Below are 60,948 nucleotides of genomic sequence, written 5' to 3' on the forward strand. Positions count from 1 at the left end.
TGCAGACTTGTATCCAACACAGTGGATTTCATTTTCTGGTACTAATGCTTTGAAGTAAGAAGCTAATTAATGAATTATATGAGGTTTGAACATACTTTTCTATTAATCCTGTGTGAGTTGAGTGTAAGGCAATCCTGTTTTAAAGTGGAAATGCACTCAAACCACCCTTACTGCAGGATAAAACCGCTGGTGCTTAAAGCATTGTTCTGTTTTTTTCTTCTTCTTTGAAACATCTCAGTGAGGGGCAGTTTTGCAAGGATTCAGGGAACTATTGATTTTCATTCGTCCTTGCTCCCATGCTATAAGCTCTGGATTCATGCCATCCACTGACTCTTATGACATGAATGCCTGCAGCTAGATTGAAACCATATGTTTGTGTGAGGCAGTAGTTAAATAGAGGTGTTAAGTCTGCATTGAAGCATGGTAAAAAGAAACCAGGGCACCATCCTGTTTTAAAAGTTCTCATGTTATTAGGAACACATGATGCTGGAAACTTGCTCCATTGTTCGTTCTGCATTACGTCATGCTTTTTCCACATTTTGGACACAGGATCAAGGGAAAGCCATGGATTTATATAATAGAATTCAGTTTTTTAATATATTCTCTGTAATTACCAATATAAAATGTTCAGCCCACTTGCTGTTGCTTAACCCTTTGGGTTTGCATGTGTGTGTGGGTTCACACTGATCCAGCTGGTCTAATTTCTTTACCTTCAATGTTTTTGATTTAGTTTGCCTCAGGGCTTATCTGGCAAAAAATGCAAACTGTTTAGATGAAGAATTAATGAATATGCATGTCAAAAGAAGAACCAAGTCATCACATTTAGCCAGAGCTCTGACCAAAAAGTAAAAATGAATCGTTGGTTCGGGGGAAACCCCTCAGGCATTCTGCACAGTTCATCATGTTTTACCAATACCAGGCATTCTTTAGGCAAAATAAACAAGTGTCACTGTCATATATCTGACTATATATTCCAGATGTGATTTAATTACCCGTGGGTTATTCAAAGGACTGCATTGCTACGAAGACAAGGTTTCACCAGGAGGCTGCCGTTTCATCGCTAACATTTATCTCAACACAACAGCATCCGCTTCAATTAACCTCAGTACCTTTTTACTACCCTGTCAGAGATGCCATGGCAACATTAAAAGGCACGATAATGCTAAATCTTCATATGAAATGGAATTGGTAGCCTTTTCTTGACATCTGTTTAGTTTCAATCTGTTGAATCACCAGGGCAGAAATAGCTTTTCATCCTTTAGCGGACAGGATAAACCAGATATTATATGATTATGTAGGATCACAATACCAATTCAATATCATCCCAAATGTCAGGAGCACACACAGTCCCGCACAATCTCATCTCTGCCTCTCTGTTGTATTGCCCTATTATGTTCTAATTTGGACTATTCTCTTCTTCCTCAAGGGCTCTCAAATGTCACGATAACAGCATGTAATACACTTGAGCTTCATCATATAATCTTTATTTATACAAACGTAAGAACATTTTTATAAACTATTTTAACTTCTATTAGCTTCAACATTTTTAGAAACATCAGCACACGTCACCACTAATAAACTCTCTTTCTCGCAGTGAGTTAGATGAAAAGATTTACACTTTCAGGTCTGTACGCTAAATATAGAGCTACCATACATCCATCCTTTGTCACCTCTCGACAGAGCCAGGTTAGCTGTTTCCCCTTGTTTCCGCTCTTTGTGCTAAGCTAACCGGCTGCTGGTGGTAGCTTCATATTTACCGAACAGACACTCATCTAACTCTCAGCAAATAAGAGCTTTTTCAAAAATGTCAAACTATTCATGTTCAGGGGAACTCTTATTTTAACCTGTTTCTATCTGTTAACTCATGAAACTTGAATGAAATAGTATTTTCTTTAATGTAAATACGTATTTACTTCTAAACTGGGTAAAATCTACGGCTTCAGTTTCATGCTTTGTTTTCAATATATGTGTTACAGTGTATTAGGTTATATTCTGGTGTTACTACAACCTCTCTAGAGAGATTTCAACTCTTACTGAATGGTTTTCACATCACACCCACGCAATGAAATGCTCGGAGCAAAATTGGCCCTTTAGTTTAGGGAATGTTTGATTTTGGGGAGTTGGGGAAGGCTGCATAAACTCAATCCCTAGGGGTAATAAACTAGCCTAGTGTGTGTGTGTGTGTGTGTGTGTGTGTGTGTGTGTGTGTGTGTGTGTGTGTGTGTGTGACAGCGTGAATGCAGCGGCCGGCACTTTAAACACATGCTATGGAGTACTTTGTACACTTGGCAGTGGGAGTCAGTTTTTCCTCGATCCCTGAAGCGTTGCATTGTCTTTTGAAAGGGGGCTCTTTGTGTTTGCAGTATGGAGCTGCTCACATGATGAGTCCTGGTACTGTCAGAGAGGCATTTTGATGTCTGCCTGTGTCTGTGTGGAAGATACTAAAACATTCATTGCATATTTGGATGCTATTAACATGAATATTAAAGTGAAGATTGCGGTGTCTTTGATGCCCCTCTCCCTAGAAGGCCTTGCGTTAGCATGTTTACTACTCATTGCAAAGGGTAATTAAGGCAGGAGTGCATGGCTGTAGCTATATGCTGACTTTTCGACACGTGGCCTGCTCTTTGTCAGTGGGAGGAGGTTGCTGCTCAACACATCAGACATGACCCAGTTAGAAGAGCTCCACTTGTAGGAACATATGAAGTGGATCCTACCCTGAGGAGGATTTCCATACCCTTTGGCTTTGTTGTTCTCCTCATACAGTTTCTTCTTCACTCCACTTGCCCCTTTGATGGATGGAACAGCCATCACTTTTTAAATTGAAATTTCAGACTAGCATGCTGATTTGTATAACACTTTGCAGAAGGAGTTCATATTTCCTTTTCAGCATGTTTTCCCACTTACTTTGATTTTTTTAAATTACTGAAATTTCAGTTAAATGAGGCTTAAAAACGGAATCTGCTGTAAGTTGGCTTTGACTCTATCTTTGTCATGTGCAAGTAAAGTAGCTTATTGCCACCAAGCCTCACAATGATAATAAGTCATTAAAATATTGCAAGATATTGCAAAAGCTAATCTTTCCTTTGACTTTGGTGAAAAAGAAACAAGGCAGCAAATTAACGCCAGTGCAGCATGGTAGCAGTCAGGTGATGTTGACGTGGCAGATTTTCTCAGATAGCCTTCTAATATAAATGTAATCATTGTTTCTACTGTTCTTCATGCATTCCAGCATCAGTTTAACACGGGAGGGACTACATGTACAAGAGAAAGCTACAATTGTGCAACACTTTGGAAAAGCTAGAGGAGGAATTATTTTCCTTGTTTTTTCTTCTTTTTGCCCGCCTCTTATTTTACTTCTCTTCACTGAAGGGAGGGGGAAGAATGTCCAATTTGCAATATGAGATCAGAGGAGACATGGTTGAGGTCGCAGGGAGGCGTGGGTTCTTTGTAGCTGGAAAGAGTGAGACATACAGAAAATATCTGCGCCCTCGTGTGAAAAGCTCATTCTCCTCGCACATGCAGAAGACGTTGTCTTTTGAAAGTAATTTGCTACGTATTTAGCACACCCCCGTTTCATCTGTATGCATGTGTGCTATGTTGTGCTCCTGAGCTGTAGATGACAAGCTGTTTTTCCTGCTTAATACTTTCCCACTGCTTAATGAACCAGAAGTTCATTTTGCTCTTGTAATTGGTGTGTTTATTAATTACCGGTTGTAGCCAGAAACTGTGACAAATGAGTGGTGTGATTAGATAAGACCAGCTCCTGACAGAATGCCTGTAGCAAAAGCGCTGAAACAGATCAATATAACACAAGCTGCTCCTTCCGCCCAGGGCCAGTGATGGTGACTGATGGGTGGACATGGGAAGGAAATGAGACTGTGTTACAACAGGAGAGAGTGGCATAAGCCAACAAACCAGCACCTGCTGTACTGTACATCACTTTGAGCTTATTCTTTCCCAGTCCTTAGGGATATGTAATCAAAACTGACAATGTAACATTTAACACAGTCCCACTTTTGACATTTTCCATTACCATAACCTTTGAAGGACTTGTTCGCCTTTGATGCTAGGTTTTTCTTTGCATTTCCATTGTGTTTTACAAACTGGGATGGTGTCCCCAAACAGCATCCATCATTGCATCACATACAGTTTTTCAGTTTGCTCTACATGCCTCCTGTACTGTTCCATCAACCCCTTTGGTACATCTTTTTGCATTCACCTTTGCTTGACCAACAACATTCAGCAGCACTGCCTGAATGCACCTGGATTTAGCATCACTTCCTCAGTTGGTTAGTTCTGAGAAGCCCTCTCTAAAGCAGTAGTGAAAAAAGACACTTACCAGATCTATATATTAAGAGAGATGATTTTCAGAACCAATTTCCATTCTATGAAATGTAAAAAAGTATCTTGGGGTTTTTTAAATTCTTAAAATAACCCTATCCCTCATTTATTAAAAACTACATTTCGAACAAGTCATCTTAATCTGAGACTAAGTAAAATTACATGCAAAGCGAAGACTTTAATCACAAAAATGTGAACTTGATGACCCTAACACTACTCCCAGTGTGCTAATGGCTGTTTAAAACACTACAGTTAATGTTCAGTTTATTATTAATGAGTCCCAGAGGGAAACTGATATACAGCAGATAAAACAAGACCGGCAAATATGCAATACATGACATAAAAGCAAGTAAAAGACACAATGTGTCTTTTTGAAAATATAACCATGCAGACCTCACATAACACGGCCTGACAATGAGTCTTAAGTCCTTTGATGGCTGCTGGGATAAAGGACGGTTTGTATCTGTCTGACCTTTTCTTTGGCCAGCGTTGGCAGATACCAGAGGGAAGAGGGAGAAATTCGTCATGGAGAGGATGGTCACACTTTGAATGAATAGTCAGAGCCTGGTGTGGAGCTTGTTTGTCACAGAGCTCTGTTCTTACTGTGGTCAGTAATGCACTTTCCTGTGTTTCATATTAAAGTTGTAAAGCCAAAAAACAAACATGGAGAAATGGAGAATACTGCAGACTGGAAAATCTTTTTTCTGTGTAGTCAGCCATCACACAGCGGGAAATGTATTGCAAAAACATTACAGTAGGGAGGAAGCATGGTTAAACCTGAAAAACATCTTCGCCATGAATACACCTCTCGTCCAACTGGATGATCGAGGTTTAATCTTTGGTGCTGTTCAGAAAAACCCACAACATTTTAGCAAAGTAATCAATCAATATAAACAAGAAGACTATTGGCTAAATATAACGCTTGAATGCCAGCCACTGATGTTTACACATCACTTTGCACATCACATATCACACGTGCTTCACATACTCTCATTAAATCCCTCCATCCTCTGTATCCCCCTCATCCTCCATCTCTCACAGCTCTGGAATCCTGAATCTCCAGATCCCCGTCTCGCTCACATGAAAACACCAGCTTCGCCGGCAAAAATGCTCACATAGGAGTAAGCCCTTCTAAAAAAAACGACTGTGTTGATCCAACTTTGATTGACAGAGCGAATCAAAACCTCGTAAGAAAAGCAGGAATGCAAGCTGTACATGCTGATATCTGCCTCGTGTTTCATGTGAAGTAAAAAAACATGCCTCAACATGCAGAGATGGTAGTGTTGACAGGCTGAAGAGACACTGTGGGAACCTGTCTCTTTCTCTGATTTATGCTCAGAATAACAAACGTGTTTTTATTATCCCATTTATTACACTAAATAATTTATTTACTGAATAATTGCTTGCGGAAAAAAGCATAAATTGTGTGACATTTTGTTGAATGCTGAACAATTGTGCACACATTGTACCAGCTATCTTGTGCCTGATGTTGCACAAAATGCCTATTTATTTTGAATTTGTAGTCCTTAAGATTTAGGCCCTGGCTTATTTGATGGTAACCATGGAATAAGCAAGTGTGGTTTAATAATACAGAAAACACTTGAGCTACAGTCAGATTAACAGGAGAGCAACTGGCATATCTCTTTAAAGGCAGTGGCTGACAAAGGTTTTCCTCCAAAACACCTGCAACTCCTCATCTAACAGCTCACTGTGGCTGCTCCTTCTTGTTACATTACTCCCATGCGATATTTAAAACTGATTTTTGACCTACAATAACCCTTGTCTTGTTTCGTAAAACAAGTTGTTTTTTTATGCTCGATCGCTGTCAGCACCAATGTCAGTGGCCTTCAATGTGACGCAGCAGCAGTAGGAGATGTTGGGTTTGCATTGGCAGTAACTTAATAGAGCTCTGATATGGCTGAGTGAGCAGTAAGCAATGATGCTGATATTAATGAGATAGAATTAAAAACAGTAACGCTGGATTACATGCTGCATTGCTGAATCAATCATACATAGGCAATTTGTATCCAGTGTGGGAATGGCGGACTCCACCACGTACAATGGAAATGACTATGTAGAGAGGCAATTACAGAATGTAAATATAAAATGTAAAACAGCTACTGCTGAAAAATGCGTTTGATTCCATGAAAAACTTAAGGGTTATAAATGAAACTACACATTAAGATACTGGTTTGGTAAAAGTATTTGGGCATTTTATTAATCCTACCATCCTGCCGTATTCTGTCTTTTATTCTTGATATTAACATGTTTTTGGAAAACAGCATTGAAAATGACTGGACTTATTATTTTCAACAGGAAAAGACAGAATGACATGTAAAGGTGGATATTATTTCGACGGCACAGGCCTGCCTTCCCAGGTGTGGCTGCTCTTACATTTCCCTCCTTCATTTGGACGATCCCTTCAAGCCCAAAAGGGAATGTCTTACATTAAGCCGGTCCATTCAGGCACAGCCCCACTCCAATTCCCTGGCCACTAAAATTCTCCCCAGCTTAGCGGCTGCCTTTTCTCCCCGTCCTCTTTGCCCTTTTGAATGATAACCTTGAATAGTATTGTCTCGGGGCATGGAGGAGGGTAAAGAAATGCCTTGCTTCTTGACAGAGAGCAGAAACGCTTGACAAAAGGCATCAGCACTCCCTAAATCAGAGAATGTGGGGGATATGAAAAGGGGGCAGTTTTTCATTCAGGTAAAAAAGCGTTGATGGAAAAGGGATGGGGCACAATAGAGCAGCTCTGATGGAACAAAGCACTTCTCTGTGTGCTTTTTAAAGAGATTCCAAAAGTGAGCTCAACTACGATGATGAAATCTGAGGCAACGATATGCAGAAGGAAGTTCACTGTATTAAAGCACATTTTATGGATTGAACAATGATATGTGGGACTGATTGTATTTGGTTAAGTCAATTTATCTGAACTATTTCCCAGTTCATAGAATAGCCTTTCAGAGAAGCCATTAGGCCTGAGATAGTCATTGTGATAACAACCTCATGGAGATCAATTGAAACTCAATCTGTGAATAAGTTGTCTGGCCTCTTAGATTCTGCCCTGCACGCTCTCTGTGACCCTTTCCTCTTCTTCTCTTCTTCCAGAGAGAAGACTATCATCATCAGCTGACTGCCATAGCAACTTAAATAAGACTCCAAAATGACCTAAGTTTTTACAAACAGTGGTTGTTGGCAAAAAAGCAGCGAAGTAAACAAACAAACCTCGCAGGCCTGTGGTGATAGAACCTTTCCCATCTCTCAGAAAGCTCAGGGCATCTTTATGTTTGACCTGAGGGCACGGTGGATGCTGCTAAAGGGTAACTCGTTGTTTTGATGCTTGCTCAAATCTGTGAAAGGCACATAGTGGATGCAGGAGACGGGTTTCTCACATTTATGATCTTTTCCGTCCTGTCTTGTAGTTGCTGTGCAGCTGCAGCAACAGCCTTGTAGTGACTTCCACTACAATCCTCATGGCAGCTTAGTGGAGTTCTGCAATGATTTCATCATGAGACGGCCATCTGCTCACAGGAAAACAAACGAGCCGCTTGTTGACGTTGATCATGTTGTCTGAAAGAGAAGAGAACCTTTTGGGGAAAGCAATGAAATTCACAAAATACATTTATTGAAGCCAATATGGGGGGTTTAATCGTGGGCTTTTGCAGCTCACTGTTTTTCCTTCTACATAACATCCAAGAGTTGAATTTGACAATTTCCGATAGCAGTATGAGTATTCTGCCACACTTATGTTTTTGCTCTTCTATTTTCTGCAAAAGCGAACCAATTTTATCCTGAGGGGATCATTAAGTTTTATCTTATCTTATGAAGTGTAGCATGTGGTTTAGTGCTTGTAATTGTAGCGTGTCCGCTAGCTCAGTGATTCCCAGGCCAGCGGCCAGTACACCAGATTTAAAACATTTTGGGGGGGAAAAACACATTTTATGGTACAAAGTGTCTGAATAGTCACTCTGTGATGGGAAATGTAGGTCAGGAGCAATCGTTGCCTTAGTTTAAGAGGTCACAAGCCAAAAACACGGAGAAGCACTGCTGTAGCTGATAACCACATGATAAATGACACAAATCCCCAACTGTCTGTTCGTGCAGATCGGGGTGCATCTGTGTCAGCTTAAGAAATAATAAGGGCAGGAAGTATCAGTCTGCAACAGCATGCATGGAGAATCTGAGTCTGAGGTATTCTGCCTCTCACAAGTCCACACTTCTCTCTAGCAGCTTGCCTTGGAAACATTATGTGGAAGAGCATTTTGCATTCTTGGTAATCTGTCTCCCACATCCCATTCACCAGCCTCCCTACCGCTGCTTCCTAATAACCCACATAGTGAGTGTGGAGGATGGGATTTGACGAAATGAACTATAGTGACAAAAAAATAAATGTATCAAATAAATAAAAGCCAAACGAGAAATGCAGGGCCATATATGATACTGAATGGAATTACACCTTGGCGATGTGTTCATATTTGGTGTCTACTCCCACAGTGATTTGTGTTTTGCAGTATCTGTCTCCATCGTGGCATGGTAGCATGTGAGTGCTCACATTGATTCACCCACTGCAGTGTTGCAGGCTCTCTGAGTTTATCCCCAAAAACAACAGAAAACTCTAGAAACCTTAGATTTCTTTTACACAACGGAACTGAGCTTTTGTCTTTGTTGTAGTAAGAATTTCCCTCCTGTCTGTAGTCTTAGATTTACAGCATTCCATGTCATCATCATCATCATCATCATCATCGTCATCATCTGACCTGATGTGGAAAGTATGCGCTGACGTCTTTCTTTCCCCATTCTTCTCTCGGAGGTGCCTGCTACAGAGCAGCAGCTCTTTATGAATTTAGTCATTATAACCAATTTGTTAATCAAAGAATGACTGAGAATCCCTATACAGCTTGATTTTTCAAATGGAAATATTACTGTTTGTGGGATAGAATAACAATGTCTTTGGGAAACAAAGACACATTGCCCTGCCTTATTTTCTTTCATTCCCCCTTGTGCTGCAAGAACATTCAATTTGATTACATACTGCTGTGTCGCTCTGCTTTACACAACACTTGAAAGAGAATTTTACATTTTCTTAAATATTAATCATGAATACATTATTATGCTGGCATGCTCTACAGTCTTTACCGTAACAATTTTGAATCAAAACACATTGTATGTTAGAACATTTTAATGACTGTGTATGCTCACTTACTTACAAAGCATTTGTGTACATTGAAGAAGAGTGGGTTTTTTATGTTCATCAGAGGTCCGCAGTGGCTGCTTGTACAGGGATTTACATCAAATGCCTCTTTCTTGTGCTGTACTGCTTAACTAAATGTAGTCATTTTAGGGTCTGAATCAGAAACTCTTCTGAAGTTTTCTTAAGGGGCTGAAGAAGAAACGGCCGAGTTGTTACGTGCCACAATCCCCGAATCCCCTCTGATCCTGAGCTGTAATGACACAGACTTGGTCAGAGCCTTTTTATATCCTTTCATGCTCATCAACATGCCAGAGTTTCACTGAATTGATTTTCTACCACAGGTGCCATAATCACGCTATTTTCCCGCAGAAGCGAGCCGATGACATTTGCCTTCCTTCTGGCTGCGACACAGATGTCTTTTTCACTTTTCCTACTTCACCTCTGATGTTGGCCAGTTTGTCTGGCCCATCTGCTTTAGCATGTGGATTAATTCCTGCTTGTTATCTATGCCTAGATGTAATAAGGCACTCCTGGATGGCAGGAGTAATCAGGTTCGGAAGGCAGAGCTCTTGCCTTCTCTTCCTCTGCTGCCATCCTCACATCCCTAAACTGATAGCAGGGTAGACACATTGGAGGGGATTAAGCTAATGTGATGGCAGAGCAACCTACAGGGTAATTTCAAGAGACAGGCCTTGGCATCTAGGGAATAACTTGTCAAGGCCTGGCTGTAGGCTAATATTGAAGATATTAATCCTTAATGTAAATGGCCTTGACTAGATTTTACTCTTGTCTCTGTGTGCAGCTTTAAGTGTAGCCATAAGTCTCCCTAATCACTGACATAAAGCAGTCCCTCAAGGATCTTCCAGAGTTTTACAGTAATTATTGCGTACCAAAAGATGTTATTTTTCCACCGTTGCCTCGGTGAGAAATTGCCAAGCTATTTACATTATTATATTCGTTGTTCATGTGCTGCGGTTTCATGAGCTGCTGGCAGAGGAGCGCTTTGTTTTGTTGCTGTAAAAAAACGTGATGAAGTGTTAAAATCACAATCCGTGTCATTTTGCAAAGGGATTTGAGGTTTGTTAGGTGAAACAGTTGGAACAGGTTAGAGTTGCCTCCCCATCAGTATCAGCTGGAAACAGTTGATAAGGTGAGAAAATAAAATGATAGAGGTGAGGTGACACACATCATTCTATTGGAGAGCAGCAGCTCATTGTCTTTTTGATCAAGATGCGAGAGAATCCACACAATACTATGAATTAATTTCACTTTGCTGGATGCAACAAAGAAAAAAGACACACTACTTTGCATTTTTCTTCCTCATTAATGAAAATATTTTTAAATTATGAAAACCCACATAGGCAAGGTCTCCCTTAAAACAATGCAGACCTTCCCTCAAGGAGCTGAGTGAACACCTTGATGGTGAGAGTTTGTCCTTGCTGCAGTTTTCCCCTCACTAACGCTGTCTTGTCAGCCTCCGGTCATATTTTGTGATGTTTTTTTTAACCCCCAGGGATCAGTCAAGCTGCTGCGATTCCTTCATCACTGACATACTCTCTTTTCTTGTTCTCAGGTCTGCTCATAGGATCTGGATGTGCACTATATCCATTGGGATGGGACAGCGAGGAAGTACAACAGACCTGCAACAACAGCTCAGACCAGTTTCAACTAGGTACGATGTATACCAACACGCACACCTACAGCCTGCGCACAGCGCCTTACACGCTGATGCTTCAAACATGTGTACATTTGTCTTGTGTTCGCTGAATTTTCTGGCCCCACAACAGATAAGTGTATGAAAAAGTTGAGAACAGACTTTTATATCTGGCCGTTGACATTCTGCCTTTTTTATAATACTAAGGAGACACATCTCTCTGGTACTGTCATATACTGAAGAGACAAGATCCCATGGTATTTAGAATGTATGATAAAAAAAAGTCAACAGAATCTCCTGTTGCTGTCACTTTCTGAAGTGTTTTATAGCTATAAATATGTGCTGAGAATAAGCAGGAGCTCGATTCTGTGCTCTGTATTCAGCTCGCCTTCTCAGGACTATCTCAGACATAGACAATATTATGTTACTGTATCAGACACTGGGCAGGTGGAGGGGCTATTCATCCTGCAGCTGCTCTTATTTGATGCTAATCAAAAAGTGTTTGGTCTTCTATGTAATGTACATGGAGAAATTCATTTGGTGTGATTGCAATATTTTAATTAAATGTCACAGGTACTTTTTGATAAAGCTGTTGAGCCCATAATTTATGTAATCGTGTACACTTAGATTTGCTCTCTCTTTCAATTTACATCAACGTCCACCACGCTAGAGTTTTTGCCACTTTAAGAAGTAGTACTTCCTGACACAGTAAGATATGCAGAGCTTCTTAGTAAAAAAAACGACTAGTTAAAGCTGGGGTAGGCAGTATATTTTTGGCATCAACAGGCAACATTTCCATATTAGCCTTTCAGCATAATGTAATTCAAGTGGTCTGAGAGAAAACTAGACTGCTGCACCTCCTCTTGGCTCTGTTTTCAGGCTTTAGAAAATCTAGCCCGTCAGGGGAGACTTTGGCAAATCACAAGTCATTTCAGAGAGAGGGCGTTCCTATTGGCTGTTCCACATATTCAGACGCACGTCCCTTCAAATAGTGAAAGCTTGATTCAACAGTGGAATATCCTGCAGGAAACGTTGCATTTCCAGCATTGAGAATATTCCAACAACTTTCTACAATACAAAGCAACACAAACAGCGATAAACTATTAGCAACATTCTTATACATCTCGCTTCGCCGACATTGGAGTGAGCCTCCAATCACAGCATGTCATCTCAAAGGGATTTACAGGCTCCAAAGGTTGCAAGGAAAACAGGATGTTAATTCTTATAGAATTGCAGCTATATAATGGCATCAGGGTCACAATGATTAATGAAATGAATGACTAGTTACTGGTACGGGTTACTGTATGAAGCGTGTGCGTTTTTGGACGGGAGGCCCTTAGGACAGAGAGGGGAAAGCTGTATAATAAAGATTTCCTTTTCCAGAAAACTGTCTCTAGTGCCTTCCCTGGGTGGGCTACCGCTGGAATTACAATCATGCTTCAAGGTTATTATGGATGTTTGCCCAATGATGCCAAAATAAACAGCGTACCCAAGCTTTAAGTCCCCCGAGTGTCCCCTGTAGGGTGTGAAATCCAATCGTTAGTTTTCAATCAATGTTACTCAAGGGCAAGTTTTGACCTGACAGTGACACCAAAGCAACAACAATCAATGGATATTTGTTTCATGACAATCTGGTCAGTAGTTGTGGCGATATTGCTCTAGAAAGATGGAGGAACAAACTCACCTGAACGCCCAAACCAAACGTCAGCATTCTTAAAAACTATCACCAACAAGGCAAAAATAACTTATGTCTATCAGTATTAATTTAAGAAATGCAAGTTGATAAATACAGAAAATGTGACTGTTCCAGCAGCTTTTAAATCCAAACCATGTCCATGTTATTTAAGCAGATATAATTCTGACTGATTTAACTTCCTAAACATTTTATCTCAATTACTGAAATTTCAGACCATGTCATCAGACGTAATTATTTTGGATAGTTCTTTGAAAGAACATTCTCATCTTAGTACATAGAGTATGAATTATTGTTAACAAGTGTGTTTGCATCAGCATGCTGTTCAGATGAATGCACCGTAGTTATTTCAGTTTCAACTCTTTCTTGGTAGCATCATGACAAGACTGTGATGTTCTCCCATGAGAACTGTGGATTTCACACAAGTGATGATGTGATGACAGAGGACTTTGAATCTCTGCCTCACAGACTCGTTCATTAGTCATGAAGGGAGCACTCAGTACTTTAGTAATTCAAAGATGAATTTGAGCAGGATAAATTAATTGCATGTATGTCCAACATGAGTCTGGGAAATGATCATACTTATGCCTACAGAATGAATGTATGAAAAATCCACGTCACTGCTCTGACCTGACATGTTTTTGGATGGATGGAATATTTCCACATTATGTTTATAGATTACAGACACATTTAAAAAGAGGGGGAAGCTAAATTTTCATTAAGTGTGACGCTGACACAGAGAGAGATTCGCAACAGAAAATGAGTCTCTGAGAAATATGTATTGCCAGTTTTAGCTGTTGAATCAGGTTTCCACAGACGGCTGATATGATTTGTTAATGAGACGCCTCCTCCTCCTCCTCTCACCCGGCTTGTAATTAGATAACAACATTCAATCAGACATTTTTCCAAATTTTGATGTTTATAATGAGGAAATCTTGATGGTCATCACAACACTTTCCACATTTAGCATCAGATGTGGGTCATATCCTTGTTTAATCATGCGCATAATTTCCTTTGAGGATTATAGAATATGCGTTTTAAGGAGGCCCTTTATGTTTTAATTTGTGCTCGCTTTTTGGCTTTTGGCTCAGTTTCAGCATTTTTTCCCACTGGCGTGCTCTCCAAAAGTCTGTGTTGTGAGAATGCATTTGGCACCACACTGTTTGTTTGCAAATGAAGTTAAACTATGTTCAGAGCATTTGTTTCAGCGATACTAACTCTTTTTCACAAGAGGAAGGGAAATGTTGTGGCTTGAACAAAAACAGTTAAGCAGTTCACAACAGTTTGACCTCTCAACACTGACAAGTTAATGTTGTATCTAAGGCAATAAATAGAGGTATAGTGCAGTACACACAAAAATATTCTGTATTTCATGTCTTTTTAATGAACCGCACACGATCCTGACTGAGTCTGTCTGTCAACATGTTCACTAATACACAGCACACATACCAATAGAAGATAGTGTGAACATCCACCAACACTGTTCTACAACATACAGTTATAAGTTACTAGCACTTTATTTTCAAAATCAAATGGATTATTTAATTCTGCAAACGCACATTTAAAATCTTGGAATCAAGTAAGAACCTTCTTATGGCCCATAAACATATATAACCTGGCTCATCATTCATTGTTCATCCGTACACCACTGTCCAGTGAGAGTTGTTAACTGTTTTGGACGGGTACTATGTGCACACAGAGCAACGAAAGTAGAGATATTAAAGTTATGAGCACAACAAGTTAACATAAACTTTAATTTATATCACTAACAGTAAAAAGACTATAGGCATTTCTAAAACTAAAATGTCTATAATTTCAGGTACATGATTTAGAGATCATTTGATATCCTCCGTAGTTTATCTAATCTCTTTGGAGTAAACTGTTTTAATCTTGAGCTCTTGTACAGAAGTGTTTTCCCTTTATTGTAGAAGTGATGTGAGATTTATAAGCAGTGTTTTCCAAAAAGGCTCTATAAATGTAAACAGTGAAGCACTCTTTTAGATTAGACGTTCTGGTTAAACCAAAATCGATTCAGTTGTTCCCCGGCCAAAGGCTTATCTGTCCAAATGTTATTGAAACCTATTCATGGGATTTTGGAGATACCCCGCTGACAGACGGACAGATAAAATAAAAGGTGGAAATATATCATCCTGAATCCTCTGCTTTCCTCTGCAGGTTCCTGCCAGATCGGCTGGGCGTATTACTGCACAGGGGCTGGGGCGGCGGCTGCCATGCTGCTGTGCACTTGGCTGTCTTGTTTTGCAGGGAAGAAGCAGAAGCAGTACCCGTACTGAAGGGAGCTTCAGACAGACAGCACGAGACTTCAGGCGGTACGACAAAAGGGAGAGGACTCTGTGGACTCACACCAATACAGCACATCGGGCACCAAAGTCATGGTGCTCTGGACATCATGAGACACAATTCATCTGACAACTGCAGGGACTGTTTCATAATGCAACACACACATGGCTTTGAAAACTGGTTCCTCTCTTAAAAGCTGTTCTTAAATGAAAAATGTATGGACCAATCCTATTTGTAAAATTGTTACATTTCTTTAATGAAAAGAGTATGCTCTTTGTTTTGTCTTCCTTCTCTTCAGTCATTGATGTTTATGTGAATGTTTGCCCTGTGATGAAGAGAAAAGTAATATTGCTTCATTGTAATGTGAAGTGCTTCTGTCTCCTCTTCATGTCTCATCCTTGCCTTAAACACAAAGTGAAATGCAATAATCCCTATAATGTAAAGCAATCCAACACTGGCTGCCTGCTTCCTCAACCTTTTCACATCCCAAAAATCTAAGGATAGTTTATTTAACACATTCATAAAGATATATGTTGTGTATGATAATGTATTTTATCATATTAGCACATGTTTTGTATTCACTCTTCAAATTATTCTTTGTCATTATTCTCGTTTTGTAAATAAATGTTTATTGAAATTCTGGATTAAAGTGTTATTTCAGTCACACGATACGCCCCGAGATAAACTGAACAGACCTCTCACATTCCTAAAAATCTTTTCCCATGACCTCTTGATCCTTGTAGTGTTTGCTACATGTGGGAGTCCTTTCCCTCCCCCCAATCGATAAAGAGGATAAGGAGGGGCAGTGCTGTGAATTTAACTTTTCTCCATTATTGATGAGATAAATCCCACGACCTCGAGTCAGATTATTTGCCTTTTGATCAGGTTACTCGACTTCAAAGCGTCCGAGTCTTCCAGACAAAGCCTGAGACTGCAATCATACCCTGGGACATAAAAAAGCTGTGCATCCATCAGCTTAATGTCTAGGGGTATCTCATAGTTCCTCAACCTGAATAACAATGAACAATCGTGAGTAACAATGATGGTAACCTTTTCATAGCAATTACCACAGCTGTATGTGAGCTTTTCAGTTACTATTTTTAGTCATGTGTTCCTCCTTTGATTAACAAACAACACTTCGAAGATTCATCCAAGCTCGAGTGTATAAAGTCATCTCATTGACAATGCAGCTGTTCTATATTATGTGGCCCTCATTAGCATGCCCATTTTCTCACAATGCTCAGCAATCCCTCAGATGATACACTCCGCCCCCCTCCCTCAATCCTCACTTGAGAAATCTCTCTCAGTACTTGCTCTGTTTAATATGTTAGCATGGCTCCTCTGCATTCTGTTCTCCCTCTCTCTGATCTGCTGTGCTGATTGATATCACCTGTGATTGTTACAGAGTGTCAACCAGATGCCTCATCAGCCGGGCTGACACATTGGGGTTAAGTTGGAGCGCTCCTTCCTTTATACCTTTATACCCTCTTTCCAGTACCCATACCTCAGACTGACAGCGTACGATACTATCTAAAGGCTTGTTACTCGTAGGCGGCTGACTGATTAAAACTTGGAAAATGTGTGGTAACAGTGAAGTACAGACTGCTGCTCTCATCAGCTGACAAGTAAAAGGGATATTACAACTACTGTAACTGATGTGAATTTAAGATGACCAGAACTGCTGATCGCTGTGAGCACTTTTACATATAATTTTTAATACAGTGAGGACCACACACTGATTTATTCTCCCCGTTATATTAGGTAGACGCATATCAAACTTAATGAAAGAACAGCTGTTCTTGCCTTGAAGAAGGTCTCTGAACAAAAGCTTGCTTATTAAAAAAAGATTTTTGTAGAGATTCGAGATGTTTCTTTCATTAAGTTTTTATATACAGCTTTAGCCTCTCAGCTAAGTCGGCTACCGGCTGAGCCGTGGGTTTTTTTCTCCATTTTTAATTGGGGTAGAGGTCAAAACCTGGAGAAATTAAACCCAAACCATCTTTGTGGTTAGATGCCAATAATAATTTGGGTGAACTGACCCTTTAAGAGCACCTTTCAAACCTACAGGCTTTACATTTAATACGAAAAAGAAACATAGGTTGGAGTATCAGTACAGTATGGAGTATGGAGTACAGTAGTATGTAATGAACTGTAATGTAATCACTTTAATGGTTGGAGCCAAGAAACGAATGCCAATTAGCCAAAACTTGAAATACAGAGTCAAAATGACAAAATATGTATCTAAATAACAACAATTACTAGCAGGATTTCTTACTCGCTGGATTAGCTCTTCAGAGCTATAGCAGAATGATCACAGCTACAATGAGGCTAACTCACCCAATTGGTTGGGCTGGATCCAAACAATTGGCCTACATACAAATGTTGATTTTATTTCCTTTAATCTTGAAGGAAAATACCATTATGAAGAATAAAACATGGAGAAATCAAAGAAAATCATACCGCTAAGTGAATGCTACTAATGGTATAGGCAACACAATGGTATGGCGTCAGTTGAAAACACTTAAAATTGTTCAGCGTCTTCACAGTTGGAGCAGGGATTATTTAAAGGAGCAGGATTATTTAAAGGAGCAGGATTATTTCAGGGAGAAAGCACGGAATCACCTTTAAGCAGCCAGTTAAGATACTACATCAATTAATTTTGTCCAATTATTTTTTTCCCCAACAGTACCCTAGTGAGATAATTACTGCCCTTAAGAGCAACTCTGTTAACAAAGGTTGTGTGCTACTATAACACCAATCTCCATAAAGATATTGCATAATTGCTAGTGTTAGATAGCAAGGTAAGGAGACATGACTGTGATGTTACAAAGCCTGTCGCAAAATAGTGGTCTGTCACCATGAACTATGGTATCTGCAGCACAATAAAACAAAGTCTGTTACGCAGGTGTTTCACATTAACTAGAATGCAAACAATCAGTGTGCCCAGAAAGTGGAGGGGTTTGGCCCAAAGTCTTTGAAGTCACTCAATTATTATTATTATCTTATTGATTTAAAATACAAATCCACCCACATATTGTTCTTTGTTTCGTACTGTGTTTTATAAGTCCCACTGTATTTAAAGGAACTGCCAATTAGCCGTATATTATGTAAATTATGTCGTTTATATGGTCGAGGAAATAAATGGGATTCATGAAAACATACACGAGACACACTGCATGAGCAAAGAGGATCAGAGGCTGCTACTCAACGCTCTCTGACTCTCATATATACAGACTGCAGCTCGCAGTAGTCCACCTACAGGGATGCAGAGAGGCTGCGGTTAGCAGGGCTTCTAAATTAGCAGTTTGTTTGAACTCAGAAAAGGTAATCCCCATACTGGGAGGGCGTTTTATAATAAACCCAAAATGTCAGTCTCCTCAATATAATATAACAGCCATGCACACCCACACAAGTGTTTCCAATTCTGGTTGATTACACATCTGCTGAGGTTCCAAGAAGGCAGAGCTCTGCTCTGTGTTGTCGTTGGCAGAGATTTGTCATAGAAGCAAAGGCACAGGTGATCAGAATAACACTAACGATGTCTCAGTTTAAGTGTCCCTGTAAGACATGACACTGTGGGAGTCAGCATGCACAACAGCAGGACCCTGAAACCAAGTGGAAAGCAGCAGCAATCATTCATTTTCCTATTTACACCTATCCTACCTGACAAAATGTCTTCTGTGGTAGAAGACCTATGATAAAGGTGTAATTTGTCCGACTCAAAAATATCTAACAAAGCTAACAAAAGAGGCAGAGAGATGTCAAAGAAGCATTGTCTGTGCATGCTCACACAGTCCTGAGAAAATCAGTAATTAAAAGCACCAGTGTGGGTTTAACATGTGCAGTGCCTTAGAGTTAAAAGTGGTTATCAAAAGGAGACAAATTGGGAAAGAGCGTCTTTGTGCTACAAGGATGTAGCATGGGCTTCTCTGACATAAAGTAATAAAGTAAAACGCCTCCTCTTTACCACTTCATCCCATCATCTCCTCCAAGGGTTTTTTTTTCTTGTCAGAGAAGAGTGGCACTGAGGGATAGTAGGAAAAAAGCATGAGTGAAAAGGCTTTTGTATCCTCCCACATATGTCTTCCTTGTGTGCATCAATGAAAAACACTAGGATGCAGGCTGGCATCTCTTTTCAAGCTACTTCAGTTAAAGTTCAAACTCAGGCAGTAGCATTATTCCCAAGCCTGAGTGAGACCTGGCTATAGCAACATTATACTTACTAAAGACCAAATGTAATGCTTCACACATTTCCAGAAAACTAAAATCCTACCTCTGGGCACAGTCTCAAAGAAAGAAACATTGTGAGCTTTCTCAAAGCTTGCAGAGATGGTACCATTTCCATTTAGTTCCTGAATGGAGTTTTGTTGCACTATTTAAAGTTTAAATAATAAAAAGCCCAGCTTCACAGCCTTCTCTTTGCTAGGGGAACATAAACCCCTATAGAGATGGAACATATCAGACAATCAACATAGTGCAAATATTCCAAGCACCCTATGGAAGACCTACTGAAATGTGAGCTATATGCAAAGAAGATGCAAGAGCAGCATTCTCTTAGCTCCTATCTCATAATTGTCACAACACTGAGGTACTGTTCAGTTCGTTCAGTGTAATTAACTCTGCCATCAACCCTCCTCCAAGAAGAAACATGCTGATTCTCGCTTGTGAGCAATGGATTCCAAATATGTGACTGTTTTAATGCTGTTTTAAAGATATTTACCTGTCAAAGAGGTGTTTGTCATAGCAAAAGTGTCACATCCCAAAATTGTTGTGCTAGCTGAGCTCTTCCAGGAGGTCTTTCATAAAGTAAATCCCAGCTTCTTATCTGTAACAAACAGCTCTCTGGCCACTAGTATTTATCCAGTTTCAAAACAGTAGTTCAGAATCCAGCCTTGATCCCCTAATCTTCAGTAACTATAGACCTAACTTTAAAATGCTGTTTTTGTCAAGTTACTTTTAAGCCAATTGATATTGAGTAATCTATATTTTAGAGACCTATTCAACTAAAATGGTCCCATCAAACAGTAAGTCACAGTCATGTATGTTTTCCCCACATGTATTTGTAATTGAAGGGTTTGAAGCTGCAATGTTTCATAATAACAATCAAATGTTAAGAAAGATTGCCCGTAGTGACAAACTCACAGAGAAATATCACTAGCTCTGCAAACAACCTCTGATAAACCCACTGCACACTCACTGTCGAGCACTAAATGCCATAGCATGGCATTTAAAGAGCTAAATATGTTTCTTAATGACAAGTGGAGACCAAAACAAAAACATTCCCAGTGGTAGAATATCTGTTCTGCTGTACTGGTACCCAGAGTTTTTAAGATAACTTCCTCTAGTATACTTCTTGTGCTCCTGTGACTTTTGCATGTGGTATTTCTGTGGCACTCAGAGACTTGTGTGGAATTTTGAGACTTCTACCTCAGGAATGTGGCGCAGGTTCGAAGGTAATTTACCACATGTTCTGCATTTCCCCTGGAATCGTACCTCTGGAATGTTTTGTAATGGAGGAGCTATAAGAATTGTGAATATTGTACTTGCAATTATGATGTGACCAGAAACATGACTGCCATGGGATGATCCCATCTTTATATAGTTATATGGAGGCTGTGCGTGTCCACTTGTTTTTGCATCCTTCTGCCTAACAGCAGTGATCTAATTTGATCTGTGCAACCTTTGGGGAAAATACATTTGTTTTTTTCAGATAACCCAGAAAGTCATTCAGGGTTTCACATAATCTTGTTAGGACTGGTGTAACTCTTCACACAATGTCAACAAATAATGTCTAATAGGATTTGTTTACATTATGCATATTATTTTTCAATCTTATGTCACTTTTGTTCACTTTTTCATCCCTCGAATAATCAGAGGACTTTCATTCATGAAGTGCATTCCAGTAAGGATTGAGGTTGTTTGTCTAAAACATTGTTATGTAACTGATAATCAGAATGTTAGGTGTTTTCCCACTTCCTGTTGGTCTAATATGTGCTGCTGAGCTCTCTGAAACTCCTGTAGAAGCTTTAGCCCGCTAACATCTACAATTGTGATGTCATCCTATTTGTAAGTACATAATACACCCTCTGTATTAGTAATCTGTAACTGTAACTAAAAAAGAAAAGAAAAGAAAAAGCAGCCTGATCCATCCCCAAAGCCTGCGAAGCATAAACAGCACTGAAGACAGTGAACTGAGAAAAGAGGGACAAGGTGACAGTATCCGAGATAATTACGTGGGGATCAACAAGCTCTCAGGTTAAGAACGATGATAAATCCTCTGTTGTGTAATGCTCAAATGGACCTTAAAGTTGAGATAAACTTTGGATCGTCCCACAAAGTGACTTTCAACATCCCCGAAGCAGCTTCACTGACATGGCTCAATAGTTTATAGTTGTGTTTCTTTGATGTCTATCTTTAACAGCCTCATGATCAAACTGAATTACTATTTCATTTCAGTTCATTCATCCACTTTTATTTGAATCACTGAACAATTATGATGTGATCCAGTGGTTATTATACCAATGGTATAACTGAAATCATTTTAGATTTGTCTTTTTTCCTCATCATTCTCACAGGGCATCTTAATTTGCCTTAAACACCAAAATGTATCACCTGGGCAATGAGACATTATAACAGTATTGGGAAAGTATCCCATATCCTATATGTATTTAAATATTTAACTACTAACCACAAGTATTTGATCTTTTTCTGGTTTTTAATGGGTCTCTGATGGATTTAAGTATTCACCTTCTCAGGCAGTGGATTTCCCACAGTCCCCATGAAGGACCATTCGATGGCTTTAATATAATGTAAGCTTCTCTTAGAAATTCGATTGGCAAAACATCAAGATCTATTTTTATGTTAGAAGAGATGTATTTCACTGATAACCTCAAACATAAAAATTAACTGAAGCTTAAAGATTTTATGACATGGGCAACTGTCTCTGAAAATATTTTTACATGACAGAAAGTCATTCATGCAGCATTTCTTTTTTGGCCTTTTTTGGCCCTTGACTCGGTTTTTTGATCCCAAACTTCTCATGGCCCCAGGAGTTTGAGTTATCCAGCTGCCAAGTGAATAAGGAATACTTTTCACATATTCTCTTTCAACAACTTGCATGAAGTGCTGAATGTATTATAGGATATAGAAGTGATGATGTAATCCAAACTGGCTTAATTCAGACAAATATCAATAATCAAGTCTTAGAAACATCTCTGTACATCAAGGAGGCCCACATGGGGGCCCAACCCAGGGATTGAGAAACCTCTAGACCGTAGTTCTTAATGTTATTCAGTTTTCATATTTATTGCCCCACAGCTGCTTCATGTCAGTCATCTGTCAGCACAAACTAGAAGAGAAGTATCACAGTATCTGACAGATACCATGTGTTATGATTCTGCTTTGCAATGCTCTCTCTGCACCACCAACACCAATAAAAATGCCTATTCCTGGAAAACATGATTTTCATCTCACGGGTATCACCTAACTAAATACTTTCAAATTCCTGGTGAAAGTTCTCGCAATCATTCACATCTATCATGGATGTAGGACACAGAACATGCCTTCACTCTCAGTTTAACATGTTTTATTTGTAGAACTGAGTTTAAATAGGTAAGAACAAGCTTGTATGAATATTTGTCAGAGGGTCTTTATATTGAAATGTATTTATTTTTTGTTATAAATATGTTTAGTTTGTTCTGAAAATACAATTATTTGTGTGTACTTTTGATTTTACCTTCACCCGCTGGAGATTGCAGCTGGCCCACTTTCTGAGTTACACTGGTATTACATTATATAATGCAAACTGAGCTCACTGCTGTCTTGTCTTCTCAGGAATAGTTCACTTAAACTCATCATTCTGTCAGTGGAAGCTCAACTGAGGTTTGTACGGGGCTTTTTCGTACAAATTAACGGGTGGAGTGTGCATGCTCTCCCCATGTTAGCGTGTGGTTTTCTCAATGTCCTCCGGCTTCCTCCCACAGTCCAGAGACATGCAGGTTACTGGCGACTTCAAATTGCCGTGAATGATTGTCTGTCTCTCGCAGCCCTGTGATTGACTGGCGCCCTGTCCTGGGTGTACCCCGCCTCTCGCCCAATGTCTTGGATCGGCTCCAGCCTCACGAGACCCTGCAAAGGATAAGCAGTTATAGATAATGCTGGATCTTTTCAGCTCCCCAAACAGCTTGTGCAGCAAAATTCAGGAGCTGTAGACAAACTGTTGCACCATGTCCAATATTTACCTCATTATTGCCTTTATTTTCCTCCTGTGGAAAATTATTGGCCTACAGGACTGGGGCACTGCCAGAGAGTAACACGCAGAAGGTAATGAGGCAAACATTAGACATTTGGACCCGCTATGCAGTCGTTTGGTTATGCTGTAAAAGATGCTAGGGGAATTCTGCTCAACATTAAAGGACCATACCAGTGTGTTTTCAAATTTCAGCTCAAGCTTAACTACAAAATAGGTAGACTTTAATATGTGCTGACCGTTTACAAATGCATAGCATGTATTTCTTGTGGTCTCCAATCACTGATGTGTGATATGAAAATCTATTAGCAGATGTAAATTGTGCAATCCATCACAGGGAATGTCAAGTCTGCGTTATTTAAAAATAAAGATCTTAGTTTACATTATCTCATAATGTGATTTTCATATTTTATGGTAGTGAACAGATTTGTGTCAGAACAGGAAGTCTTTCGTATGTTACTCCTACAGATTGTATTATATTTTACTCCGTCAGATTTGCTTGTGTAAAAGTGCTAGGATATTTTAACTACAAGGTGTGCCGTAGTTAAGAGTCTGGTCCAGTCCGGTACATTTTAAAGCTATTTAAAAACTTTGATCGCCCGAACAGGGACTTGAACCCTGGACCCTCAGATTAAAAGTCTGATGCTCTACCGACTGAGCTATCCGGGCTCTGGAGGAGTTGTTACGCATTACGTTTAAAAAACATGTATGCACCACAATCTGTTTATATAAAGATGCAATTTATTCTGATAAAACGTTTAATCGACGACAAAAGGGCAAACATGGTAGAAAAAAAGGTATCAAAATTATGAACATAGCCTACAGTGTATACATAATAACATTACGTAATGAATTGAAAAGCATAAAAAAGGAAACTACTGTAAAATAAATACACCATAAAAGCAATTGAAAAACAAAATCCTATAATATGAAACAATTAGAAACTAATTATAACAGTATTACGGTCGAAAACTAGTCTTGATTTAGAGATTATAATCTACCGCCATCTAGCAGCCACGACGTGCAGTACAGGTGAGTGTATGGTACTACGTCATACAATAATAAGGAAGTAGCGGCCAAACAAACAGCACGAGTAGATTATTTTTTGGTGAATTAGTCTTTTAAATGTCTTAATATGAGCACTGAAGACTAAAATAAGACAATCTTTCTCTTCTGATCTCCAGCGGCCCAGTCTGTTGGAGCTAGATTAGTTATTGTTTTTATCCTTTGTCGTCTGTTTTAGGAGCTTTATGGAGAGATACTCGCTCCAGAATGTCATCGGTGAGGGGTCTTTCGGTCGGGCTTTGTTAGTCTGGTGTAAAATCAATCAGGAGAAGTATGTGCTTAAGGAAATCCAGCTTCCCAAGGTATGTGCAAACAAAGATAAAACCGCTACTGTAGCTGTTTCCTTGAACTGGACCCCCCCAACGCAGCATATCATATTAGTTATCATATTAAACATAAACATATTTTTTATGTTATAGCTGGGGGCTCGGATATGGAAATGTTATTTGCTCTGTGCTGATAACCTACCTTTGTTGCCCACACAGAGACGTGGAGGCTGTTTGTTTTGCATAATAGAGAAGGCATTCATTCTTGTATTTGCATTTTTATAGAATCACTCCAAATTGGAGAATTCGAGGAGAGAAGCCATCCTGCTTTCCAGAATGAAACATCCAAACATTGTGGCCTTCAGGGAGGCATTCGAAGGTATTCACAAACCTAACTCTCTTATTACAAGACATACAGTTATTATTGTCCGGATTGTGGAATATGCAGTGTTATTGTGTTTGTTCAGCTGATGGCCTCCTTTGTATTGTTATGGAGTACTGCAGTGGAGGAGACCTGCTCCAGAGGATCCGGCAACAGAAAATTACGCAGTTCTGTGTTGATGATGTAGGCCTTGACTTCCTGCAATTATTCTCACTATTTTATGTAACTGTTTGAAAAAAAAAAAATCATTATCATCTTTTATTTTTCCAGATTTTGAGGTGGTTTGCTCAAATGTGTGCTGCCGCAGAGCATATCCATGATAAACGAGTTTTGCACAGAGATCTGAAGTCCAAGGTATATTAGTAGACATTATAGTTAATAATTATACATGTTAATAGATGTCATTTTATGTCTAATCAATACATAGAACAGACATTATGAACTCATGAGGATGATCAGATTTTCTTTATGTTTTTTTCTCTGAATCCGAACAAGAAGTCGATCATTTAGTTTATTGGTTGGATGCATGTTGATAAAATCTCATCAGTGTGAGCGCTGTGGAGTGAAATGAACAATGATGAAACTGCTGATCGAGATAAGATCACAACATTATCTCCGACTAATATCATCATTTTGCAATGGCTGGCTGCTCTTATTTTGGCTTCATGTTAAGTCATCACTTCTCTTTCATTTCCTTCCCCAGAACATTTTCCTGACAGATAATGGGATAATCAAGCTTGGGGACTTTGGCTCAGCATGTATTCTGAACAGGTACAGGAAGAGAAGGACATCAATTTACAGTTTGGCTCCATTGTTTGATTTTCTGCTGTTACATTTTAGCTCTGACTTTTTATGTGATTGTGTTGCAGCTCAAAGGCATACGCTCATACATATGTTGGGACACCATATTACGTGGCTCCAGAAATCTGGGACAATAAGCCATACAACAATAAGAGGTATATTATGTTTGTTTGGCTGGTTCCTCCCTTTTTATATGGCACAAGATCAAATGAAAATATGTGGGGAAATTGGGTCTTTAACATAAAAAAGCTGATATATAAATACATATAATTCATAGAATGTGCTACAGAGGGCCATATACATGTACACACTTATGTTTAGCCGTACAATAAACAAGAGACAAGAGAGGCACACAGGAACAGCATACAATTAATTAGAAAGAAAAGTATACAAATACCACATGAATGTGATGTATCTATTCTGATTATTACTTTGGAGGTAGAGCACATGCAGACCATGTACCATATTGTTCAAATGTATAGAACATGCAGAAAAACTGTGTTTGCTCTGTTTTCTTTACATTATTATTACGTAGTTTTGAGCACCAACAATTTTCAAAACTCCCATCATACTCTATTGTCGTTGCTTCCCCGATATGCTTGATGTTCCACACAATGCTTTTCATTATCCAGTCTTGGATGTTGTTGAGTGTCAATAAATACACCAACAATGAGGGGTTTGCAAAACAGTCTGTGCTCTCAGCTCAGCAGTTATTAGAGTTGCAAAGGGCAAAGGAACATTTCTGGACATTTTTCAAGGGAAGTTAAGTTTGGGTATTTTGAAAACTTTGCACAATTTCAAAATATAGCCCAGACTACATTCTACACACACTTAGACAAAGCACTATGTGCATCCATGTCATTTCTGTTTATATTAATGCTAGGAATATAATATATAAATGTTTTTTAGTATGTCAGTTAACCTGCAGATGGTAGACTAAAGCAAAGCACACACATATAACTTGTTCACCCCTTCTGCTAGTTTTGTAGTAGGATGTAGTTTAGTGTAGCATGCTAATTGAGGTGTTTTAATTCATCTATTTCCACTCAGTTGTTCACTTTTTAAAAAATTAGTTTGCACACAGCCCACATTGTACCTTTCCCTATTAGTTAACTAGCTAACTCACTACATGGCTTGTATTTGACAAATGAATGGATTATGTCTGTTTATGATATGGTAAAAGCTTAGTTTCTACAGGACTGTCTCAGAAAATTAGAATATTGTGATAAAGTTCTTTATTTTCTGTAATGCAATTAAAAAAACAAAAATGTCATGCATTCTGGATTCATTACAAATCAACTGAAATATTGCAAGCCTTTTATTATTTTAATATTGCTGATTATGGCTTACAGCTTAAGAAAACTCAAAAATCCTATCTCAAAAAATTAGAATAGTTCCTCAGACCAAGTAAAAAAAAAAGATTTATAACAGCAAAACAAAATCAAACATTTGAAAATGTCCATTAATGCACTCAGTACTTGGTTGGGAATCCTTTTGCACGGATTACTGCATCAATGCGGCGTGGCATGGAGGCAATCAGCCTGTGGCATTGCTGAGGTGTTATGGATGCCCAGGATGCTTCAATAGCGGCCTTTAGCTCATTAGCATTGTTGGGTCTGGTGTCTTTCAGCTTCTTCTTCACAATACCCCACATATTCTCTATGGGGTTCAGGTCAGGGGAATTGGCAGGCCAATCGAGGACAGTAATGCCATGGTCAGTACACCAGTTACTGGTGGTTTTGGCACTGTGGGCAGGTGCCAGATCATGCTGGAAAATGAATTCCTCATCTCCATAGAGCTTTTCAGCAGACGGAAGCATGTAGTGCTCTAAAATCTCTTGGTACACAGCTGCATTTACTCTGGGCTTGATGAAACACAGTGGACCAACACCAGCAGCTGACATGGCTCCCCAAACCATCGCTGACTGTGGGAACTTCACACTGGATTTCAAGCAACTTGGATTTTGCTCCTCTCCAGCCTTTCTCCAGACTCTGGCGCCTTGACTTCCAAATGAAATACAAAACTTGCTTTCGTCTGAAAAGAGGACTTTGGACCACTCTGCAACTGTCCAGTGCTTCTTTTCCATAGCCCAAGTCAGACGCTTCTTCCGTTGTCTTGAGTTCAGAAGTGGCTTGACCATGGGAATACGGCTATTGTAGCCCATTTCCCGGACACGTCTGTGAACAGTGGCTTTTGATACCTGGACTCCAGCTTCAGTCCCCTGTCTTTGAAGCTCCCCCAAATTCTGGAAGCGACTCTTCTTCACAATGCTGTTAAGGCTGCGGTCATCTCTCTTGGTTGTGCAGCGTTTCCTGCCACATTTCCCCCTTCCAACAGACTTTTTGTGGATGTGCTTTGAAACTGCACTCTGTGAACAGCTTGCTCTTTGAGAAATTTCTTTTTGTGTCTTACCCTCCTGATGGAGGGTGTCAATGATGGTCCTCTGGACAGCAGTCAGATCAGCAGTCTTCCCCATACTTGTGATTTAGTTTACTGAACCAAGCTGAGTGTTTTTCAAGGCTCAGGAAACCCTTGCAGGTGTTTCCAGTTAATTAGACGATTCAAGTGATTCGTTGAACACTAGTATACTTTTTCATGATATTCTAATATTTAGAGATAGGATATTTGAGTTTTCTTAAGCTGTAAGCCATAATCAGCAATATTAAAATAATAAAAGGCTTGCAATATTTCAGTTGATTTGTAATGAATCCAGAATGCATGACATTTTTGTTTTTTTAATTGCATTACAGAAAATAAAGAACTTTATCACAATATTCTAATTTTCTGAGACAGTCCTGTATATCTGGATATGACATGGTAAATACAGCCTGAGCAAATAATCTCCCCTAATCCCATTAATTCCCATGGAAAGTTTCCACCTTCAATATTCCCTGGAAATCTGCTACCCTAGCAGTGATTTTGTAACTCATGTGTGGGTTAACCAGTCTTGTATTCTTTTGCCTGTGCCAGTACATGACGCATGTCTGGTGTGAATGAATAACCATCGCTTTGTTTATGTGTTCTGCAGTGATGTGTGGTCTCTGGGCTGTGTTCTCTACGAGCTCTGCACCCTGCGACACCCGGTACTTCCCCTCCCTCCTCTCTCCATGTTCCTTGGGCTTGACTGTGGGCTTCTCTCCAAATATTGTCAATGAATCATTGTATAACATACTCCTGCTGTCTTCTTACTGCACAGTGAGATACTGCAAAGCATTGTTGTGGAATGATGGATTCCCAGTATCTTCAGCTGAGTTAGATTATCTGCTGTGTATTTTTTGTGGCTCAGACAATATGGTTTATTGTCCCGGAGATCCTCACGCCTCACTCTTGTGTCCAGTTCCAGGCACCCAGCTGGAAGAGCCTCATTCTCAAGGTGTGTCGGGGTGCGTACCCTCCCCTCCCAAATCACCTGCCGTACGAGCTGCAGTATTTGGTCAAGCAGATGTTTAAGACAAACCCAAAAGACAGGCCGTCCCTGCACAGCATCCTGACCTCTCACCGGGTTTCCAGACTCCTGCGTGCACATCTGCCCTCCCAGGTACAGACACAGTCTGTGCACTTAAAAGTGCAGTTCCCTGCAGTTGAGCCTCCTGCATGGTAACAGTCGCTCAAACAGTTGAACCTGAAGTGATTTCATGGCTGCCCATCTATCAGTTCGACGTACTGTCACAACAGGGTGTTGAAGCGAGAATTTAAGCTCTTACACAATTTCCCCAGCTGTGGTGACCCTATGTGGAATCTGACCTTTGACAAGCTGCTGTTAGTTCAGATGGCCACAGTGCTCATGTTATGCGTTTGATTTACTGCAGTGCTTTGAATCTTTTACAGGCGCTTGAGACGCAGGAACAGGGGAGGCGTACGGGTCGATGGAACAGAGAAGAGGGAAAGAAGGTGGCTAATCTTCTGGGAGAGAAGAGTTTAATAAAAACATCAACATTTGAAGGTACAGTCTAAGTCAAAGTTTACAATGTGTTATGAAGAAAGGAATATACTGCTGCTATTCTGGGAGAAACACATTTATAGGAACATACATGTGATTGCCAGTAAAACAAATGTTTTTAATATTTCTGACGGCACTCGGCTATACCTACTCAGCAAACACTGGAAAAGTCTTATCTGAGTGGTTTTCTGATGGATGAATGAATAATTCCATTCTTGATGGACGAGAAACAAATCTAAAGTAACCCTTTACCTCAGGTGTGGAGTTAGCTGAAGCCCACTGTGGAAGCAGAGAGCCAGGTCCTCGAAGGCATTGGGCCGCTGAGCCGTCAGACACCGTGCTGCAGATGTTGGCCAATGCCAGCCTCGTTTCATCTGACAGCATGACATCAACCAGCCAATCCCTCACAGGTACCACTCATGGAAGTATGATAGCAGTAGCAATGTTTTTACTCCCTCGTTTGTACAAAATTGAAGTTTGGAGAATCACAAACAGTATCAGAGTGTGTCAGCTGTATTCCTGGTTTCCCAGGTGTATCAGAGGAGCCAGAGGACAGCAGGCAGAGGAAACGATGGGACAGGGATCCTCCTCAGAGGCTTCTGAGTCTGTTGGAGAAGGCCCAGCTGAGCAGAGCCTTCAGCACCTTTTTAATAAGTACAGGAGGTCTGTTGATATCTGAATACACGTTATTTTAACTTTGCTGAAGCGCACACAAATTGCGTCCTGATAGGAACATAGGAATGTGTCGGTGTAGTAGATAATATACACAGTCCTCTGTGGTTTCCATTTTCAGGCGACGACCCTCTGGTGGGACCCCTCTTCCAGCCGCAGGGTGACCACCCTGACGGTCCTGAGCCTGAAGTGGCAGTAGATGAAGACCGTCTGCAGCCTCGCTCTGACGACGAGGACACGTTAGTAACCCTGATTTATTGCTGTGTTTATCATGATATTACCAAGTAGGAGCATAGTTATCTAATCTGACTGGTACAGTACAGCAGCAGGACAAAAAGGGAAATACCTGTAGGCTTTGGAAGTCCTGATGATTGACGTCCCGAAATGGACGTCACTAGCACTGGCTTTTAAGGGTGTTAGAAAATATGTATACACTTGAGTATCGTGATATTATGTTTTGTGGTACTGTATCAATTCTCAAAAACATTTTTAATTAATCGCTGAAAACAATATATTGTGTGTGTGTGTGTGTGTGTGTGTCTGTGTGTGTATAAGAATATGTAACACTGTCTGTTTACATTTTTGTATTTCCTTCATTTGTTTACCTAAAGAATCCTGTAAGCACTTTTATTTGATTTTATACTATTTGTTTTTGTGCAATCTGAGCAAAGGAATTAACATTTTCCTTTGCTCAGATTGCACAAAAACAAATTCAGAACCCACTGTTCTGATTGTATAAAAATAATTAATATTCACATTAAAATTCACATTGAATATTTACAGTATGTCCAAGGAGACGGTTGTATGAATCTCTGTTGGATATCCGATGTATAGAATATAGTGTTTTTGCATGACCTCTAATATGAATACAAAGTTCACATGTATTGTGCTGTGCCTCCTCTCTTCACAGAGACTTTGAAGAAGAATCTCCATGCGACTGGATGGATGAAGTTGAGAAAATGTTTTCAGACCACTAAAAGCCTCATTTCCTCTGAGACAATCACAAGGCTGTCATTGATGTAAACATTCACTAAACACACTAACTGTTAGCCAAAATCATTATGTATAAGACCATGTCTGGATCTTATAAATGAGAACCAATTTTTATAGCAGGTTACTGTATCCAAGTTTACAAAATCCCATTTAAGCTCAGACAGTGAGTTTTTGATTTTGTATGTTTCAAGCATTGCACTGATTGTTGTGATTTCACTGCTACAACAAAAACACTCAAATTCTAATTTAGTATTGTTCAACTTGTTGTCATAAAACAATTTCTTACGTAAATATGTGTGAGATGTGTGTGTGTGCTCTGTCGATTGAACATCTGCTGTGTACTGTTCGGGTTACCAATGATAACATTCCCAGCAGATGGAGGCCGTCTGACTCGAGGCTCCTGTTTGGCTTGTCGGGGAAGCAGGAAATATTAGACTCAGAGAAGCTCGTGCTCCATGGGGTCACATCATTTTGAGCCCGCCCACACCTTTTTGATGTCCACTTCCTCTGCAATTTCAAAAGTAGACTAAACATGTTCTGTCATAGTATCTTTTGTCTTTTATTCTCTTGGTGAGACTCAAACTAATCTGGACCCTTTAGCTGTTGTGTTATTTTTAATTTGCTGTAACCACAAATGGTGCTGACACCAAGTGTACAATAAGTGTTTATTATGTACCACTAGGTGGAGTTGAAATCACTTGTGTGAACCTTTTGTAGTGGGTAGGAGTGAGAAATGTTAGAATACGGTTCAAATATAATTACACCTTTTGTTGAAATCCTTATTAAGAATTGGATATAGTCAGATACATATGGGAGCACTTGCCCTGCTTATATGTGAATTTAAGGGACTTTGTTCTTGGTTGGAAGAGCATAAAGACATTTAATATAAGGGAACAAGTAGAGCCTGTCGCTCTTTGTTTGACCAAATTAGAAGCTCTACAATATGGAGTTAAAGCGGACAACAGCCTAACCACATGTTTGGCAGCAGTAAAACAAAAACAAAGCCTCGCCCATGACAGTTTGGTCTCAACAGGATATAGATACTACAGCCTCTTGAGTTAACAAAACCATAATGGTGCTGAATCACCAACAGTCACACCAGGGATGGATTATCCTGCTGCCAACGTTCTTCCAGGGACTGAAGCCTCCCATTGGCTGACAGGAAGACTCTGCTATGTGTGAGTCTTTTTCCAGATATCTGCCAGCGATGTGTTTTATTGAGGAAGCCTGGGGCCGGAGTTCGGCCCTTATCGCGAAGCCACACTGAATCCCCCTCCCGGGCTCACACCCTAGCCCCCTGCTTTTTGTTTTTTAATTCCTACTATATCTCCCCCAGTACCTCCAAAGATGTCCATGTTTAGTAAGGATACAGATAAAGTGGTGTCGCATAGCTGAGCTGCAACACCACCATGTTGTGTGTCCTGCAGATAGGAGGGTCTCCCAACAGTGTTCATGACATCTAATGTAAACTGAGGAGTCTGAGCTTGGATGGTATAATGACAATTGTGTTATTAAGAGCTGAAACAAAGTTACTTGGAGGGTTTTATTTATTGAACCTTCTTTTTGAGTATCAACTTTTTGAGTATCAACTCAAATCAAACTATCAGATTGTTTGTTTGCTTTTTTTGCTTCTTATTTTTCTAAACCATTTACATAAACAGGTTATGTCATTAATATAAAATAACAGAATCTCACACTATATTTCTATTTAATAAAACAACACAAAAAAGCCTCAGAAATGAGCCTCTCTAACAAAGTCTCATTGAAAATTAAACAAACTATAAACAAAGATAGAATGTATTGCACAACTATTGGTTTGCATGAAATTGTGCAGGTATTCTGGTGATTTAGTCCACCACCTTTGACTGTTGTACTTTAGAAAATATAGTGCCAAACAAGCAGATGAACAGGAGCTTCCTCTGGCAGGAAGGATATGAAGTCGTGTCTGTTGTATCAATGGCTATAAATGGGTAAAAGATAATAATTCTCTTTGAATGAATTGCTCATCTGTGCAGCACTCCTACACTGAAAACTCCGTGTCACTGAGGTGTTTATACCTCTGTGAACTCGCTGCAGTGTTTTTGTTGGCAGGTGCAACGAAAACCACCATATCCTGATCATGACCATCGCGTGCGAGCTAACTCAACTAACACGAGAAAATCAGTGCAACTGAGAGTCTTTACTCACAGTCTTACCCAGAACATGTTACATCCTGTATTTCAGTATGTACTCAGAATGGTGGAATCTGCAGCCATTGCTCACACATCTAATCTGAAGTGCTTCATTGATTTTCTTTCTGCTCACCCTGGTGACCTGATAGCAGCTTCCTCTCTTATCAAATGATGAACTTTAAAAGACCTTTCATTTGGTCTTTTTGGGAGATTGTCTGCACACCTCGACCTACACCTTCTGTCATCACCCTTAATGAAATATTGACACTTGTTATCTGCAATGATCTACGTTTCACTTTTGTCTGTATGTCATATTGTCTCTTTTTTGGCCTACTTTCTGAGCGCCCTCAGCTTCACACAGGAAGAGCGCTGCAGATGCAAGATGACCCAGTGATCTCTGTCTGGCTACCGATGCTTAGAAAGGCATTTTCTACCAAATTCAAACTGAGGGAACTTTTGCAAGGTTTTTATTTTATTTTCAGCTACATTAGTTTCTGCACTGTTTTTAAGGTTTTTAGAAGACTTTTATACCCTCAGTGGTATCAACCACACATTAAGTGAAACAATGAAACCTGCCACTATGAGTCACCCAGTAAAGAGAAGTGCTGTTCTTCACGGGGAGCAGCTCTTCCTGTTAATAACAAAGCACTTAGGCGCTGCAGTTGGGAGTCTCTTTGCAACTATAAATATTGGAGCTGTCATTGTTGTGCTTATTTCAAGCCCTCTGCAGTGACCCTCCATTGTCTCCTGCCTGTGCTTTGTAGATCTGCATCAGACAATAGATGAGCAGGGTTTGCCGTGGAGCTCCACAAGTCATCGGCAGCTCAATGTAAAAAAGGTCATGAACAGTTAAATTTGGATCCCGTGCTATGTGAAGTTGGACAGTGCCTGCTCTGTGCAGGTTATCGGGCGCCATTTGCAATTGTAAACCCTGCTATTGTTTGTGGCTCACACGCCTGTTGACTCATGATGGGCTGGTCCACCTTTGGGCAGGGTCACAGGCTCTGTTGGCCCGTCACTTTGTAAATACATTTACATGTATTTAAATGTCATATATTGTATATTTTTGTTTTTAATTTTTCAAGTTGTGAAGTTCAGCTCATCCTTCCTAAGAAATGTATATAAAAATGATCCATTTTGTAGCTCCCACAGACTACACTTGTATTATGTTGGCAGCAGCAGATTTTCAGATATCACCTAACAAATGTACATTATTCCAGCGTGAACTCTTGTACTTATCTTACGTATCTTATGTCTTTTCATGTCAAGTGAATTTTAACGCTTGCTTCAGTGATCTACACATGAATCACATGTCACACACGGTCCTCCCCCACCTTACACTGCAGCCGCTCCTCCGCTTTTTCAGTGAAACATCTCACCCCCGTCATTTTTATCTCTGTTTAATATCCTGTGAAAAACAACACTTTGCATTGGGGTAATGCATCTGATTTTGAGGCACTGGCTGCACAACTTTGATGCAGAGAAACTCCCTCAATGAACATATCCACAGTGAGGAGACCTACAGTATAAAATATTTCTTGAAATATTCCAGTATGTCAATGAAGCACAGCATTGAGTTCGACACAGTTTAATTTAAAAACCGAAACTGCTGGAGATGCTAGGCATGAAAAAGGCTAGTGGTCCGTGCCCCAGCATAAATCCAATCTTTCAGTCTTGTGAATCTGTGTAGATGCACAGTTAGCATTCATCTCATTGATCTAAAACAGAAAAGAATGACAAGTTAATGATTAATGTTTTTATCAGTCATGCCACTTGGACTTTCCCAGCACACCCAACCGTGTCCGTATCACTGGAAATGTTTCACACCGTAAAGACCCAAAAGAAACTGTTCTGTGTTGGCGTGGGCTAAAAAGCATGGGTGTTTGAGATGTGTTGTAGGACTAATGATGTTTCAGAAACTGAAACTTGCAAAATGTTCCCTTAATGTGCTTTTAGTGGAAAACAAGTGAACTAGTACAATCAATATATGAAGATTAGATATCACTTGCCTCTCTTGCTTGACGGTACCTCAGTGGAATTATCTTCGTCTTGTCTGTTTGTTACATGGGGCTAATTGTGTGGTTTTTTTTTATGGAGATAACCTCGGGGGTATCAATGAGCCGTGTCCTTCTCCAGCCTTAGGCCGCAGTGTTAATAAATGAGGTGTGCTCCCGAAAGTCTGGTTTAAAGAGATGTAGAGGTCGTATTTTAAGCATGTCCTTTTTCAGTTTGATTACATCAATGTTCTTTTGTGGGAGATACATCCCTATTTTAAAACAGGAACTTGTAGATTAAACAATAAACATGATGAACTTTAGTAAGAGCTGTAGCTTTCAGACAACAGTGGGTTGATAAAATGAGGACCTCATTCGAGAATTAAAGAGCAATTTTTTTTTGCAGTTAAAGGAGACAGCATTCTGCTGAAGAGGAGAGGGAAACTATTGTGTGGTCTGAGAGGCTCTGTGGAAATTCCTCATGGGGAACACGCTGACCTCAAGGCTGACCTGTAAGCGTCAGCTTTTATGTGTGGTTGTGCTGTGGAGTGTGCTATGGGCATTTGTTTATGAGTCTGTACTGTAGTATTAGTGCCGGGGCCCGGGTATTACTAATCCTGCCATGTGCTTAGTGGAGCCTCTGTGTAAAACTTGATAGGTTTTGATTCCAGCTTCAGTACAAGTTTTGCTGACCCGCTCTTTAGTTACAGTACAGTTCAGTTGACATTTGAGGTACTTATTTTACCACCTATCCACAATTATGTACAGTGAACATGCAAATAAGGATTCAGCATCACTCAAGAGCTGCAGTAACAACCAGCAGGTAATACAAATGTAGTTACTTTTTAAAATGTGACAATGTGCCCCTTAAATAAACCTGGTAATGTAATACACTAAACCTAATTATTACATAATTTGGTTAATTCATTTTCAAAAGAGGTTTATTAACTAATGTATCTCAATTATTGACCAATTCTTAATTGCTTAATATAACCCTAACCCTATGTAGCAGTTTATCATACATCATAAGTACATCATAAAACATTTAGTCAGTTTTTATGTTATCATTTGGCCCAAAGACGCTTTGACAGAGCATGTAGGACATGTGGCTGTTATGGGATTTGACCCATTGACCCTTCCTTTCTCTCATAAGTCTGTCAGTCGCACCAGTGGCCTGTCCTCTCTGGTTAGAAGCTGTAGCTACTGGGGAGGATTAATGTGTCCACATTGGCTAGTCAGACATTGTTTAAATCCCCAGGAGTTTCCAGAGGAAGAACTCACAGCTAAGGAAAGCCCAACCTGTCCCATCAAGCAGAACACACCTAATCATAAAGGTTTTTTTCTTACAGCCAACAGACTGTAATACCATGTTCAGCCAGGCTGATACACTCAGACTGAAGCAACAGCAGCACATTGGATGTACTGTTGTATCTGTATGTTGTATGAGAGTCTTGAGAGTATGTATCCACACCTACCCACCGGTACACCTTCCAAACCAGAAGGTCGTGAGTTCTGCCACCCTTGTACCCCTGAGCAAAGTACTTAACCCTGAGTTGCTCCAGGGAGACTGTCCCTGTAGTTAGTTCACTGTAAGTCACTCTGGATAAGAGCGTCCGCTAAATGACCTGTAATGTAATATGTATGGGGGATGGAGTCAGTCTGCAGTGTACAGTACTTTATTGGATAGCAGTTTTCAGTCAAAATGAGTGCTACAGTGTGTGTAATTGCATGTTAGAGTAGGAATTCCCAGCTGGATTCACAAAAAAGATTTAATCACAACTGTTAACCTCTCTTCCTACAAGTCACATTTCATGCTGGGGCTTTTAATGCACATCCACACAAATGCAAACACAGTGCAGGCATGACTTTTCTCAGTTTGAGCCACAGAGCGGTCTTTTTTTTTTATGAATCATCGCCTGTCAGATCTTTGCAATTTCACTGGAAGTTCTTGGCTCCTATACTTATGTCACACATGCGGCAACTACCATTTGTAGGCACACATTCTTGCCCCAAGGTAAACACTCATCCGGTCGATGAAGAGAAGAATAATGATGAGCATTGTGGTTGAAATGTCCCAATTCAATTTCCTGGCTGCATTGCTGAAATATATAGGAGAGCAGCATGAGCTTTCCTGTTCTTAACAGGCTGAGCACTTGCATGCTGCATATCTGTTTTTGTAAATACCACGGTACCCAGATGAAGGGAGTGTTTTATCAACATTCTGTTTATGCTTTTTGTTTCATTCCTAAGATGTTATGCAACCAGAAGCTTGATCTGGTGAAATAACTCCTCCGGAGATAGATAAGGCCTGTTTATGGTCCAAGAAGACAGGGAGTTAGGGAGGATTGCTAGTTGGTGCAGTTATTTAGCTTACCTCCCTCCTTCCAGACACTGAGCCCATTCCACCGCTGGTTATTAGTTCAGTGCTGCCTCTGATTTTAGAATGAGTAAGGCTGTGTGCTAGCACAACAACCTTCTTTTTTTGTCAAACCACATCCTCACAAATGGCTATTTAATGCAATGTTCTGTCTCCCGCATTGTGTGTTTTTATTGCCTTCTCCTTCCCAGTCCGGAAAGTTGTCTTGCAAGCAAGTTTTCTGACCCCCCAGAGAGTGACAAACTTTTTATTGAACGATAATAATACCTGTTTACCCCAAAAGCAAGGTGGGATTGTAAATACCAGAGATGTGGAATGTGATTCTAGTGTAACTGTGGGAAAATGTTGCAGCTAACTAAATAGGCACTGGCCATATCAGGGTAATAACAGCCATTTCCTCCTAAATTTATCCTGTGAGCCATGCAGGGGAAACGGTGGATTATACTTTGCAGAGACCCCCTTCCCCCCGGATCCATTTAGTGGGACAGGCGTTCCCTTGTCATGTGATCTGGAACTGTGGAGTGAATCTGAGGACAAGGACCTCACCCCAATCTCACCCCCTACCCAGCCCAACCTCGTCTTCCCCGAAAGCACACGCATACTGAGGTCCCCCTAATGCCCCAGCAGAAATTACTCCTGACACGAGTTCTCAACACACCAGAGGATCTCCAGTCAGTTGGGTCTGACAGAACTTCAAAGCAGCCATTAAGAGGTTCATTGGAGAGAACATGCTGGGTTTACTGCTGGGGAACAGGAACATGAAGCTAAAAGTTAAAGGCCGGATACAGACTTGTTTTTTTTTCCACTAAGACCTGAAGGATGGCACTGACTGTGATGACCATGCAGTTTGTGTGACTTTGGAGGATTCCAGCAGTTACTTAACTATGAATTATTTATATGCTGGATCCCTAAATGCTGATCTATGCAAACATGTGTTATATGTTAAATGTGTGTTTCATGCAGACAACATGACCATTTGTAAATCAATTACTCACACCATGTTACTTTCAATTCTTGAAGAAAACCTTGATTTACTCGCATGCCTCCATGGTGAACGAAGAATCCAAAAACTGAGAAAAAAGTCTTGATGAATTGATATAAATGCGGGCCGCCTTTAACAACAACAGCAAGACAATCGCATTCACTACTTTACATTACAGTACATTACAGTTCATTTAGCTGACGCTTTTGTCCAAAGCGACTTACAATGCTCACACTGTTAATTTTTACTCAAATCGCACTATTTAATGCACTTCCTCATCAACAGTCCAGACTCGCACTGACAGTGTTTTGAATATGAAGGCTTTAGTGAAATGCATGTCTTTAGAAAGTAGTGAGCATACAACTGGATAAATGAGACTTTATACAGCACAAGTTGTGTGAGAGTTTGTAAACAAATGTTTTGGTATAGGTCTAGTTTTGCTGTTGTTATAGATTGTTTTAGTTTTCTGATTCTTTGTTCATTGTGGAGGCATGCAAGAAAACATTTTCTCAAAGATTTCAAGGTAACGAGAGGTAAGTAATTGATATACAAATGGTATACTTGTGTGTGAAGTATTGCTTTAGGTAGATAAAACTATTGAACGTCAATCCTTCGTTGAATGTCACAATCTTAGAAGTATAAATGTTTACAACTGTGATTTTATAAAGATAGTTTCTTCCTATCACTCAGACGTAAAAAAAAATCCCAGATCCTCGACCCATCTTGCTCCCATCTGAAATTACCAGAGCAAAGCAGAACAGTGTTATGTGATGACAAGCAGTGTGGCGTCAGTGTTTTCTCACTCTACAGCACGCTGAGAAGGAGAGGTCAGGCTGATTAGATAACTGTTGTGTATGCAGAGGAGCATGCTGGGCTCACGTGAGGTGTCCCATCCCTGATACAGAAAGCTTATACAACCGTAAGACTTATGTGTATATAACTTCATGCCCTTGACATTAAGCAACTTGCTCTAAAATGGAAACAATTAAGAAACGTCTAGAAGTTACACCACTCATTATTTATGAGGAGAGATGTGGACATATTCAGTGAGAACAGCATTTACTTCTTTTATTTAGTTTAGCTAATCAATGTATTAACTTATCTCTACTGCATTTAAACTGTGATTTCCTGTTTGTCCATCTCTGTCTCGGCCCTGACCTTTGGCCCAGATGACAACAGTTATGAACACCTGGTGGTCAGATAACGGTTGTTTGTGCTGAATACACACCTCATTCATGCAGTTTAACATAGTGATTAAAACAACAATTAGTTCATGATGTTCAGTAAACATGTGGCCAAGCTACTCACATTAGGATGCCGCTTTAAGACGGCCTACGCTGCAGATGACATGAACTGCCTCAGAGTCACATTGTACTTGTTTGTTTTCACAACAGCCGGGGTCTTCAACCCTGTCCTCGACTCGCTCACATGGCTTGAGAACCAGAGTTATAGGTTGGGTATGAATAAAGTGCCGCTGACTGACCCTCAGGCTATGTCAGTAAAGTTAGAGCGCCATGTGCTTTCTGTTATTCACTCTCATGCTGTGTTGACTCCTCACTGATGCTTCATCACTTGTAAACTTGTCCACAGCAGGCCATACATGCATTTGTTTTTCTATCAAACTGCAAACAGTACTTACTCATGAATATTTTTCATAATTTATTTTGGGTTTTTTTACTTTTTTATACACATAAGGCTGTGAGCAATTTAATTATGCCGTGTAACTGTTAGAATTGTAATTATCTGCTGATCAAAGGATCAGCTTTACCACTCAGTGCAGATGTTGTTCTTGTGGAGGAGGAAAACAAAATGTTACAGGACGCTAAAATAGAATTTCTATCTAGGTTAAGTTAAACATAAAAGACTGCTCTCCTTTCTAGAACTAACTGATTCGTTCACTATGTTTAAGCAGACATAATTATGGCCTACAGCCCAATTATGCTGTTTATGACCTGGTGAATCTTACACCACGTTCGCATATATATTTACTTAATCTTTGCCTGAATATGTGAATAGTCTGTTTTGTCAGTTTCCATTCATAAAGACTTCCTCTCCTTCACTACTGGTTGCCACACAGGAAGCTGGCACTCCCCAGTGGGTTTCTGACATAAGTCTATCAGACTTTGTACTTATTTACCTCCAAATCTTTGAGTTTTGGTCCATTATGTTGTGTTCAAGTTCAACATTTAAAATCATTCCTATTCCAGCATCAATAGTTTGCATTTGCTTCACTTAAATTATCAAAAAGGTTCCAGATACAATCATTTGTTTTAAACAGTATATGACTTTTATTCATCATGTGGATTTCTGTGTCAGTGCATTTAATGGTCAATAAAGACATATAGTCTACAATGAAATGGTGCCTGGACTAAAAAGAGGCACTTATTTGACATTTACATAACAAAAAAACAAAGCCCTGTACAATCTATAGCTTGGTATAACTTTATGTTAATTTAATAGTTACTATTCTAAAGTTAACACCACAACTTACCACAGAAATGTACAAATTTACAGGCACATGTAGAATTCAATATCATAAGTGTTATGCTGTGCAGTGATCCCATTGTCCTCCAGGTCACTTGTAGAGTAATTATGCTTGACACAATTACAAGATATTCCACAGGAAAGGGAAATTAGTAAATAATAAATCCACAGATGTGAACAAAGGGTCATGTAGCAGTAATACTGCAGAGCAGAGACTGTCAATGACAAGTCCAAACAATTGCCCTGAGATGAAGACTTTGGCAGGTGCTTCATAAAGCAATTCCAAAAAATCCATTCCCATTGTCTCAAGGAGGTTTGTTTTTCTAAGGAACGATTGTAACATTTTCCTGCTAAGTGTAGCAACCCCACCTTCACACTGACGACTCATTGTGAAAGACTTTTGCTTTGAGAGTCCTCAGGCTACACTGCAAGTTGGAGCTGGTTTCTGACTGCAGGGCCTCTGAGAACTTTACTTCATACGAACGCCTGACCTGAGACTTCCTCTTCATGGAGTTCTGGATAGTCTCCGAGGTGAAATAGTAAACAATGGGATCGAAGCAGCAGTTGGACACGGCGATGCAGAGGGCTATTGGGTAGATGGTTCGGACCACCGACTCCGCAAAGCAGCCTTTTAAAGTTTTAGTACGGACTAGAGCGTAGAAAACCAAATTCACATTGTAGGGGATGAAGCAAAAACAAAAAATTAAAAGGTGCACAATTATCATGCGCAGAATCTTTGTTTTGTTCAGCTTGCTCCCACGACTGATGGTTTGGGGGTCTCGCAGGGTCTGCAGCACCATGATGGAGCAGCATACGTTGAGTAGAAGCGGGATGATGAAGCCAACTGTCTCTATGAAGATCACCACCTTGGACAGGTGAGATTTCCACTGATTGGAGGAGAAGTTCTCGAAGCAGAAGGTGGCGTTATTCTTGTTGTTCTCACTCGAGGTGGTCTGCAACATGAACCCCGTAGGGAGACTCCCCGACAGCACCAACACCCATACAGCAATACACACTATCTTAGCATTGCGCTTGGTCCTCAGGGCCCTTGAGCGAAAAGGGTGCACAATGGCTAGAAAGCGATCCACGCTGATGCAGGTGAGAAAGAGCATGCTGCCATACATGTTTGTGTAGAACAGCGAGACGGAGACCTTGCAGAGCATGCTTCCAAAAGGCCAGTTCTGGTTGATGAAGTAGAAGACCCTCAGAGGCAGCGTGAATACAAACAGCAGGTCAGACACTACCAAGTTCATCATGTAGGTCGTGGTCTCATTCCTCAGCTTCAGAGAGCAGGTGAATATGTAAATGGCCACAGCATTGGTGATCAGTCCCACCACAAACACAATGCTGAAGATGGTGCTGTACAATGGGTATTTGAAACCATCGTTCTTGTCGCAGGTAGAGCTGTTTGCAGAGTTGTTGTCAGCCCATTGATGGGTTAAATTGACAGTCGGGAAGGTATTGTTGGACATTCTGGGAGACAATAGCTGTTATGTAATAGCTATATAATGAAAGGGCTGCCCTGCACAGGGAATTCACCATGAATGGAGAGTAAAGCACAGAACAGTCCTAAACCAGGATACATTGAAAGACACATCTGATCATTCAGGCCATTGGTAAAAAGGTTTCTTTCCAACACAACTGTCCATGTTAAAGAAGACTGCAGCACATGGTCAGCATGAGCCCCTCCCCTGTCTTGATGTAGTTATCTTGGGGGTAACCTCATATTGAAAAGATCCCTCCCAGAGGACAGAGATTCAGGCCGGAGCGACCTCCCCTCCCCCTGCCCCAGGCTGCACCCAGCAAGTTGCAGGCTGAGCTTTACTTACTCAGATAAATCAGTCACGCAAATGTGTCTTCTTTTCACTCAAGAAGTCCTCAATTAGAGTCCACAAAAGAAATGATGGCGTGATGCACATCCAGGTCCGTTAGAGAGAGATGTCCTCATGGCAAAAATCCTTCCTTCCTCTTTGTCAAAACTCAGCTCTGTGTTTTTGTCCTTTTTTTTGTTCAAAAGCAGCAACGTTGTCATTAGCTGTCCACCTCTCACAAGGTCCAAACCACCAGGCTTAATCACAGGAACACTGACTGGAGCTTGAGTTGAGCTCCTGCTCTCCGTCTGTGTGTCACAATGTGAGTGTCACTGTTTGTCCAGTCTGTTTCCTGCCCCCCCCCCCCCTTTCTTTCTCTTTCTCTCCCTAACTGACTGAGTAGCTCAGTGTCTACTTCTCTCTCTCTTTCCTCAGTTTGTCTCGTTCTCTGAATCTGATTTTGCTCAGCACGCATCACACTCAGACAGAGCTCTACTTCTGCTTTGTGCCTCACAGGCAGTTTTTGTACTTTGGAAGAGAGAGCAGCTGTAGTTACTCCTCCTACTGCTTTCTATCTAACTCCTCCTACTTCTTTGTCTGCTCTAGTTTAAGTGGGAATCAACCAAAACCACTCTGCATTGTGAGGGAATTCATCAAATGCATAATTAGCTGGAATACTGTAACTATTGTATAAACCCATTGATGCATGAATACATATTTAAAATGAACGTTTTTGAGCAATTCTTACTAGAGCAGTGAGAGAACAAAAGTTAAAAATGAAATATTAAGGGTAATACCAACAATTATATAGATTCTTATAAAGCAATTTTTCAAATCAACTAGTTTAAAAGTGTGCCTTTATAAAGCCAAATATCTATGGTGAAAGCATCTGTTTACTGATACATTTTTAGATATTAAAGCATAACACCTTTATTATGAGTTGAAACATAACCTTATGATAGTCATAGTAAATAAATACTGTTTCCTAATATGCTAGTTTATACTAGGGACTATTTTTATTACATTTATTTAGCAGCACTGATTAGTAGTTACTTTGGTAATTAAGTTATTTTGTACAAAACCTATGATGGTCTTATTTATACAATACATTTGTGTTGTTTAATTTGCTCAAATGCTTATACATTCAAATGAGCTCCATCTCAACCGGCTGCATTATAAAACGTTGGTTACATGTTTATGCATGCGTAATAATATTCCAATAATATGATACTTGGTCAACATAACATAACAACAGACAGAAGCCATTCTTCTTCATAAGTACTCTTACTTTTGACACTTTAGGTACATTTCACTGCTATAACTTATGTGTTTTCTGGAACAGAAGTACATTGTGCTATTGCTACTTTGACATAAGTAAAGACTCTGAATACTTCTTCCACCGCCTGTACAGCATGACAGAAAGGAAAGATTGCGGTTAGTTTTATTTTTTACTCATCAGTCAAGCTGTTAATAAAGACGTCAAAAGTGCCACCACATATCGGATGGGAAGTATACACACATTGAACTGTCTCCTTGTTGTTTATGACAGCCTGTGTGGGCAGCAGCTCTTCTAAAGAAGAACAGCTGTATTCTGAAAGGAAATGAGACAGAACAGAAAGCTTTCTCTATTCAGAGGTTCTTCAGTCCATGCCCACAGCTTTCAGCCCTCTGTGAAATAGCATTCAAGTTCTCCTGTAGTAGAAAGTCCCCACTTGGCAGTCAGTAAAAACATTGAGGCCATTGTTGTGTGTGAAGTAGCTTAGCAGGGAGGTATGTGAAGTTTATAAATAATTAATCTCAGATAACTTGAAAGTGCTCTCATCGTCTTGATTGGCGGTTTGGTTAGTGAATACTGTAAACAGTTTGAGTGTATTTGTGTTGGGTGGCTGTAACTGTTTCAAACAGGAAGTACCTGCTCGGGGTTTCCTGTCAGTAAAAGAATATCTTGTCTAGCAGAGAAAACAAGTGCATTTCTGCCAAATCCACGCTTTGTAGTTCACATCTGAATAAAACCATGTAAATTGTTTATTGGTTAGAATAATATTTCCCCAGTTTGAACTTACTCCAGTGATACAAACATACAGTATCCGTTCTGGTTTAGTAATGTGACACTGATCCAAAGATGGTTCATTTCGACTTCACAGAGTTACCAACAATAGCCAAACAAATGAAGGAAAATCTTGCAGAGAATCAAAGAGTCAGTGGGTGTTTTATAGCCACTGTGCCTCTCTTTGTCAGTCCACCACAAAATAAACAACACCATCAAGGCTAGAGTTAAATGTTCAAGAAAAACCTGAACTATTGTCTTTTACTCACAAAATAGTTCCATCCAGCACATAAAAACAAGCTCTTCACATGCAAGTATGTGGTCGCTAAACAAAAACATGTGCCTGAAATCCCTGGACTGTTACATTTCTCACAATGCCAGGAAACTGTTTTGCACCCCCAAGGCCAAGACTGAAGACTTTTAAATAGAGGAGAAACATGCATGATAAAGATAGCAGGTGACAATACATTGTTGTGTAACGATCATCAGGGGCAGTCAGGAGTATAGTCACACACGGCTTACAAACCTTCAAACTTAACGTAAAACAAAAACAAAGAATGCAACATGAATACGACTTCACACTTAAGATTTGTGACATAACACCTTTACTCAAAGTTGCTTCTGAATTAATACAAACTTTAAACCCAAAATAGAAAAGTCTGGTCTTGTGTTAGACAGATTGGGCAAACTAGCTAACTAGTTATACTGGCCTGGAATGTGCCATAAACAAGAACTATAAGCTAAAATATGATAAACATTCATTAATAATTAAAGCAAGATCAAAAAGCTGAAGAGATATTCTCCTCCCTGGATTTGTCACTGGGTAACCTCTTTGATATTACACACAGTCATTCTGTTGTTTCTATGCAGGGCTAACTGTGAGCTTCAGAGGTGCTGGCAGGTGGATTGTGTTACTATTAGAGTAAGAGTAAGGCTAGCTGTTTCCCCCTGCTTCAAGTCTTTGTGCTAAGCTAAGCTAACTGGGTGCAAACCTTATATTTACCATACAGACATTAGACAGTTAAATTCAATTCAAAAAAGCTTATCATAAAGCTTATATTTCAGTTTAGTACGAGACTGTAATAAAAGTAAAATCAAAACATACTTTGACAGTCTGAAAACTATTTTAAAATTCACAAATTCTATTTTACTACACAAAAACGTATATTAGATTAAAGGTGTCCCCGTTATTCTTACCACACCCTGTATCTTCCTTGCAGGTTTTTTGAAATCTAAAAGAAGTCTGACTGGATGATGCAAAGTTGCACATCAGGATATAAACTAAGCTAAGCTAACTGGGTGCAAGCGATAGCATTATATTTACCGTACAGACATTATAGAGTGGTGTCAATCTGTCATCTAACATTCAGCAAAAACGGGGAAGGACAAGTATTTCTCCAAAATAATAAACTATTTAAATAGAAAATAGGTAGTAAGTTCCCTTCACCTTAATGGCCATGCAACTACATTACATTTAGCGTAGCGACTTACAGTGAATTAACTACAGGGACAGTCTCCCTGGAGCAACTCAGGGTTAAATATCTTACTTTTGTTTTTTTTGTTGACAAAACCTCAGTATGCTAACTAATGACAGTAGCACAACATATATCAAACAGTAAATACAATCAATATTCCTATTAAGTTATATGTGGTTGGTGTAAAATGTCATTCAATTCAAAGAAGCATGATGACAATATAAAAAGCTTGGATTAAAATAGATTTGGATTTGAGGCACACATGTGACTTTTAAAACAAATGACTTAATCCCACCTCTTGAAGAAGTATCTAAATAACACATCTGTCAGCACCAAACTCACTGTGTTTGATCTCTGCAACATAAAAATCAGCAGCCCAAATGAAAACTGCTGAACAAATGTCTAACTTGGTAAAAAAAAAGACATTCTGGACCACGGACAGCTTTAGTTCGACTCAAAGGGCTTTCGGCTCATTCATTCATGTTCACCTTGGAAACAGAGACTGCACAAATGTTGTGCTAGGCGCCCACAAATAAATAATGACAAGCGAAACCGGCACAACCCAATAGTACTGCAGTCCATACACGAACCACTAAAGCCAAGGAAGTGTTTCAGGGCTGCCACAGCAACACATAGTCTCAGCGAGTGTAGAGACCAGAGCCCTGAAAACAACTTTAAGGCAAATAAGAAAAAAGGTCCACAGTAGGCACACAAGGTAAGAGATTGTTATATCAGTTAGGCTGCATTATCCTTCTCCAGACTCTAAAACATTAAAGTAACATTTCCATGCCTGTATGAGCTATGGGCAATACAAAGATAGTGAAAATCCTAACTTTCTTATCTCGTTCTTTATCTTCTCTTGGAAAAAGAGTTTAGTTTTTACCTAAGATTTTTTTCTTCACAAAACGAAAACTACATCAGAGACCTGACATTTGATAAAACATGAGAAAATAGTCTGCTGCTGGTCTTTGAAGGTCTGTGCTCTCCCACACTGCCTTATCAACTTAAAGCTTTTGACTGCTTTGTAAAATAAAAACTCCCCCACTGCAACCACTCTCTGCATGTACAGTAGTATAAAAAGCTCTTTTACCACGTCTTACTGACTCACTGAAAACCAACACGAAAAAAGTGCCATCCGGTCTCCTGGCACCGCTGGTACGAACACCATGTTTGTAATTTAAAGACCTTGCCCGTTCGTTAAAGCTTGGTATATATGAATTGAGCTATTTTTCACTGACGGATAAATAGCCATGAAGATGGTTTCATTTTCCCGCTTCACCATTTATTTCACTAAATACTGTCATCCTCAGAGAGCTGAACGTCAGACCTTTAATTCTGTCTCGAGGGTAAAACAAGTTACACCGCATGCTGGAATAGATATGCAGAGTGGTATTAAAGTTATTTCTGAGTGAAAGACAAGCCAGGCGATGTATGTTTAAAGGTTTCACAGATAATGGAGCAATGGGAACTAATCAACTACACAGAAAACACAGGCTGGTCTTGAGTGAAAGTTTTACTTTACTTGAGCATTTCCATTTTGTGTTACTTTATACCTTTACTACTTTTAAATTCAGAACTACTTGGAGTTATTTTTAACATTGTCATACTGCTGTTCTAAATTAAGTGAGAGATCTTTCACCACATCTTTTTATTTTAGGTAAATTCAAAAGGTTTTAACGTGCTAAAATGAATCCATATTTTAGATCCTGTTTTTATCAGTGCAGGGAGGTTTGCATTTGGTGGAGTGCCAGTTACCGTTGGCAGCTGTGTGCACTTCCTCATTTCATTCCTCATACAAGACCGTTTAGCTCGTGGCTCAGTTATGTTGAGTAATTGTGTGTGACAATATACATATGTTTAGTCTGAGGCTTTATCCATATCATAACATATTAACTTGACTGACAGCCTAATTCTGCATACACTGTTAAAAAGCCCCTTGCCCTGGGAGAAACATAACACGGTAAAGTGCAATGATTGTCTTCTGTCAACTGTAATGCAAAATGTAAGGAAATAAAAAGCCAAAATCACCAGAGAATATTGCACCAAAGTGTTCTGTACTGTATGTAGCACATTGGGCGATATCTTCAAAACCATGTGCAAATAAATTTGACATAATTTGTTTTGGGAGCCATTAGCTGGAACCGAGTAAGTGAATTATGGTCTGTTAGCTGCTGATCTGGCTTTCATCACAGTATGACCAAACATGCTGTCTGACAGGGCTCAGCGCATAATGAAGCTTATATTTAAGTTTAGTCGAGCCTGCATGATAGTCTCCGTTATTCTTACCACACCCTGTATCTTCCTTGCAGGTTTTTTGAAATCTAGAAGAAGTCTGACTGGATGATGCAACACTGTAAAGTTGCACATCAGGATATAAACAAGCATACATGTAGCATAACAGGCACTTCCTCTCTCTAGCAGGAATTCTTCGAAACTGTGTTTGGTACATCTCAATGTGCAAACATGAGTCAGATTGTATTACATCCTACACGCGTTCCAATCATTGTCTCCACTTCCTGTACAAATGACATAACTCTAGCAATATTTCGAGTTGTGTATTAAGTATTGCATGTCTTTTAAACAAATCACGTTGCAAGTTTAATTTGCTTACATATCACTCACTGGATAGGGCGACACATAACCTTCGAGTTTAGAGTTAGAGCGGGTGAATTATGCAGATAAGAGATGAGTTAACCTTTTGTTATTTGATAGCAGTGTGACACAGGTGTGAAAACGGCAACATGTGCTACCCTGGGTACCCAGCAGGCTTTCAGCACCGAAATGCATGAGGATGAAAAGATATTCACTGCACACTGCCACCGAATGCTTAACGCTGCGATTGGTAACACAGAGTTAATGTGTTTGTAGCTGCACATTTGCCCAAACATGTTGTATGGGCTGAAAATGACCTTTAGTATTTTTGTGTAAACATGTATGTGAAGGCTGTACATTGTTGCACCAGACAGAAAACCAATCACAGCAATAAAACAAACATCAAATTATGCAGTAACTTATTTTAATACATTTTAATTTATCAAATGTTGCGATTAGTGCCACCGTCAGCAGCTTACAGCGTTTTCCATACAAAATGAGAACAAGCAGGCATTTTTAATAATTATCAAAATGTTCCAAAACATACAATAATTGGCTTGTTAAAGTTAAAGCATTTTGTTACATTCTATTTAGACGATCTCAAAATTTAATGTGGAATGATCTGGTAACTACAGTTATAGACCTTACGGTCCTATAGGCCTATATTCAACAGAAGTCAGTTGGCAATTACACAAAGCCAGCACAATTTCATTACCACAAGGTGCTACCAGGGGAGAGATATAGAGCAAGACTTGTAAAAAGATCCAGGAGTTTGCTGCCAACATAAAAAACCCCAAAACAATAAACAACCACATTTTTGTAAACATACCAAATTGCAATGAAACACAACTGTAAAATCAGCTGCACCTACAGCGTAACATCTCCGACAGGCTTCATGGGAACCAATATGCTTTTGTAAGTCAGACACCGTTTCAAGCTGCACCGAGAGGGTTAATCTGAACACAAGTAAATGTGCAGTAGGATGTCTTTATCTCTCATAACTGACTGCACCTTTACATATCAGCCTGCAGACAGTGGTCGACAGTCAACAGTGCAAATGTTGGTCAGTACAAACACCGATCAGTAACCACAAGTTTGGATGGCAAAGGTGAATAACTACAATATAAAACAAAGTGGCAACATTTAACATTGACAGAAATGATCATTTGAGGTGTCAAACACGAGTAGCTGTATTTTTTCCCTATTAAACACTAGGCTTCAAAGAAAAGCAGCACAATGTGAAGGGTCATGGCTACAGTTCAATATACGCATTGATCATTACTAACTGTTAAAGGGCAGCGCGATGAAAAAAAAAAGTATTTACACCACAAAGCCAAACCCTTATATTGCAATGTATTATGTTTAGCATAAAGCATTTCCAGACAACCTGCATGAGCTGGTTGTCACTGAGAGGCACCCCATCTGTCTGTTGACTAGCTTCATCAAACAAATCCCACACCTAATTAGCCAAGCCTATTGTCAGTGACACAAAGACGACCACTGTGGTACATCTTTCTTTGCAATGCTGGCCTGTGACGGCTCGAGTAGTGCAAGCCCTTTATTTACGTCCCAAGCAACTACTGTGTTTCGGCTGGGTTTAGAGCAGTGACACAGACGCATCAGTCAGAGGGTGAAACCTTAAACTCTTTGCCTCTCCAGTGTTAACATCCCCAGCGACGAGGCTTTGAAGTGCTGATCAGCCTGGTGTTTACTTTGGTCTAGGGTCGACTCTCAGCAGTGAGCTGAGACCTCATCGCCTTGCATCCATCACTAGAGGGGCACTCTAGTCAGTTTTTGAAGGCCCCGTAGCGGCTGGCTTTACTAATGAAGTTCTTGAGCAGGTCGTGGTCCATGTCTGCAAAGGCCTGGGTCTGCGTGACAGCCGTTAGGTGGTTGACGCAAAACTTGAAGCAGAACTCCTCCAGGTCCTAAAAATGAAGAGGGCTGTCTGGTCAGTGCTGAGGAGTATAACTGACTAGCTACTGAGAAGGGCCCCACCACCATGGTGTTTGACTGTGTGTCAGGGGCTATGAGCTTACCCGCGCCTCATACTTGACAGCGGCAGAGAGCAGAGTGATGGCGTTCTCCTCAGAAATGCCTCTCTTGATCGTTTCCTGGCACAACCTCTTCAGCCTCATCTCTCGGTAGAACGTGGCCAAGTCTAGCAACCCTGCACACACAAGAAAAACACACAGGTGAGTGTGTTTAGGACTTCTGCACTGACTTTCAGTGTGTCAAAAGGACTGTGGTACATTTTATGGGCTTACCAATAGCATCCTCTGGTGGCAGGTTAATAGTGTCTGTGTAGAGGTACTCCAGAAAGGCTCGGTACACCAGGTATGAGAACTGGTGAATTTCTATGGTATCCTCATCCGTTTCATTAAGCAGTGCACGGAAATGCTCACATCTGGAGAGGGAAGAAAAGGAGCTGACTTCTCCAGTGACATGGTAAAAGATACCTCACCAGTAAATTAGCATTTTGTAAGCGTATGTATTACAAAAGGGTACTTAACACTACTGCCATTTTGCAACTCATGCTGTAGCGATTCAAAAACAATATCCTTCTTTCCGAGAACTCAAACCAAGATTTGCATTCATTTGTTATCAAAGTTCTGTTTATCATTGAGGTAACGCAGTGCAGTTTGCAGTTTGCACTCGCAGCAAATTGCATTATCACTATGATCGATCACACAACTCAAGCCAGAGTCTGCAAATTCATTTCCATACTATATGGAAATCAATGGAAGTGGCTGCATATGAAGAAGGAACAATATCTTCAAACATCTGAAACACTACATCATTTAAAAAACATTCAACAGCAATATGAAGTGTAGATGATTAGTAGTTAATGAACTAAAACACTGCTATGCTCTTTTAAAATGCAAACAGGTATACTGAGAATTTCTTTATTTTCTATTTATGTAAATCATCTTTTCTCTCCGATACCATTTTATCTGCATCTCACCACTACACAATTTCCCTCAAAAGCTCATGGGTGTTTTCTTTTAATATATTGCAATTGTTACTATAACATTGTGTCAAAGTGAAAATTAAATATGGTCATACATTCTTGTCATCGAACTTGAGATTCACTCTTAATGCCTTGATACACTTCCTGACACAAAGCAGAGGCACTTTGCCAACAACCCACAGAATCTTTCGTATTTTTTACTTTTGGCCCTCTGCATTATAAATACTGATTACCAGTTTCCCTCACTGATAAAACACCGGCTCCCTGTCATTTCTTCTCGGGACACGGTTGAACAAACAACAGAATCTTCTTTCTCAAACGTGTCATTTGCATGTGATCTTGCCAAAGCACGAGTTTTGCTCTGTTGCATATTCGTGTGAGCGTGTGCACAAGGGTTGATGTCGCAGACAGTCTGGCTCCTTCCTACTGACAGTGCAAAAGAGCAAGGGACTGGAATGCAGATCCTTTGGGTCCGAGTGTGGTTATTAAAAGAAAGGCAGGAAACAATAGGTCTGTCTTTGCTCCCCTGTGACATCAACAGGAAAGAAGAGGAAACACTGTCTAACAGATGGAGTTTAAATAGAGGCAACACAGCATTCAGTAGGTAACATACATACACACATATGTAGATATTTATAAAACGGACATGTCAAATCAAGCAATCTGATTGGTTCTTAGCCGTGATATAATGAGCGTATATCACGGGTATAATTGTAGTTACTTTTCACAACAATGGTCATATCAAAGTTAAGGGGGATGTCTCCCACACACACACACACACACACACACACACACACACACACACACACACACACACACACACACACACACACACACACACACACACACACACACACACACACACACACACACACACACACACACACACACACACACACACACACACACACACACACACACACACACACACACACACACACACACACACACACACACACACAGACAGAAAGGAAGAACAGAAACTCTTAAAAGAGTCCACCAAAGAGGAAAAGAGTGCAGTGGCCCAACATCAGAGAAGAAAACATGGAGACATGGTTTCAGTTCCTTTATAAAAGAATCATCATGTGCCTCACACTTTCTTTGACTCCTTTTCTGTACCTGATTTTCAGCAGGGCTTTGTGAACATGGATACACTTCCCATCAACCAAGAACTTAAGGTCTGAAATCTCTGGGCTGTCAAACTCCTTCTTCAAAGACTGGGCAACAGTCAGGTAGTCATCGCCATCTGGCACAAAGAAAGACAGCAACTTGTTTTTTAAAGAACGACTTAATAACTAAATGTTTTCTGTTAAATGAGGCCCGTCTCTGAAGTGCTTAAATAAGTGTTATGTCTTTTTTACAGTCCCGTAACAACTGCCATATTTCACTGTAAAAAGGTTCAGAACACCTATGTACAGGGTACACAAGTAAATTATTTTATTAAAAATTACAATAAAAGGGATGCCTTTAGACCAGGGGTGGGAACCTTTTTCCTATCAAGGGCCATTTTATTTTTTACAACATCCTTCGAGGGCCATATTAATTATTGAACTCATAACCTCTGCAATTTTTTTAAGACGCAGCCCATTCATTTCACTTTTCTTTTATGCTGTGCAAAAAGGCAACTTTTTTTTAATCCATGTATCTTTCTGTTTTTATCAGAAATCAGAATCCTTTATTAGTCCCACAACGGGGAAATGTATCTTGTCACAGCAAAAGAACATATGAAGTTAAAAGGCAGTAAACAATAATTAAATAGAATAAAAAATAATATAAAGTACCAAGTGGTTGATAGAAAATAAAGTGAGTATTGCACATGGCAGTGATAAATGCACAGCAGTGGTGGAACAGTCTGTTCTTGGTGTGGTGGTCTACCTCTCTATCTTTCCATGTTTGTATGTTACGCTCTGCAGAGAGCTGCTTGTTGGGCCAAACTCCGCCGAAGAGTAACTTTATCCAAACGCACTCGTCCTTTCAGCTCGTGCAGTTCGGCATGTCTCGGGCAGTAATGACGCTCGAGATTATTTTTCATCACCGCAAGCGCGTCCGCACAAACTAGACACACTGGCCTTTTACTTCCACAGAGAAATAATCATTCGTTAATTTCTCCTGGAAAGTGCGACATTCTGCATCCAGCTTTCTCTACACTCGCCACGCTGCGTTCACTGATGTCAACGACCGTCTCGTTTAAAATTGAAGTGTTTTGACATGACGTGACCACGTGATGGCCAGAGGTTCCCCACCCCTGCTTTAGACCCTAATGATATGACGCTCTTGTCTCAACTTCGTTTGGAGTCAGTATTTGTTCCTCTTCAGAACAGGTAACAGACAGAAACAAATTGTACTTATGAGAGCACTGTGGCTTGTTAGTTAAACAGATTTTCCAGAGGGATGTCAATAACTTTACAAAACAGGAGTGTAAACTAAAAAAGTGATATGTTTCATGCTCCTCAGTTTGGGTTGAGTTCAAACAAGATCATCGGTAAACATATGATTGTTTAACATGGACAGGAAACCACGTCTAGGGATTTGTACTTATGACACACATGTGCCCACTGCATGGTATATTTACCTCTGACCAGTAACCGGCTAAATGGGACAATGTCATATGATTAACAAAAACAAAATCCTTAACTATTGAGGATGTTTTAGGAATTATTGGGCTCTTCTTTAGCTCTAAAAATATTTATTTTCCTACAACACACTTACCTACTGAGAGGAGGTGCCACGTGACTGCTGGTGTGGCAAAGCAGGCAAACACATCATCTGTGCTGCTGAAATGGGTGAGGTGGGGGCTGGCCACAGCCTGACCTCGACACTGACCCCACATCAGAACCTGCCCGCTCTGGGTCTTAGCAGCTGACGTGTGGCTCGTGTGACATGCAGCCACCTCCACCATCCTAGTGACAACAGCATAATTCAAACCTTAAAGTACTGCAGATGCCTTCTTATGCAGACTGTTTGTTGATATATGTTTAATAAAAGAGGTAAAGAGGGCATTATATCATAGACAAATAGATATCTCAAGTGCACTACTTCTCTAATGATACTTCTCTCGAGTCAGCAATCAGTCTCTCATTACTCGATGATGTTAAACAATGTATGCCTTTGAGGCATTTAGCGACTTAATCGCTCAGGATCTTGTCATGCAGCCTTCAGTGACCTGTTGTGGTGGCAGAGAGGTGTCGCTGTTAATTGAGGCCAGGGTAAAAACAAAGTACTAACCTCTCCTTGTCTGTGTTTATTAGCGTGGGGAGAGCTTGGTTACTCTTATTGCCTGTTCCCAACTGCCCATACGAGTTGGCTCCCCAGGCGTAAACCATCCCCTCATCTGTAAGTGCCAATGTATGCGCATATCCGCAGGCAACCTGCACATGGGAGAAAGAGTGTAATTAAGCAGGACGTTAAGTGAAATCAATTATCGACAGAGATTTATGAGATGCAACTCTCCTAAGGCTCTTACCTGGACGATGTTGACACCTTGGAGAGCAGCGATCCTGCACGGGGTCTGCTGATTTCCATTGTTGCCCAAACCTAGCTGTCCATTGCAATTGTAGCCCCAACCGTAGATCTACACACAGGGGACAAATGCAGACTATGCACACACTATATCAAGGCATCAGCCCTAGATACCTGCATATATTTTAAATACTGTAAAAAGTCTGACATATCAACAGCTTATTTCCATTTTATCTACATTGTTTTCCTTCCCTTTCTTTTAGTACATATATGCATGTTCTAAGGTGTCAGCATTTGCAGAAACGCATTTAATGTAAACTGCAATGAACACGGTCGTCCTAGTGGAGAAACCACAGCAACTTCTGGATTCATGGGGACTAAAAATTATTTTATTTCTAAAGAGTGTGTATATTTCTTTTAAAAGAAAATAAGTAAAAACATAAATATGAGTCATACTTTTAATGTGAACAACTGCTCAATTCATGAACATCATGTTCAGATGTGTGAAACACATTTGCAGTAGCCTTCTGAGAGCACTGATTCATTGATGTCTGTGCTGAACATCTGCAGATTAATGTTACCCATTACCTCTCCGTTGTCCAGTACAGCCATGGAGCAGAGCTGACCACAGGCGACGTTAACCACCACTTTGTTCTGCAGGCAGCTGCTAACCCTGCGTGGTGTCGGCTGGTTGGCAGTGGACCCCGAACCTACTTGGCCTGAGTTGTTGTAACCCCATGCGTACACCTGAACACAGAGGTAAATGTTCAATGTCAAAATAAATATACAGATTAGATTAGCAGAGAGAAACTCACTAACGGACACAACTGATGATAGGTTACCTCTCCATCTGTTGTAAGGGCAATAGTGTGGTGGGAGCCACAGGCTACCTCTGTCACTCTCTTGCTGAGGAGGTTCGTGGAAACCAGGGCAGGGGTCAGTCCGTGGTTGGTGGTCCCATTGCCCAGCTGGCTGTAGCCATTATGACCCCAAGCAAACACCTCTCCGTCTATGTAGCAGCAGGCAAACTTTCATTTATGTTGTTTCAGTGGTTAATATTTTATTAATAGCTAAGAAACAGCTGACTTCACATGATTTAAAGTGGAGTTAAGGCAACTGGATAAAAGGCTAAATCTGTAATCCAAATGTGAACGAAAACCTGTTAACAATGTAAAATATTATACAGGTCTTGTAATACAAGATCTGACAGTTGACAACAAGTAAATACATTTTCTATTTAATGTTTCCAGATGCTGTAAAAGTATTGTTTATACCACTGACTGGAATAAAACGCACTATATTTACAAACCTGATAGGTTGGCTAACAAAATGCATCGTTTTTATGTACAATTACATTATCTACATGAATCATTTCTATGGTCAATTGTCGACAGTTTGATGCAACATTGTGCGACTTGTTTACCCACGAATAACAAGTAGGCCACTTGTGTACTAAACATACTGAATTATTAAATGTCAGCATACAAACATGTCCCTTGTAACTGACAATGGTCTTTAGCGGGAAGCCTTATTAATCCACAGAACATTTAGTGTATTTGCTCAGATCATACCCCTATGAATACAAGTTATCAGACTCTAATTAGTTTGTTTGTTTATGCTGTTTGGGTGTTGATTAGGTGATATGTGACAGTGTGTGGGCAGCAATGACACAGCATAATCATAAAAACAGATTCTAGACATTAGCATGAATCAGCTTGTTGTTTGTGATGTCATTTCTATGCATCTTGAGGACAAGTTCCCTCAGGGACAAATAAAACTCTGCTGGACTGGATTACCTGCAGTTGCGATAACAACATGCGGCCCTGTTCCATAGCTTAGGGACTCAATCTTCTTTCCACACAAGACATCAATCCGGCGCGGCTCAATAGTGCTTTGAAGGTCTCCGAGCCCCAAACAGCCGCTGCAGTTGGTGCCCAGAGCAAAGACCTGCAAAGACCAAACATCACTGAAGATATGGTACCGATATTAATAAATTTGAGAAATAAATGTTGTTTACTGATTAATACGGACATCCCAGTTTACAAAACATATTTTGTGAGACGACATACTGAGAGGAGACAAAATAATATAAAAACACTTCGTGAATAGGATTTTAATTATGGTTTGAAATAAGTGTCAAGTCGAAGGGTGCCAAATCTATATGAAATGTTAAATATTTTTCATATGTCAAAGTTGAATCTCTCTATTATAACCGGTCTATTATTTGTTGATTAATTGTCTATAAAGTCTCTAAAATGTCAGAAAGTTCCCAGGGCAATAGAGACAAACAAATGAGCAAGGGTGGCAAGATGAGGCATGCCCGACACCTCTCCACAGGATAAAATGGAGCTTGCTCAGGTATAAGCCTGTATGGCTAAATATAGCCTCATTCTATCTACTTATCCCTATAACTGGAACTGCAACCTGTTTCACAGAGTGAGAAGTCTGAAACATGTTATATCCACTTCTAAATAGACAATAATAAAACCTATATTATGAAAGGAGAGTAAGTCTATCAGGTCTTGCAACAAATCTTTTTGTAAACAAGAGGATTAAAGCACCCTTGCTTAAAGCTAAAGTGTTACCTCATCATTAACTGTGACATAGAGGGCTTCATTTGCAGCACTGCCAAAAACACAAGCCTGCCGAATAAGCCGTAGTTCCTCAGGAGGAAGGAGCGCAAACACTGGCCACTTCCCTACGTCCAGCATGCTACTCAGCTGTGAAGGAGAAAAACACAGATAAAGACAATTAAATACCAGTCATCCACAGATTTTGTTAAAAAAAAAATATATATATATATATATATATATATATATATATATATATATATATAGAGAGAGAGAGAGAGAGAGAGAGAGAGAGAGAGAGAGAGAGAGAGAGAGTACAAAAGCAGGAAATGTGGGAATATAAGAATCAAAAACTTATTTTACTTCTTTTAACATGTGCATGCTCCTTTACCTAAGCATTGTACTAGGTCATCTTTGAAAGAAATAATAGATTCATAGAGTACAGTACAATACAAGACACAGACAAGTCACAGACAAGCAGACAAGAACATGGTGCATTTTTAATGTTAAAGTAACATAAACATATAATCATTATTGCTGTTGTTGTTTTTAATAGTACAGTTATCAAAATATTGCAAAAGGCAAAAATCGGACCAAGAGAAGGTCAAACTAGACTGTTAAATTAATATGTCAAAAGGAAAATACTGTGAACTGGATATTAAGTATTGTTCAGTCTGCAGCAACCAAGGTTTTTTCTATGTCTCAAAAGTGCTAAGCTCAGACAGCAAGTAGTCACTGAGTCCCGCATTGTAGATAGATTAAAACATGTATGCGTGTTGACTGAGGTAAACCCATTAAAAGTGTATTTGCTGATGCAAAGAGTGAAATCCAGGTGATATAACCTGGACATCTTTCTTTGCTCTACAATATCTAAAGCCTGACACTGTTTCCAGTACAATAGAAACAAAACCATATGTGAAGGATGCACTCTTCTGTATAATTTACATCATGATGTTCTCAGGGTGGCATAACTAGCCCACATAAATAGATTTGCAATGGGTTGCCTGGGCCTCTCTATTTAATGAAGCATATTTATAATTTTGACTCAATGATCAATATATGCTTATAAAACCTCTAAACTCATATTAGACTAGATTAAAAGGCATAGAAAGGGAATAGCGTATTTAATATGATTAACATTTGGCATAAATAATTGACATTACATTTGACTCTATATCATAACAAACAAACTTCAAAGTGTTTTGAAATGACCATTCATTGCCATATCTATCAAAACTACAGTTATTGTCTCTCAGTGAGCAGTAACATAAAGTTGCGATCAGCATGAATCCAGATCTCATGAAAACACTCATCCCAACTAATAGTACTTTTATGATGTCCAACACTTCAAATGCCAAAGAGGATACACATATACAACGCAAAAGAAACGGGGCATGATTTGACTCGCAGCCTGGGTTTACAAACTAACCATACAAACGTTGCTATTATAATATATATAATTTAGCATCTACCATTAACTGTAGCCTGCCCATCAAACTCAACGATCCAAAACAAACCTAACCTAATTAGCGTAAGGAGTGTTGCTGGGAGCCGCTGACGGTTCAAACTGTTGACGTTACCTTGATGTTGTCCTAGCTAATGTTTCGTCCGCGGTGTCGTTTTCTAATCACTGAACACTGAAACAACAAAAAGTTGTCAGCCAACATATTGGCGTATCAAGTTCCTGATGGACTCATCTCTGTAGTCTGATATGGGTCTGGCTTCACTTCAGTTGCTGTGTGTAGTTGCACCTTGTTATAGTTAGCTTGGCTCGCTAAACCACCGCCTGAAAAAAATACACCACCACTTCCTGTAGTTAGATGGTGCGTTCAAAGAAAGTCGTAGCTGGGACCTTTTGTGTTTGTTATTGGCATAAATAATTCTCATTAGCTGACTGTAAGTAATATAATTTAAATTGAGTTTTGTGAAGTAGCTATCTCAGTAAAAAAAAAGTGCTTAATAAATAAAAATGTTTAATTATAAATTTATCAGTTTGTCAATCAACAAAAATTCAACAAATATCAATAAATATAAATAATAATAAAAATAATTGTACATCGGATTCCAACAACCATTCCTTCTTGTTTTTGTACATGTACTTACACTTAAAATATATAGATTTTCATCTGTGGTGTCTGGTGTCTGGAAATGTTGTTCTCAACAGACTAGTCTTGCTTCGCTCACCACTCTGATTTCTCACAGAATAGGTGTCGAAAAGTATTTGTTCTTCCCTCCGACTCAGATAAGATATTGAAATGTTCAGATCAGATTAGAGTCAAATTTCTCAATCTGGTGTTGGTGTTTGGCCAGTATGCACTGTTATTCACGTCAACAGAAAATACAGTATAGAGATATTTATGTTTATTGTTGTCAAAGAGAGAAAACACTTCTTTACAGTAAGTGCATATTACACATGAAACTAGGCCACCACTTATGTGCAATATATAGAAACACAGTAGAAAACA

General features: G+C 39.8%; 4 protein-coding genes and 1 non-coding gene across 7 annotated transcripts in view; 2 read left to right on the forward strand and 3 right to left on the reverse strand.

Annotated features, from left to right (window-relative positions):
* Positions 1-15,854, forward strand: part of LOC115017827 (LHFPL tetraspan subfamily member 6 protein) — a 39,881-nt gene extending 24,027 nt beyond the window's left edge. Inside the window, exons 3-4 of the mRNA XM_029446527.1 lie at positions 11,109-11,207; positions 15,058-15,854. Of these exons, the coding sequence (XP_029302387.1) occupies positions 11,109-11,207; positions 15,058-15,176 (218 nt within the window). The 3' untranslated portion in view covers positions 15,177-15,854. The remainder of the gene's footprint in view (positions 1-11,108; positions 11,208-15,057) is intronic.
* An 8,173-nt stretch (positions 15,855-24,027) lies between these two features.
* On the reverse strand, positions 24,028-24,100 carry trnak-uuu (transfer RNA lysine (anticodon UUU)). The gene has a single exon. It is a non-coding gene; the product is annotated as a tRNA-Lys (tRNA).
* A 344-nt stretch (positions 24,101-24,444) lies between these two features.
* nek3 (NIMA related kinase 3) lies at positions 24,445-32,300 on the forward strand. 2 transcript variants are annotated; one of them, XM_029446454.1, is made up of 14 exons: positions 24,445-24,463; positions 24,675-24,798; positions 25,048-25,141; positions 25,230-25,327; positions 25,415-25,498; positions 25,848-25,915; positions 26,014-26,100; positions 28,974-29,028; positions 29,283-29,483; positions 29,774-29,888; positions 30,143-30,295; positions 30,417-30,548; positions 30,679-30,796; positions 31,468-32,300. In XM_029446454.1, the coding sequence occupies exons 2-14, from the start codon at positions 24,682-24,684 to the stop codon at positions 31,532-31,534; spliced, it is 1,389 nt and encodes a 462-aa protein (XP_029302314.1). In that variant the 5' UTR covers positions 24,445-24,463; positions 24,675-24,681; the 3' UTR covers positions 31,535-32,300. The 2 variants fall into 2 exon arrangements, with proteins under 2 accessions (XP_029302314.1, XP_029302313.1); XM_029446453.1 differs by lacking the exon at positions 24,445-24,463 and adding an exon at positions 24,477-24,539.
* A 9,038-nt stretch (positions 32,301-41,338) lies between these two features.
* On the reverse strand, positions 41,339-43,856 carry lpar6a (lysophosphatidic acid receptor 6a). Its single transcript, XM_029447250.1, has one exon. The coding sequence runs from the start codon at positions 43,028-43,030 to the stop codon at positions 41,930-41,932; it is 1,101 nt and encodes a 366-aa protein (XP_029303110.1). The 5' UTR covers positions 43,031-43,856; the 3' UTR covers positions 41,339-41,929.
* A 6,037-nt stretch (positions 43,857-49,893) lies between these two features.
* rcbtb2 (regulator of chromosome condensation (RCC1) and BTB (POZ) domain containing protein 2) lies at positions 49,894-60,298 on the reverse strand. Of its 2 annotated transcripts, XM_029446836.1 has the most exons (12): positions 60,064-60,298; positions 58,499-58,633; positions 57,710-57,860; positions 56,756-56,922; positions 56,502-56,660; positions 55,918-56,025; positions 55,680-55,822; positions 55,164-55,354; positions 53,574-53,700; positions 51,751-51,890; positions 51,523-51,653; positions 49,894-51,411 (listed from the first exon to the last, which is right to left on the reverse strand). In XM_029446836.1, exons 2-12 carry the CDS (start codon positions 58,622-58,624, stop codon positions 51,271-51,273), a joined length of 1,584 nt encoding a protein of 527 aa, XP_029302696.1. In that variant the 5' UTR covers positions 58,625-58,633; positions 60,064-60,298; the 3' UTR covers positions 49,894-51,270. The 2 variants fall into 2 exon arrangements, 1 of the variants encoding a protein (XP_029302696.1); XR_003833312.1 differs by lacking the exons at positions 49,894-51,411; positions 51,523-51,653 and adding an exon at positions 52,688-52,980 and having other exon boundaries at positions 51,756-51,890.
* Between the last annotated feature and the right edge of the window lie 650 nt (positions 60,299-60,948).

Source organism: Cottoperca gobio, chromosome 13, assembly GCF_900634415.1.
Source record: "Cottoperca gobio chromosome 13, fCotGob3.1, whole genome shotgun sequence".
In the NCBI taxonomy this organism is placed as follows: domain Eukaryota; kingdom Metazoa; phylum Chordata; class Actinopteri; order Perciformes; family Bovichtidae; genus Cottoperca; species Cottoperca gobio.

Excerpts from the sequence above, each read along its gene's own strand:
- nek3 (XM_029446454.1), top strand. The coding sequence starts at position 24,682 with ATGGAGAGATACTCGCTCCAGAATGTCATCGGTGAGGGGTCTTTCGGT. Across the intron at positions 25,916-26,013 it reads TCAGCATGTATTCTGAACAG|CTCAAAGGCATACGCTCATA; the intron begins GTACAGGAAGAG and ends ATTGTGTTGCAG. Across the intron at positions 30,296-30,416 it reads AACCAGCCAATCCCTCACAG|GTGTATCAGAGGAGCCAGAG; the intron begins GTACCACTCATG and ends CTGGTTTCCCAG.
- lpar6a (XM_029447250.1), bottom strand. The coding sequence starts at position 43,030 with ATGTCCAACAATACCTTCCCGACTGTCAATTTAACCCATCAATGGGCT.
- rcbtb2 (XM_029446836.1), bottom strand. The coding sequence starts at position 58,624 with ATGCTGGACGTAGGGAAGTGGCCAGTGTTTGCGCTCCTTCCTCCTGAG. Across the intron at positions 56,661-56,755 it reads CCCTTACAACAGATGGAGAG|GTGTACGCATGGGGTTACAA; the intron begins GTAACCTATCAT and ends CTCTGTGTTCAG. Across the intron at positions 51,654-51,750 it reads GCCACCAGAGGATGCTATTG|GGTTGCTAGACTTGGCCACG; the intron begins GTAAGCCCATAA and ends TTGTGTGTGCAG.